The sequence below is a fragment of the Pan paniscus genome, chromosome 14 (assembly GCF_029289425.2).
Source record: "Pan paniscus chromosome 14, NHGRI_mPanPan1-v2.0_pri, whole genome shotgun sequence".
NCBI lineage: Eukaryota > Metazoa > Chordata > Mammalia > Primates > Hominidae > Pan > Pan paniscus.
Window position 1 is genome coordinate 65,309,365 of NC_073263.2, and position 72,089 is coordinate 65,381,453.

Here is a 72,089-nt window from a genome sequence, read left to right on the forward strand (position 1 = left end):
TGTGGGAAAAGCATAGTATCTAGGCCGCAGTGCATTGTTCCTCACGGCACAGTCCCTCACAGCTTCCCTTGGCTAGGGGAAGGAGTTCCCGACCCCTTGTGGTTCCAAGGTGAGGTGACTCCCCACCCTGCTTTGGCTTGCCCTCCATGGGCTACACCCACTGTCTAACCAGTCCCAATGAGATGAGCTGGGTCCCTCAGTTAGAAATGCAGAAATCACCTGACTTCTGTGTTGATCTCACCAGGAGCTGCAGACTGGAGCTGTTCCTATTCAGCCATCTTGCTAGCAAGCTCTTCTATAATATAGTTTTAGAAATTCTTTCTAACTTAAACTTGCATATATTCTAGACATTTCATTCCTAGATATTTATGTTCACATGAAGATTTATATACAAATTTTTATAGCTTTATTTGTAAAGCACCAAACTGGAAACATTCCAAATATCCATCAACAGGTAAATGAATAAACAAATTGTATACCCATAAAGCAGAATACTATTCAGAAATTTTAAAGTGTTGATTAACACCAAAATGTGAATAAATCTGAAAACAAAAACAAGGTAGTAAAATAAACTCCACAAAGTGAGTACATAATGTGAGATTCCACTTATATAAAATGCTTAAAATAAGAAAAACAAAATATAATGACAGAAAGGAAATTAATAGTTGTAGAAAGGAGAGGTTGTAAGACTCTATATGAATTACAAAAGAAGATACTCTTGGGGCTGGTGGGTATACTTATCAATTTAATTGCAGTGTTTATTTGAGTGGCTTATATGCATATCAATTCAACAAATTAAACACTTTATGCACTGATTATTGTATGTCAATTAAACCTCAACAAAAATATTAAAATGCATTAATCAGCATGTTAAATATTACTAGAAGGAAGCACTTTTAAAAGGATTAATATAAGTCATTAAGATTTAAAAATTGCTATATCACAAATTAATATATAAATGATGACTATAGTAAATCCTAACATTAAATAACAGTTTTCATTATTATACTGTACATATTAATTTCATATTATTTTGTTTTACTTTTGTTTATGTTTTGCCTTTTTGAAATCTGTTAGTAAACTAGATATGGGAAATTTGCTAACCATTTTAAAAATAGCTTCATAATTCTGGAGTCAGTAAATAAATGGGGTATAAATACAAACCACTTGGGATTTTAAAAATATACTGTCATGCTCACTTTGGCACTTATACTAAAATTGAAACAATAGAGAGAAAACTAGCATGGCCCCTATGCAAAGATGACACACACATCTTTGAAGCATTCCATATTTTTACCAGAATAGCCAGATTAGAGAGAAACATAACTGACCTGATGGAGCTGAAAAACATAACATTGGAAATTCACAGTGCAATGACATGTATCAATAGCAGAATAGATGAATTGGAGAAAAGAATCTCAGAGCTTGAAGACTATCTTTCTGAAATAAGACAGGCAGACAAGAATAGAGAAAAAAGAATGAAAACGAATGAACAAAACCTCTGAGAAATGTGGGACTATGTAAAAGGACTGAACCTTTAACTAACTGGGGTACTTGAAAGAGACAGGGAGGACAGACCCAAGTTGAAAAACACACTTCGGGAGGTCATCCAGGAGAACTTCCTCCAATCTAGAAAGACAGGCCAAGATTCAAATTCAAGAAATCTAGGGAGCCCCAGTAAGATACTTCACAAGAAGATCAATGCCAAGGCACATAATCGTCAGATTCTCCAAGGTTGAAAGAAAAGAAAAAATGTTACGTGCAGCCAGAGAGAAAGGCTGGGTCACCTACAAAGGGAAATCCGTCAGTATAACAACAGACCTCTCAGTGTAAACCTTACAAGACAGAAGCAATTTGGGGCCAATATTCAACATTCTTAAAGAAAAGAATTTCCAACCCAAGGGAATAAGTCACCTCCAGGCCTGCTTTGCAAGAGTTCCTGAAGGAAGCACTAAATATGAAAAGGAAAAACTGTTACTAGCCACTACAAAAACATACTGAAGTATACAGACCAGTGACACTATGAAGTGACCACATAATAAGTCTGCAAAATAACTAGCTTGAATTATGATGACAGGATCAAACTCACACATAGCAATATTAACATTAAATGTAAATGAGCTAAATGCCCCAATTAAAAGACATAGGATGGCAAGCTGGACGGGGTCAAAATCTGTTGGTATGCTGTCTTCAAGAGACCCATCTCACATGCAAAGACACACATAGGTTCAACATAAAGGGACTGAGGAAAATTTACCAAGCAAATGGAAAACAAAAAAGTAGGGGTCACAAACCTAGTTTCTGACAAAACAAATTTTAAACCAACAAAGATCAGAAAAGACAAAGAAGGGCCCTATATAATGGTAAAGGAGTCAATTCAAAAAGAAGAGCTAACTATTCCTAAATAGATATACACCCAATATAGGAGCACCTGGATTTATAAAGCAAGTTCTTAGAGACGTACAAAGAGATGTAGACTCCCACATAATAATAGTGGGAGACTTTAACTCCACACTGACAATGTTAGATGGATCATCAAGACAGAAAATTAACAAAGGTACTCAGGACCTGAACTCAGCTCTGGATCAAGCAGACCAGATCGATATATACAGAACTCCTCATCTTGCAAACAGGATATACATTCTTCTCATTGCCATATACACTTACTCTAAAATTGATCACATAATCTGAAATAAAACATTCTTCAGCAAATGCAGAAGAACTGAAATCATAACAGTATCTCAGATCACAGCACAATCAAATTAGAATTCAAGACTGAAAAATTCACTTAGAACCACAAAACTACATGGAAATTGAACAAGCTGTTCCTGAGTCACTCGTGGGTAAATAATGAAATTAAGGCAAAATCAAGAAGTTCTTTTAAACTAATGAGAACAAAGAGACAATGTATCAGAATCTCTGGGATGCTGATAGAGCAGGGTTATCAGGGAAATGTATAGCACTAAATGCTCACATCCAAAAGCTAGGAAGATGTCATATTAATAACCTAATATCACAACTAAAAGAACTAGAAAACCAAAAGCAAACAAACCCAAAGATGGCAGAAGATAAGCGATAACCAAGATCAGAGGGCAACTGAAAGATAAAGACATGAAAATTCCTTCAACAAATCAATGAATCCAGGAGTTTTTTTTTTGCAAAAAAAATAATAAAGTAGACCACTAGCTAGACTAATAAAGAAGAAAAGAGAGAAGAATCAAGTAGACACAATCAGAAATGATAAGGGGGATATCACCAATGACCCCACAGTAAAGCAAACAACCATCAGAGAATACTATGAACACCTGTATGCACATAAACCACATAAACTAGAAAATCTAGAAGAAATGGATAAATTCCTGAATACATACATCCTCCCAAGACTGAACCAGAAAGAAATTAAAACCCTGAGTAGACCAATAATGAGTTCTAAAATTGAGTCAGTAATAAGTAGTCTACCAACCAAAAAAGCCCAGGACCAGATGGATTTACAGCTGAATTCTAACAGAGGTACAAAGAAAAGCTGGTACCATTTCTATTGAAGTTATTCCATAAAGTTGAAAAGGAGGGACTCCTCCATAACTAATTTTATGAGGCCAGCATCATCCTGATACCAAAAACCTGACCACAATACACCAAAAATAGAAAACTTCAGCTAATATCCCAGATTAACACTGATGCAAATATCTTTAATAAATACTGACAAACCAAATCCAGCAGCACGTCAAAAAGCTTATCCATCACATTCAAGTTAGTTTCATCCCTAGGGTGCAAGGTTGGTTTAACATATTAAAATAAATAAATACAATTCATTACATAAACAGAGCTAAAGACAAAAACCACATGATTTTCTCAATAGATGCAGAAAAGACCTTTGACAAAATTCAGCATCCCTTTATCTTAAAAACTCTCAATAAACTAGGTTTTAAAGGAATATACCTCAAGATAATAAGAACCATATCTAACAAACCCACATCAAATATCATACTTCAAGGGCAAAAGCTGGAAGTATTCTCCTTGAAAACCATCATAGGACAAGGATGCACTCTCTCACCACTCCTATTCAAAATAGTATGGAAGTTTTGACCAGGGCAATCAGACAAGAGAAATAAATAAAGGGTATTTAAATAGGGAGAAAGAATGTCAAATTATCTTTATTTGCAGATGGTCCTATGTCAAGAAAATTTCATTGTCTCAGTCAAAAAGCTTCTTAAGCTAATAAGAAACTTAAGCAAAGTCTCAGGATACAAAATCCATGTGCAAAAATCACTAGCATTCCAATACGCCAGCAACAGTCAAGCAGAGAGCTAAATCAGGAATGAACTGCAATAAACAATTGTTACAAAAAGAAAAAAATATTTAGGAACACAGCTTATAAGGGCAGTGAAGGATCTTTTCAAGAATTATGAACTATTGCTTAAGGAAATCAAAGAAGACACAAGCAAATGGAAAAACGTTCCATGCTCATGAATAGGAAGAATCAATATTGTGAAAATGTCCATACTGCCCAAAGTAATTTATAGATTCAATGCTATTCGCATTAAACTACCATTGATGTTCTTCACAAAAGTAGAATAAACTATTTTAAAATTCATATGGAGTCAAAAAGGGAGCCTGAATAGCCAAGACAATCCTAAGCAAAAAGAACAAAGCTGGAGGCATCATGCTACTTGACCTCAAACTATACTACAAGGCTACAGTAACCAAAACAGCATGGTACTGGTACAAAAACAGATACAAAAACAAATGGAACAGAATAGAGACCTCAGAAATAAAACCACACACCTATAAGCATCTGATCATCAAAAAACCTGACAAAAACAAGCACTGGGGAAAGGATTCCCTATTTAATAAATGATGCTGGGAAAACTGGCTAGCCATATGCAGCAAATTAAAACTGGACCCCTTCCTTATACCTTATACAAAAATTAACTCAAGAGAGATTAAAGACTTAAATGTAAAACTGGAAACTATAAAAACTGTAGAAAAAAATCTAGGCAATATCATTCAAGACATTGGCACCAGCAAAGATTTCATGATGAAGATGCAAAAAGCAATTTCAAAAGCAAAATTTGACAAATGGGATCTAAGTAAACTAAAGAGCTTCTGCACAGCAAAAGAAAGTATCATCAGAGTGAACAAGTAGCCTACACAATGGGAGAATATTTTTGCAATCTATCCATCTGACAAGGCTTTAATATGGAAAGTCTACAAGAAACTTAAGCAAACTTACAAGAAAAAAAGCAAACAACCCCATTAAAAAGTGGGCAAAGAACATGAACAGACACTTCTCAAAAGAAGACATACATGCGGTCAACAAACATGAAAAAAAAATCTCAACATCACTGATCATTAGAGAAATGCAAATCAAACCCACAATGAGATATCATCTCGTGCCAGTGATAATGGCAATTATTAAAAGGTCAAGAAACAACAGATGCTGGTGAGGTTGCAGGGGAAAAGGAATGCTTTTACACAGCTGGTGGGAATGTAAATTAGTTCAACCATTGTGGAAGGCAGTGTGGCAATTCCTCAAAAATCTAGAGTTAGATATATTATTTGACCCAGCAATCCCATTACTGGGAATAATTTATATTCCTTTGGGAATACTATAAAGATACATGCACACATATATTTATTTATTTATTTATTTATTTTTGAGACAGAGTCTCTCTCTGTCGCCCAGGCGGGAGTGCAGTGGTGCGATCTTGGCTCACTGCAAGCTCTGCCTCCTGGGTTCACACCATTCTCCTGCCTCAGCCTCCCAAATAGCTGGGACTACAGGCGCACACTGCTACACCTAGCTAATTTTTTGTATTTTTAGTAGAGAGGGGGTTTCACCATGTTAGCCAGGATGGTCTCGATCTCCTAACATTGTGATCTGCCCGCCTCAGCCTCCCAAAGTGCTGGGATTACAGGCGTAAGCCACCGCGCCCGGCCTCATGCACACGTATATTTATTGCAGCACTCTTCGCAATAGCAAAGACATGGAAATAACCCAAATGCCCATCAACGATAGACTGAATAAAGATAATGTGATACATATACACCATGGAATACAATGCAGCCATAAAAGGGAACAAGATCATGTCCTTCGGAAGGATATGGACAGAGCTGGAAGCTGTTATCCTCAGCAAATTTTTGCAGGAACAGAAGACCAAACACTAATGTTCTTACTTAAAAGTGGGAGCTGAACAATGAGAACACATGGACACACTGTGGGGGAAACAACACATATTGGTGCCTGTCAGGGCAGTTGTGGTGGGAGGGGGCTCATCAGAAAGAATAGCTAATGGATGCTGGGCTTAATACTTAGGTGATGGGATGATCTGTGCAGCAAATCACCATGGTGCACATTTACCTATGTAACAAACCACATATCCTGCACATGTACTCCCGAACTTAAAAAGTTAAAGGAAAAAAAAGAAAATGTAACCTAATTAAATTTAAATTGAATCATTTAAATTAAATGAAAATGATTTAAACCATTTGATTAAAAGATCGAATCAAATAAGATCTAGTATTTGAGAGCACAGCATGGTGACTACTGTCAACAGTAATTTATTAGGCATTTTAAAATAACTAAAACATTATAATTGGGTTGTTTGTAACACAAAGAAAGGATAAGTACCTGAGGTGATGAATACCCCATTTACCCTGATGTGATTATTATGCATTGTATGCCTCAATCAAAAGATCTCATGTTCCCCATTAATGTACACACCTAACATGTACACACAAAAATTAAAACTTATTTAAAAAGACAAAATAATGCCTATTCCCGTCTTTTATATATTTAAATGTGACAAATAATAAATATAAATAATGCACAAAGGCTTTACTTAGCATAGTTACCTTATTGTTACCTTAGCCTTATTAATAGCAAAATATTTTATAAACGAGTTAAATATCATCGATAAAGTTCTAATCAGCTGCCCATAAGATATTTAAGACATTTTTCTAAATACAAAAAATTAAGTTTCCATGCTTTTGATGGAGCATCTACATGGGAAAATTTTAAATTGCATCAGAAAAGGCAGAGAAAAGTGAATTATGATTTCCAGGAAGATAGAGTAAACTTTGCGTTTTAATAATAAGTATGTGATTAATGCCAGATTCCTATGACAATTCATAACTATATTCTTGGATATTTTGATTCTACCTGGCTTGACTAAAAAATAATCTTAATAGAACATTAAATGAGGAGTAGAGAGACAACCTGTAATCAAAATCAAATTATTCTCTGATCTAATTCATCCCGAAGATTCTTAGAATAGTTTATTCCTCACAGTATATTTACTGATACATTGCTGCTTAAAAAAATCACTTTATTTAATAACGACTTGGTTATATATGACTACAGGTAACAAGAACGTCTTTTTCAGGAATCAAATACAAATTTCTGAAACAGTGACTGATAATGCAAAACAAAGGGAAACTAGTGTTTAATGGAATATGGAGGGTCAGATGTGGATAAAATATTTCAAAAAAAAAAACAGGAGTACCTTAACACTGTAATAGAAATGCAAATGTTTAATAACTCTTTATTCCACCAGGAGAAATGCACTTAAAGTAATGTAATACTAGCCACAACTTATTTGAGAAAAGAATCAAAAGCAAAGATGCCAGGCAGAATTTATATTAAGTTGCAAAAAGTCTGGGTTAGATAGAAAAGCAATTCTCTCATTTCACATGATAGAAATAACAGAATATTTAGACTACCTTTTCTTCTCATGAGAGAACACTCAATAAATTGAGATAAGAGCATTTTCTCCTATTTCCATTTTAGACATTATATTATTTTTTCGTTTCTCATGCCTGGTTTTGTTAAGTAAGCACTCTCTTGTAGCCAGAAATCATTCTGTCAAGGGATAATAATTCATTTTGTTGTAATTTTGTTTAGTTTAACACAAACACACACCCTTATTCTTTAACTTGTATACTGGATTACTGATTAATTGTTGAGGCACTATTTGGACAATTAAAAATTAGAGACTCCTTTTGGTATAATGATTTTTATAAATTGATTTGGTTTAATATTAATCATTATGAAATAGGTAATAGAGTATTTTTCCAAGATAATTACATATATATATGTGGATGATTTGTGCCCTTTTCAGTTTTTTCTCGCTTTGTATTTTTAACTTGTTTCTCAAGGATTTTGTCTGCAAACATACTGTCATTTGTTACTTGTGAGGCGAACGTTGTTAACATTAAAATTTGTCATTGGTGATTACTGTAATCCTAAATTTGATGTGAAAAAATTGCTCCTACATTCCTGCTACTATATTGGTAGAGTCAACTGTCAAAAATAATAATATAAATTTGTAATAAAACAGACATTGTTGATTTTCAAAAGAATAACAAACATTTCAAAAGAATAACAAATAAGAGGGAAAAAAGTTACATACAAAGCTGCCTACACAGAGAAATAACCCTTCAACAATATTATAAAATTTATTTTAGCACTGAAATGTGTTGATCACATTTGCATGAGGAAAAACATCATATTTTACAGTTATTTTAGATATTTACATAAAAATGAGGCTCATAAATAAATCTATATTGACAAAGAAGGACAATGTTTGTGCTGTACTGAGAATGACAACTGTGATGAATCAAGGACAACTGTGAGAGTTAAGTTCAAAAGGAACTGACTTGATGAACAGCAATTTTACCTCAGGCCACAAAGTACACTAGGTCATTGTCTGCAGGCTCTTCTGAACAGCCTGTGTTCATCCAGAATTATACCGGAAGGACAGAAGCTGTGTGAGATGAGACAGAAGAGATCACCTTTACAGCCCCAAAGTATATTAATGCTCTTTTTGCAGCTCTCACCATCTTTTAGAGATGCTTATGTTGATGCTTTTTTGATAAACCGCTTAGCCAAAAAATATCTTGAGAAAGTGCTAAACAACTACAATTGAACTTTTATTGCTGGTAAATAGAAAACTTTGATCATTTAATGCACAACACTACAGTGAATGATGGCGGAGTTAAAGATGAAACATGCCTGATTATATAATTATGGTCAAGAATATGATACGCTTTAGCTATAAAGTGCTTTTATTGGAAACAATTTGTCCACTCACCTTCAGATCTCAGTATAAAAGTGGGTTCTCAGACTGGTCTCCCTAAATGCACAGAGTAAACTAGATTCAACTACCATAGGCATTTGCAAATCTCTATACATGATTTGGAAATTATTTGTCACTTTAGTGATATGTCTCCGTTGTTCACTAGACAATATGCTCTATGATAGTAGGTCACATATTTGCTTTGTTCAATACTGTGCCCCAGAGTAATTTTGGGGGTACATATTAGACATTCTGTGCATATTTGCTAAATACATATATGAATCAATTGATTTTATAAGTGAAAAACTAGAAGAACCACCTGTATAATATGGATACTACATAAATGCAATGTGTTATAATTATGAAGCAGCATATGGTAATTCATATTTCATTAACATAAGAGGTAGAGACATTTTTCAAAAAGCAGAAAACCAAGAATCACAGGATTGGGTTTATATAAGAAGTGTCACTAAAATTTGTGTGGTCTAGGCAAATTTACTCATAAAATTAGCGTGAAAATTCACTGAGATAATAAGTGTAAAATGTTCCATAACACTCTGTATTTTATATATTTGATGAGTCATAGATATTAGTAGTAAAATTGTGGCAACATAACACCTGGCCTTCTGCATAGGTGACCATGCTACATGTGTTTTTCTTCCTGGCAGTTGCCTTCCATACAAGACTACAATTTCTCCCTGTTCTACTCAGAAATATGAATGTGACTCTTGTTGGCAATGAAAGGTAGAAACGCATGAATCAAGTGCAGATGTCTTTTCTCTTCTGCTGTGATGTATGGAAATAGTCTAGATAGAAGCTGCTTTGCGATTTGAGTCCTGCAAATTAGATGACATTGAGCAGAGCAACCACTGACCCATAATTAAAATAAAATGGGAAGATGAAATAAGGTCTGTTTTAATAAGTTTCTATGATTTTTAGAATGTTTTCTACAGCTGCATGGCATGACCTAATCCGACAGATTTAACAACCCTCTTTTTTAGTTAGAAGCACTGAAAATTTGATGGCAAGATTACATAAAGAAAGAATGATAGCTATAGTGGCCCAAAACATGATCCAGAAACTTATATTAGAAGAGCAGTGTTGAGAGTAAATATTTTACATTTTTCAAGCAAGCATTTTTTTTAACATTGAAAGTGCCATTAGAGTTTTAAAATAGTAAGCTTTAAGGCAATCTTAAGATTTACACTATAAACAACTGGTGGGAAATAAAGTAGAAAAACCAGCCTAGCACAGGGCAAGAGTCTAGAAGTAGTGAAGACAATGTTTAGGTGCTAGTGAGTGCCTGAGAGGGCCCTGTGCTTGTGTGATTCCTGGTTTTCTGCTTTTTAAAAAATGTATCCACCACTCACGTGAATGAAATATGAATGATTGTGCCATAGGAACACCCTCCACCCAAGAAAAATGTGGACATCTGAAATGAGAGAAAATGTGCGGTCGGCATTTGATGAGGTGCCAGACCTCATGATCACTGTCCACTACTAGCGTGATGAAGCACTGGAGGCAGGTGTATGGTGAGGCACTACTAGGCTGAGGGTCTCTAAGAGAATCTCTAGCTCCAGCCTAGATACCAGACTACTGCTGCCGTATAATTGACTCTAGGTAAACAAAGAGAAGAACCACCAAGTTTGCCAATGCACAGAATCATGAGAAGTAATTAATTGTTGTTTAAGCCACTATTGTGTTATGGAATGTATTAGCCTACTTGGGCTGCCATAATAAAATACCACAGCCTGGCTTAAATGTCAGAAATTTATTTTCTTACAGTTCTGGGGTCTATACATCTAGATCACGGTAATGTCAGGGTTTGTCTCCAGTGAGGTCTCTTCCTGGTTTGCAGATGCCCCTTCTGGCAGTAGCTTCACATGGCCTTTCTTCTGGGTGTGCACAGAGATAGAGATGTCATTTCTTATAACATCATCAGCCCTATTCTCACAATAATGACTTCATTTAACAATTATCACTTTTGTATAGGCTCTATCTCCAAATAAAATCCACTGGGAGATAGGGATTCAACATTTGAATTTTGCCACAGTTCAGCCCATCACATGCAACTAAGGCCAACTGAAACAATATATATTTTTGAAGTGTTTTAATGTTCCATTAATCAATTCATTTATTTCTGGAGCAATATTGTAGTCTTAGTTCACAGCTTTAATAATGGCATCTATTTGCCTGGCGCAGTGTCTCACGCCTGTAATCCCAGCACTTTGGGAGGCCAAGGCGGGTGGATCACCTGAGGTTGGGAGTTCAAGACCAGCCTGACCAACACAGTGAAACCCCATCTCTACTGAAAATATAAAATTAGCTGGGCATGGTGGCACATGCCTGTAATCCCAGCTACTCAGGAGGCTGAGGCAGGAGAATCGCTTGAACCTGGGAGGTAGAGGTTGCAGTGAGCCGAGATTGCACCATTGCACTCCAGCCTGGTGACACAGTGAAACTCTGTCTCAAAAAAAGAAAAAAAGAAAAAAAGAAAGAAAGAAAGACATCTGTTAAGATAATTTCCTGCTTTTATTATATTTTCCCTTTTTTTGACATTGATTTATTCAGAAATATATTTTAGTTTCCAAACACATTTTTCCTGGTTTCTCTTTATTTTTGCTTAATTGGATTGTGGTTATAGGCTTCTATTTTTAAAATAAAATTCTGTTAGCTTTATTAATATCTATTGACAAAAATTATATATATATGAGTATACAATGTGATGATGTGATATACATATGCCTTGTGAAATTTTTATATACCTGTTATATTTATACAAATAAAAAGACACAATCTTTTTAAATGACTCTGTTTTTAATATTTGACTGTTGGATAGCTTTGAGGCCTAAATTGCCCCTGTTTTTGTGCTATTTCTGGAAAAGCAGATAGAGCCCACAGGCACCTTTCTTTGATGAACAGGAAAGATCAAACAACACAAACCCAAGATCCCATGCAGAAACCCTCTCTCTGCTCCTCCACCTTAAACACTCAATCAAAAAATCCCATTATGTGAGTAATAAATCTTTTTATACCTTGGTGTATTTGTGGTATAATCAATCTCCACATCCATATCAGTTTTTGGTTGGAGGGATGGATCCCATAGTGAACCAGAAAACAATTGGTATGTGAACAGGATAGCCTAGGTAATGACCACCACCTGTGGCCCTTTACGTCCTGGTTCACTGATTGGCTCTACTCTCTGCTGGACAGTATGTACTTTGAGCTGTTGCCAGCTGACTTCCATGTGCTTTGAGCTTTACTTCTTAGTGCCACATATGTTACTTCTGTCAAGGTTCTGCTTCATATTTAACTGGCATTATTTGAAAATTTTGGTAGTTGGTGCTCAAGAATACCAGCATGGGATTAGGGATCTTCCTTAACATGGCACAGATTGTGTGTTTCAGCCTACGCCTATCTGTGTGTCAAATTAAATCATTTATTTTGATCTAACCATAAGCTTTGATTGAATCTAGACATCAATAAAACATTGACTCACTTTCTACTGAGTGCTTGGGAAAACACCTATATACTGTACAATTTATGGACCAATTAGGTGGTTGCTTAAATAACTATAGTCACCATTTTTGAATGCTGATGTCAACGCTCTTAATATCAGATAGGTCTCTAGGAATCCAAATGCTGCTACCGCCATCTATACTTCTATCACAACAGAGATTCTGATCCTCAAACTTAAGGAGGAAAACATCCAAGGAACCTTGGCATAGATCTTGGGAAAAGTTGTCTTGAATCCTTTATATCGCCTTATCTTCCACCCACCTCTTCTTTAAAAAGCCAGGGGGCATCATCAATCTATTGGACAAGGATAAAATGGTTGGACTGCGAGTCTGATGAATGTTGTGGCTTGTCAACATACCAAAGAGATCATTCAAACCTGGCTTTTGCCTAGTGCCTCTAAAGCCAGTAATGCAATAAGTACCGTGGGGAGCCTCTTTACTGTGATGACAGCAATTTGGGAACTTCTGGAGGAAGAAACTTATAAATATTAGGAGTGTAGAGAAGGACCCTAAGAACATGGGCACTAACAGGGACAAATACACAAAATGAGCTACCATCAGCACAAAAACCAAGACAGACACCTAGATACATGATGACAAGCCAGAAACTGAGACAGAGGCCCACAGTCTGATATAAATGGAAATAAATTTACTTACTTAAAGAATTTACCCAATAGGTTTGACATTTAATTCTCTACATCATCGGTTCTAAATTAATTCTAAAATCTGCTGAAATGTACGTATTGACAACTATTCATGGCCTTAACTGATATAGGTGACAAAATTGTTATTATACATGGAGGTCCCACTAAATTCACTAAATTTAAACAAAGTACCTGCTATTTTCTTAAGGAAGTTACCAGGCATAAAACAGAAAACTAACAGATATGTGTTACCTTAACCATGAGAAATGTTGCTTTGCCAAAATTTCTAATGGCCATAGTATTCATCGCCCTTAAAATATCCTATAGTGGTCCCTTTGACTCAAGTAAATAATTGAAATAAAATTATGTCTTTGGCACTTAAAATCGACTTGACAAATAAAACCCGATGGATCTTCTAGTTTTTTTAATTAAAAGAGTTGATAAAGCCTAATATAAATTAAAATGTGGGTTTCAATGTTTGAAATCTACTTTGTAGCCCTATGTAGAAAAGGATGATTATTTTTACTATTTTACTATTAAATAGCCCAATTCAATCTGTTCTTAAAACTGAAAATAATGGTGGACATCTTGCAGTGGCAGTGGATGACCATGAACTCAGTGTGGCTCTACCCATTAAAGCCCACACCTATAATATTACTGAAATCATTGATTACATCCAATCAACAACTAGTAAATACTTTATAGTACTAGATTTGATTAATATGCTCTACTCAGTGCCTAGTTAGGTGAACATGTTCTGTTTAGTGCTTATTTCAGCTGCAGTGCCTTCACCTTTGAAGGGATATGCATTTTCCTGGATACTGATGGGGTGATTCAATAGCCTTGCATTCTTTTACAGTCTTTGTAGGAAAGATCTTAGTTGTATCTGGCTTTCTCCAGGAGCACAGGTCTGACATTACATTGATGGTATCTCCTCCAAGGAGATTTATTTGTCACACACACATGCAGGACATAAAAGTAATCACAAAGGCGTTTACAAAAAGTAGCGGTGGAAATAGGTTATAACTCTGCATTTACAACAAGGTCCCACTACTTCAGTTAGATTTCTGAAAATTATTTGGTTTGTTAAAAACTGTTCCATCCCTGACACTGTTAGAAACAACAACAACAACAACAACAACAACAACAACAAACTATTGATCATCTCAGCGCCAAGAATGTTGAAAGAATCTTGACTTCTTTTAAGGCTTTGAAGGTTCTGGAGGCAATATATTCCTATTTTAAAATTTTATTTAGCCTCATTTATGCTATAATTCACAAATCAGCCCACTCTGAATGGGATTCTCTGCAACAAGAGGTTCTAGAATCTGCCTAACTTGAAATTCAACAAGCAGTCTCATGAGTATCCCCTAAAGATTTCCATAAAGGAGAACTTCTCTGTTTTTAGTCTATTGTCAGATGAAATCACGCTGAAGAAAATCACCTTCTCACAGAACAACTGGCCAGATATACAACCCCCAAAATCAACTTGATAATGAGAACTGAAATTCATATACTCTTCTGATGGTAGAACCACCAAATACACAATGAATACCGCTAGGTTTCTGCTGCTACCCATCCCCTAACCAGAACATAAATTTTTAATTTATATATTCTGAAGATGTGCTGTTAGGAATATTTACATTTATACATTTTAAAAGATTTAGATATTTAAGGGTAATTTGAATTCTTATTTTCTAGTAAAAATTTTATGTAAAGTCTATATTGTCAGATATAAACGTGGCTATCTCCGCTATTTCCAGTTACTACATATTTGGCTAGATCATCTTTTATCACTCTTTTATTCTGAAAATTTGTTCTTTGTTTTTACATATGTTTATTTAAAAAATATATAGATAAATTTAGTAGTTTAATGCAGTTTTATAATCTTTGTCTTTTCTAGGTCTTTTTTATTAATAATTATTATATTACTGAACTACTGTTATTTCTCAAATATCTTATGTAATTTCTGTTTATACCATCCCTTAATGTGGTTTTTCTATTTTCTTATGTTTTAATTGATTTAAATTTTTTCTTTATTTTCTCTAATAATTTGTAACTTAAATATGTCATTTCTATTTCCCTAATATTTTCTGACAGATTTTTGCTATAAAACTCACCTATCAACGTTAGGGCCACTATTAGCATATGATTTGTCATCTAATTCAGGGCATTGTTGAAAGTATGAGTTATATTTGTATTTATAGTGAGACATACAGTTTATTTACATAATTATACATTTAAAATATCGTGGGAAACCAGAATGTATGTCAACCAAGTAATTGTTAAAATTAATATCTCTTTCCTCATGCTAAATGAAATAATGATTTTTAAAAATTATGTCTTTGTTTCTATCAACCTACAAATTTATCAATTATTTTCTTTATCATTACTTTTTGAATCTCAAATTTTACATTTGAAGTAATTTTTCTTCATCATAAAAATATCTATTAGATCTTTCATTAGAAAATATCTTTCATAGAGAACATTTGTTAGTAGAAAGTATTTTTATTCCACGATCATTCTTGAAAGATATATTGACTGTGCGTTAGAATTCTAAGCTAATTATTTTCTCTTAGTACTCTGCAGACATTCATTTATTCTCTGACTTCCAGTTATTATTTATCTCTTCTCTGGCAATTGTTAAAGTCTTTTTATTAACTCTAGCTTTACTAAGATGCATTGAAGTGAAATTTATATTTTATGCATTATGATTTGAATTTGGGGCTTCTTAAATCTGTGTGTCAACACTTGCCATAAATTTTACCATAACCTCTGAAATTATTACATATTTACACATTTATTTTTATGTTTATTTCCAGAACTTCAATTAGATGCAGATCATACTACCTTACTCTGCCTACCATGTCTTTTTATTGCTTTATTTTTTACATGCTTATTACTTTGTCTTCTCAGAATTTTCTTGTTATATATTTCAGCTTATTACCTGCTTTTCAGTCTTGTCTGCTAAGTAAGCAATGTTGTTTTATATAAATTATCTTTGTAAATTTCTAGTGGTTATATATCTCTTTCAACCGAGCATACTGACTAGATCATCCTCCCCCCATGCAAAGCTGACCCAAAACACAGAAAAATAACATTAAAGTTGACCTCATTACAAATATCATATAAATATTGCATTCTCATTATTTTTTTCTTTCCCTTTATACCTTTTGAGTAATTCAAACTGGATGCTTATGAAAACTTTATTTATCATTTTTGTCTGACTTCATATCTAGAATTAATTTGGTTCAATGCAGCTTCTAACCACCAGGATATGCAGGGATAAAAAATGAGTTACAGAAAATATATTTTCATACGCAGCTTATGATTAAAGAAGAGAAATGGCATTTTCATGGAAACCCACAACATGCAGAATAATAAAATGATTTCCATGTAAGAACAGATAATATCCAGGCACACTGACCACAGTGTTCTTCTTTCAACACTCCCCATGACTGCAGGGCACATCTCTAAAATATTTGCTTGGCATCTCCTTTACCTTTCTCAAAGATTTGCTCAAATCTCATCTTCTCTATGTGTCGTTATGCCCACAATACTGCACCATGAGGCATTACCATGGGAACCGCTCATAATCCATATTCTACTTTAAAAAAATGTAACATTTACCATATATGCATATATATTTTTATATGTAGATGAAATAAGCCACCTCTTTTTTTTTTTTACTTTTAAAGATTTTATTTTTATTTAGAGCGGTTAAGCTCATGCCACAATAGAGCAGAAAGTACAGAGAATTACAGTAGTCTCTCATTATCTGTGGTTTGACTTTTCAGTTTCAGTTACTTTCATGGTCCAAAAATATTAAATGTAAAATTCCAGAAATAAACAATTCATAAGTTTAACATTGCACATCATCTTGAGTAGCATGATGAAACCTCATGCTGTCCCACTCTGTCCTGCCCAGGGACCAGGGCCACAAATCATCCCACCCATTAGTCACTTAGTAGACCCCTTGGTTATCAGATTGATTGCCATGGAATTGCAGTGCTTGTGTTTATGTAACCCTTATTTTATTTTACTTAATAACAGCCCCAAAGTACAAGGACTGTGATGCTGGGATATTTTTATCTGTCATATTTTATTGGTAGTTGATATGGTTTGGCTGTGTACCCACCCAAATATCATCTTGAAATCCCACGTGTTGTGGAAGGGACCCAGCGGGAGGTAATTGATTCATGGGGGTGAGTCTTTCTCTTGCTGTTCTCATGTTAGTGAAAAAGTCTCATGAGATCTGATGGTTTTAAAAACGAGAGTTGAGCTGCACAAGCTCTCTTTGCCTGCTGCCATCCACCGAAGATGTGACTTGCTCCTTCTTGCCTTCCACCATGGTTGTGAGGCCTCCCCAGCCATGTGGAATGGAACTGTAAGTCCTATGCACCTCTTTCTTTGGTAAATTTTCTCAGTCCCAGGTATATCTTCTTTTTCTTTTTTTTTTGAAATGGAGTTTTGCTCTTGTTGCCCAGGCTGGAGTGCAATGGCGCAATCTTGGCTCACTGCAACCTCCGCCTCCCGGGTTCAAGTGATTCACCCACCTTAGCCTCCCAAGCAGCTGGGATTACTGGCACATTCCACCACCCCCGGCTAATTTTGTATTTTCACTAGAGACAGGGTTTCACCACGTTGGTTAGGCTGGTCTCGAACTCCTGACCACAGGTGATCCACTCACCTTGGCCTCCCAAAGTGCTGGGATTACAGGCGTGAGCCACCGCGCCTGGCCCCAGATATGTCTTTATCAGCAGCATGAAAACTGATTAATACAGTAATATTGTTATTAATTTCTTAATATAATTAATAAATTAAAGTGTCTTTATTGTAGATAGGTATATATGTATAGGAAAAACACATAATACTCAGTTGACCCTTGAGCATTACAGATTTGAACTAAGTGGGTCCACTTATGTACAGATTTTCTTCCACCACTGTCACCCTTGAGGCAGCAAGACCAACCCCTCCTCTACCTCTTCCTCTTCAGCCTACTCAATGTGAAGATAATGATGATAAAGACCTTTATGATGATCCACTTCCACTTAATAAATATTAAAACATATTTTCTTTCTTAAGATTTTAATATTTTTTTTCCTAGCTTACTTTATTGTAAGAATATAGTATATAATACATACAACAAATATGTGTCAATTGACTCTTTTATGTTATTGATAAGGCTCTAGTCAACAGTAGCTATTAGTAGTTAAGTTTTTGAAGAGACAAAAGTTATATGCGGGTGTTTTATTGCATGGGGGACTGGCACCCCAAACCCCTATACTGTTCAAGAGTCAACTAAAAATACAAAGTTTGGTACTATCTGTAGTGGTTGCAGGCATCCACTGGAAGTCTTAGAACTTCTACCCTGTAGATAAGATGTGACTAGTGTGCTATATACCCACTGCCCACACCCATGCATTTGCTCCCCTATTATCTACATCCCCTCCCACAATTATACCTTTGTTATAATTGATGAACCTATATTGGCATCTCATAACTTAAAGTTCATAGTTAACATTAGGATTTACACTGTATGGGTTTGGACAAATGTCCAAATATCAAACTGACAGAATCATACAGTATGTATCTTTTCAGATTGTTTTATTTCACTTAGTCATATTCATTTAAGGTTTCTCTATGTCTGTTTATGGCTTGATAATTCATTTATTCTTAGTGATGATTAATATTTCATTGTCTGGATGTGTCACCGTTTATGTACCCATTCACTTATTAAAGGACATTTTGGTTGCTTCCAAGTTTTGGAAATGATAAACAAGGCTGCTATAAAAATATGTTGTGCAAGTTTTTGTGTGGATATAAGTTTTCAATTCCTTTGTTAAGTATACAGGTGGACAGTGGGCAATTGCTGGGTTTTATGTTTATTTTGTAAGAAAGCGCCAATGGTCTTCCAAAGTGACTGTACCATGTTTAATTCCCACCAGCAATGAATGAGAGTGCCTATTACTCAAAATACCTGCCAGCATTTAGTGTTGCCAGTATTTCAGACTTTGATCATTCAAAAGATGTGTAGTGGTATCTCATTCTTATTTAATTTGCATTTTCAATCAGGTTATTTGATTTGTTATTGTTGAATTTGAAGAGTTCATCGTATTTTTCGTAACAGTCCTTTATCTGATGTGTGTTTTGCAAATATTTTCCCCTACCCTGTGGATTGTCTTCTAAATATCTTAGCACTGTCTTTTGCAGAACAGTTTTTAAATTCATCTTACCAATTTTTCTGTTTCTTGGATCATGCGCTTGACGTTGTATCTAAAAGGTCATCACCATACCCAGGATCATCTAGGCTTCTTCTTATGTTATCTTCTGGTAGTTGTATACTTTTGTGTTTTACATTTAGATCTAAGATCCATTTAGGATTCAATTTTGTGAAGGATGTAAGGTCTGTGTCTAGATTTCATTATTTTGCATGTGGATACACAGAAGCTCCAGCACCATTTGTTGGAAATACTGTCTTTCCTGCATTGTATGACCTTTACTCCTTTGTCTAAGTTAAGTTGATTTAAGATCACTTGTATTTATTTGGGTTTATTCCTGGGCTTTCTATTCTAGTCTTTCTCTTTCTTTTCTATTTTGTTGATCTATTTGTTTATTCTTTCACTAACATTTATCATATTTTAGCCTCTATAACATTTTCTAACTGATTGTACTTTTTTGGTTATAATCCATCTCTCCTATCCAGAATATAAAACACACAAAGATGGAGACCTTCATATATTTTGTTTTTTCTTTTATCTTTTTCCTATTTTTGTTTTCTATTTACTCTAGTGTACCCCAAATGATGACTTCAGTTCCTGTATATAATAGTTTCTCAGTACAGATCTCCGTCTCAAAAAAAAAAAATTGCCCAATGCTATGCAGTAATTTTTTCAATCAGAAGATTTTATCTGCTTTTACTTAGGCTACATTTTTTACAATTCTATTTGCAAAGTATGTTCTGAGCCTCTAGATTTTTCTGATGTATAGCCTACTTGGACAAACTCTTGTTTAAAAGCATGTGTCAAAATATTTGAAGCTGTATGCTTGATTTTAAACTTTTTTTTTTTTTTTTTTTTTTGAGACGGAGTCTCGCCCTCTCGCCCAGGCTGGAATGCAGTGGTGCAATCTCGGCTCACTGCAATCTCTGCCTCCCGGGTTCAAGCGATTCTCCTGCCCCAGCCTCCCAAGTAGCTGGGATTACAGGTGCACGCCGCTATGCCCAGATAATTTTTGTATTTTTAGTAGAGACGGGGTTTCACTATGTTGGTCAGGCTTGTCTCGAACTCTTGACCTCGTGATCCGCCCGCCTTGGCCTCCCAAAGTGCTGGGATTACAGGCGTGAGCCACCGCGCCCAGCCTGATTTTAAACTTTGAATACAGCACAACTTTGAGTTGTTCACATTTTTAAGAGGTGCACAAGTTTCCCTGACATCACTTAGCAACTACCTGCAGTAGTTGTGCCTTAACACTCTCAGTTTCACATGGTAATATAGAAGACCAACAAACACTAGTTTTGTTCCTTCCAAGAGAGTTTACCAAAATACTTTTTAGAAATAGCTGTGTTTCACTGTTCACGGGGCGGTCAAGCTGTGCTACAGGACAGAATATAAAATGAGTGTGGCCAAGGTTAACAAGCAGATGAATGCCACCCAGGGAAGAGACCTGCATGATTTGGGGTCACTGAGAACCGAAGACATGTACACTAGGCTCCAGTGGTATGGTACAGCTATTTATTTACAGAAAAAGAAGAAAAGCAGTGCAAGACTTTGTTTCCCCATGGCCAGAGAATCCACTCCATAGCCGATGTGGTTAGTGTGGCTGCAGGTCCCTCACTTTGTACTGCACTAAAGGGACCATGACCTCTTCCCCTTGGGTCTGAAATATAGAAAGCTGGGGGAGTGCCAAAGGATCACTGAAGCTTGGGCCTAAGCAGAATATTTATGGAGCATACATCAAGCCTAAACAGGGAAAAGTATTTTCTTGCTGGAAATATGACAAGCCCAGCCCAGGCTGTGAGGGTTTTTTATCTCCCAATAAGAAATATTACAGGCCCAAGGCCACTCTTACGCAGCCATGCAGGCAGCAAGAAGTTGCATATGCTGCCTTTCTCAACTTGTTTGAACTTAACTTTCTAACCTTTAAGCTAACATTTAATTTCGTACCTACCACATCTTTACCTGGGGCAAGCTTGCCACACAGCATGTTGGACTGTTTCAGGAGAGTCATGGCCAAGATTTATTTACTGCTGCAGCAACTAACAAACATCCATCTTTTAGAACTGGGTTGTAAGAAAGCATAAATTCTTGTTTATTTGGTAATATCTTAAGTGTATTTAGGGGTGCCTAATAATATGTGTGATGGAAGACTGATTATATTACCATTAATTATAAAATTATATTACAGGTAACATATTATAAATCTAAGTAGTTAAGTAGGATGCTTGAATTCTAATAAAACAGTGAATAAGACTATTACCTATATACAGTATTCAAGTTTTTAAAACTTGTGCTGTAAAAGTGGATTTATAAAAATTTTCAAAACCATTTATTTTATATAGTGTTCAAAAGCATGATAACTAAACATTAAAAGGACTTTACTTTTTAAAACAATATTGACATATTTTATTGATTATAGCCTAAGTGATCATTTATATTCAGTTCATAATGATAATTATTTCAAAGAGCTACAAGGTATCAAAATTCTTATTTAGAACGACATACATTTTATTGTTGATAAAACAAACAAGCTTCTGTTGTAATCAATAGATGAGATATATAACTAATTATTTTATAATTGTATTTAATCCTATAACTCTAAATCATCATTTGATTAGAGAGCTGAAAAGAATTCAGCCTACAGAGGTTGAATATAATTAACCTCTGTGACATAAATGAATATAATTATTTATGTCACTGAGCACAGCATATTATCTAATTTGATATGCAAATGGGTACGTAATAACATAAATTACATGTTAAATTTCAGATATAGAACAATAATGAAACCCTTGCACCTTGCAGTTTATACAGGAAGATTATAATGATACTGGTTTTCTTGATCTTTTGGACAAACAAAATGTATAGAGGTAGTTCTCTAGGTCAGAAAAGTGCCCTGTTTAAAAGATTATCACAGGAAAAATTAGCATAAGGTCAGTTTTAAAATGTTCAAAAGACACTAGTATACTCATGAAAGTAGTTATTTTAATTGCTAAAAGTATTCACATATGGAAAATTGTTTCTACCATTTGCATAAAACATGCATGATATGTTTACTGTCCAAAAGAGGTTGGGAAATTTTAACAAAAAGCAGCATATCTGCTGAGGGGCCTATATGTTTTAAAAGCTTAAATAAAATCCAATGCATTTAATGGGATTGTTGTAAGATTTATATCTGGGTGGGGGCATTTTTAAATGAACTTACGTTGTTCTTAAATATTATTCTTTGAAAGAATTTCTTGAAAAAACTGAATATTGATGAATAATTGAGCTTATCTTAAAGTCCTTTAATTGACATAATCTAGCAAAGAAATGAGCTCATGTTTCAGAGCTCATTTGTGTATATAGAACAAACATCACTATATTTTTTCAGTATATACTTACATTTTCTCAAAAATTAGTATACCAGAATAGTTTTTAAGATATATATGCATATGTACACATATACACATACACACATATATATACATACACATATATATGTAGTGTACATATGTGTCCCACACATTAGAGAAAATAAAGGACATAGAATATAATTTTATTCTAATAAACTGCTTATCTGACTTAAGTGATAAATACAATAACCTTTGGTGTTAAACTTTGTCTTATGGAAAAGCACACAAAACAGTGAGAAAATATTGGTTATAGCTCTTCAAAATCAGTAGCTAGTTGGGATAATAACTCGCTATAGAACATTTTCTTCAGGAAAAACATTGTTATTGATTATCTTCATAAAAAAATTTGTGTTTGATTTGACTCACATCATTCTTTTGTTACGAAGTTTTCCAGGTTAGCTTGAAGCCTAATCATGTATTCAGATTATCCTCAATGGTTCTCATCACTGTCTGCACAAAACGATCACCTGAGGCTTTATATAATACAGGTCCCTGGGTCCCATCTCTAGAGATATTGATTTAATTGGACTGGGTTGCATCCAGCACACTCGGGTTTTTAAGACTTCAAGGTAATACCAGAATGCAGCCTAAGGAGAGAACCACTGATGTAAGGGATTGATTTTTATAAATACTAGACACATTCAAGATAATCAAAATTTTAAAACTTACATTTATATCTGCATTGTTTCCACACAGCTCCATCATTTTAAAACCAATCAGCCATTAGTTAGATATATTTAACACACATTTTTTGCACCAAAGGGTATAACTATAATTATAAATCAAATAGTTGATGATGATACTCCTTTCTCCAAACTCAAAATATAATTATGTATTTGTTCATTCATTATAAAAATATAAGTAGTTAAACAAGTTGGAATTTTTATGAATATACTTTTATATCTGAATTAAAATCACTTCCCGTGAAATTCTGTAGTGTTTGGTGAGGTGAGACATTTCCCAATGGGAGGCTCTCTTGTGTCTCATTATTATTAGGAACTTGTGTGAAAGTAAGTGTAACATCCACTAATTATGTAATGCTTCCTATAAAAGAATTGCAAGAGCCCCCAAATTAGTGTTCTATTAAGGTATTGTTTTAATGATGGTAATTATCACTGATGGTAATGTGACTGCTTCCTAGGAGCTAAAGTAAACAGTCTTACTTTGAAGAATGTAATACAGAACATAATGACTCATATAAATGAAATAGCCTGATAATCTTGTCAGATGAACTGTAACACCTTGTGGGACTATTAGAAACTATGTTAACTTGGATCTCTTCCTATTTACATAACGAGTTTTAATTTATGTCATATAAATTTCCTACACTGAGTTAGACTGAGGTCAACTCTGGATAGTCTCACTGTTCCAACAGAAGCCTCATGAGATCTGGAGTTCCAAATTTGTCTACAGAGTACTCTGTAAAGACACACACACATAGGTGCATGCAGACATACACAACCACACATAAACATACCATGAAGAAACAGAGGCAACTACAGCTAGATAGGAAAAAAAAAAAAAAAAGAAAAAACCTCAAAGAACACAAAACTACAACAATCAACAATACAGAACCTCATTATAAACAATAAAACCATTCACAAATAGAACAATCAGAAACAATGAAAGGTTAAAGAAACAATATTGTCTATGAGAGATAGCTACAAATAGGCTCAGGCATGCATTAAAATGATTACTAAGCCTAATGTTCTTCCACTGATTCTTCTTAGCCAGAGTAGCTGGGGACAGGAATGAGATAAAGGGAGTAATATTCTTCTATACTCAAACCTTATCATAGGCTTGTGATTGAAGCCTGGGTGACAGGGGTGTGTTTCTCTGCAGGATTTCTAAGATACACTGTTATCTCTTTGGGCTTGTGCCTTGTAGCATTGTAAAGATGAACACTATATAACCTATGATCCTATGATCTGATTTCTGCACTTCAAAATAAGTACTGCCCCAATTACTAATTGACATTTTCAAGTGTAAATTCTACAGAATAATGCATTCACATCCTTAAATAATGGGATTCAATTCATTATTTTAAAGCACATCTTTTTTTCAAGGGTAAATGCATAGCGCTGTACTTTTCTGGAAACAAAGAAGCAAAAAAAGGGAACATCGATTTTACAAAAGTTAATTTCAAATACGAAAATAATTTACTTTTTATGTTATTGTTAACATGACGTGTTCATTAAGTGAGACATAAAATTATTAAAATTTATCTAGCAATGCCCTTTTAGGCAGCATTAACAGAAAAAAAATTATTTCACAGGTGTGAAATATATTTATTAACTCACTCAAAAATATTTCTTGAATGGATGCTATGTTCCAGGCCTTATTCCATGTTCCAAGAATGTAACAGTGAACAATACAGACACATTTCCTGACCTCACAAATCCTCCAATCTTCTGATCTTTGAGTCGATTTATTTTTAGTAACTTCTGAAGATAGAATTATTCTTCATGGTGTCATTATAATTTAATCCCTACATTCCCAACAAAATCCTTACATCAGTACTATAGTTGACAATTATAGATACTAACCTTTAAAAATAAAAACTTAATTTACTCAACATATTTTCAATTCACTAACAACTTATAACTACAATTTAAAATTGTAACAGATCTAATTTTAAAATAATCTTCATGTGGTCGCTATAAAAGTTTCTGACATGCTATGGTTTATGTTACAACATCCAAAAAAAAAAAAAAGATATAACATTCTCATTTTGAAGTTAAGAAAAAAAGTTCTATTGTATCAAAACTGAATCAAAAGTTAAGAAAAAGGTCATGCACAGCTGTTTTGATTGTAATTGCATTACTTTTTTTTAAATTTAAAATATAATTGTTAGGACTAATCATCCTTATATTGTTATTTACTACATAGTTCTGTAAAAGTAGTGTTTTATTATATTTTTGGTAGTTGATTTTTCTTTCCTCTAGCAACTTTATTTAAATTTCCTGTACATATTTGAGTTTGTGCCCCCTGTTTTATAGCATCACAATGGAAGTGCTACTCTGTTGGAGTGAGGAAATTCTATTTGGAGGGACAAGGTACTGATTTCCCACTGTAGTAGGATAATGGTTTCTTAAATATACAAGTCTTATTGAATAGGAGGGGAGAAATGTGATTCAACAGACAGATAAACCATGGGTATTTATAATCAGGGTGTGGTTACCAAAAAGTCTGATCCTAAGGTGTGGCAGACCAAGTGCCAGGCAGACTCTTGGGAAGCATCAAGGACCACCCAGTTCGCTAACTCAAGAAGCCCACTGCATTTACAATCAACAAACACAATTTATGCTCGTATGATTTTGGCCTACCTGATTCTTCATATCCACTCAAAAGTCTTATACTTATCCCATAATGATCTGTGGTGTTATTCACAACAAACAAACCAATGTTCCTTATCATTTCTCCAAACTCTCATCTATTTTGAAGCTCATGACAACAGTTTATGACACACATTGCCCCTTTTTGCCACAGCTATTTACAGATCTCCAGATCTGTAATTTTGTCTCCCTCCTTCTCTGGAAGTTTAGTAATTCAGCTTACTATCATTCTCTTCCAAACTATCTGGGCAACTTTTCAGTAAATTTCCTATCCATATACACTATGCTTTCAAAATCCATTTACACACGCAGTTCCTTTAGGAATTCTCCTTCAATGGACTTCTGGTCCCTGTTAGTTCAGCCATCTGAACTTTGAAAATTACCAGTAACAGCTAACCCCTCTTCCTCACTTATTACTAGGTTCATCCCATCTTCCAATCAATCCATTGATACTACTGTATTTTCACTGTTCACCATGTCTTTCCTACCTATCTGACTTACATCTTATGACCACTCATTATAATCTCTTTCCATTGTTCATAAAGCCTCAATACCATTATCAACACCCCTGTTTTATTTTCCTGAAAAAAATGTTTACTGTTTTCACTGGTTTTTCACTGGTCACCTGTTCTAAGTCATCATCGAATAAGTGAACTTAAAGGAGAAAACCTCACAACAGTGTTGAATGATCTCATTTTAATATCCTGACCACTGAACTCAAGGGATTCCTTAAGGCTGTAGGGTGATACCACTCTATCTCCTTATTCAATTTGCTCTCCCATTATTCTGCGTAACTGTTCCAATTATTCCCCACTCTATGGAACTAGAGCATTTTTCTTCCAGATACATATTCATGGCTATTATTTCACTGAGAAAGTAGAAAGTATATGAAGAAAATGCCTGCATGGACCCATCATCGAGTCTATCAACCTTCCTATACTCCTATCCTCTTCCCACAACAAATAAGCTATATGCTCCTATATAAGTCTCAGCTCTACACTTGTGCAACAGATCCCATTACCTCTTGTTTGCAAAGTGAATTACTCCGGCAACTTCCCTGTCATGTTCCTGTATGATCAATGTTTTCCTTATTATTTGGGCATTTTCATTTGCATAGAAACATTGCAGTTTCTACGGGCTTAGAAACAAAGCAACAACAAAAATAAAAGTCCATTGACTCTGCCTCTTCCTCTAATGCCTGACTTGACTGTTCTATTCAACAAAACTCATTGAAAGTGTAACTGTACTTACTGTCTGAACTCTTTCTCTTCCCATCCTCTCTCCAACAAACTTCAATCAGACTTTGCTTCCTCTACTCTGAAGAAATATCACATGCTGTTGTCATCTCTGCTCACCTGAATCCAGTGGTCAATTATCAGTTCATGTTTAAGTTGACTTAACAGTATCTTTTCACACCCTGTTATCATTCTACAACTTTTAGAACATTAATTTCCTCAGACCACAACTACATTCTACCTTGGCTTAATTTTTTTTTTTTGCAAGTTTAAACTGATAATTTATTTGTGAGAAAAAAGGCTAGTTTTGATGAGAAAAAGTTCAGTCCTTTCCTTGTAAATACAAAGAAACTCAACAGGAACTTTAAAGGTAGTAGGACAGAAAATGCAAGAGTAACTCTTATAATCCTTTTCAATTATACAGACAAATCAAGTTGAAGACAAGTGTTAAAATACTATTCGGCCTGAATATTTATCAGCCTATACATCCTGTTGTTCAATTGTCTTTTGATTTAAAAAAAAAGCAAACCAACAAACTTATAAGAGGTATCGCCCCATTTAGAGTGATGAAAATAACTTAGTTCCCCTCCCCAAAGATATTTTTTATCCTCTAAAAATGCTACATAATATCTTACAAAAATTAACCAGTGTTTTTACAAAAGTAATGCAGTTTTGGACTGATGATATTACACTGTATTTGTGGTAAAGTACTAGGCACAAGATATATATACCAATTAGGCATTTTCAGTCTAATCAGTTTCTAAGGATATCATTTAATTCTTGGTAATATATAATAACTGGTATGATTTTGATACTTAAATCATAAATTGTGGAGAACAAGAAGCAATGTATTATAGTAACAGGGTTTCTATCTAGCAAACAGTTGCAGTGTTGAACAAAGCTCTTCTATGAACTTACTGAATGTGTTTTGCCGTTGGTAACTTGTTGTAGAGCTTTGATTTGATTGTTCCGTCTTCATGCTTTCTCCATCTGCAGTCTTTAACATTTCTTCATCTTTGTCATCATGTAGGTCTTTTCAAATTAATTCTCTAGCTAGTTTGATATTCAGTCCTTCATTGTAGTGAAGCTTCCTTTTCATTTCAAATTGTCGCCTTTTTTCTCGTTCTTCAGGTGAGAGGTCACTAGCCTCCTCTCCACTGCTTTCTTGTTCCTGAACCCGATACTTTGGGTTCAAGCCTTCAGCAACAGCTAATTTCTTAGCTAAGATATCTGGTGCCACGGCTTCAGTGGTTTCTGTATCACTACACGCATCTTCACCATCACCCATCTTACGACAGTAAGGAGTGCTTGGTTCATCTATTTTCATTAAACCATAGTCTTTGTCCGCTGGATGATATGTCGCCAGGATGTTCATTTCTTCCCACTTCTGGGATTTTTTGCTCAGCTCCTCCTCGACACTCCCGCTGGGCTGTTCAGCCGAGGCCACCATAGAGGAAGCTGTAGAGGTCTTGTTCTTCAGGATCCCCTTGACTGGCCAGTGCGAGGCAGTCCAGGCCGCCATTTCTGGGCGCTCTGGCTGTTGGCTCAGGGTCGCTGCTTGGCGTGGAGTCCGGAAGAGAAGAGTCGGGCACTGGCAGAGACCGTCCAGGGAGCCGCGGAGCCCGCTCAGGGCTAAAGCGGCCGCATCTGCCGTCTCAGAAACGGCTACCTGGGTGGTTGTCACGAAACAACGACCCCGGCGCAAGAGCCAACGCCGAGGGAGTGGCGGCTGCTCACGGGCCCTTAGCCGCCAGCACTTCAGCCGCTGCTCGCGGGGAGACGCCGGCAAGAGCTCCAGCTCGGGAGCGACGCCAAGCCTAGCGGGCCCGCCCTCTCGCGATATCTTACCTTGGTTTAAATTCTATCACATTGGCAGCTGTTTCTCACTCCCCTTTGCTTATCCTTTTTCATTTTATGGATCTGGAATTTCTTCTGTGTCTACGAACTGAGACTTCCAACCACTTCTCTATTATAATTTCTGCACCCTGTTGCTAAGTTATTTCGTGCAGTCCAATGCCTGGAAAAGTAGTCTGTATGTTTGATGACTCTGTTATACCACTTTATTCCGAGCTCGGCTTTTGTTTTTGGCACATCATAAGTTCTTTTAAAATACTGTTTGAATAAATATGGAGATGAGTGAGACGGAAAATATCAGGTATCTTTATGCAAGGAGCCATTGAGATGGCTATTAGCAGAACCAGTGCTAGTCGTTGGATTTTTGATCTTATTTTGAGTCCAAATTAGGAATTCCTTCTTTCATCATGAATTTAAAATGCATTATTTTTCTCTTAAAAATGGTGCCTGCCAGATGATTGATGCCTTTATACTTGAATATCAGTCATTAAACATTTCATTTACCGTCAAAATATACTTAATATACTCAGCACTATTAAATCTCGTTAATTCTGAGAAGGGATTGAATGACTTGCAGTGTCATGATATCTAGCAATTGGGATGTTATAAGAAATACAGCTGATAGAGATAAATAGATGATAAATAACATAATATTCTTTACACAAATTTTTAAAACAAATTACAGCTTTTATTTTTATTTTGGACTAAGATATAACTGGTATCAAGTCAGGAATAGTGTGATCTTGGGAAATTCATTTATAACCTCACATTCCTCTGTTGTAAAATGAAAAAAAAATAACTTTCTCACTGAGTTGTAAGGAGTAAACAAAATAGAATAGTGTCTGACAAAAAAGAAGCTCTTTACAAGTTAATAATAATTATGTTATTATGTAATCTCTTAATTCAAATTGACATCAAATTAGAAGTATATTTATTAAATACATTTGTGATGTCAAGATACACTAATATATCTAAGAGATTTAAAACCGAATCATATTTGACTTCTTTTCAGTGTTCATTCCTTTTGTAACAAGTGTGTGGTACTTATTTTAATATTTTTGTTATTGTTTTACTTGAACCATAAAATCACCACATGCTTTCAGAATACAGCATTCCTAGATTCATTCCTGATTCACAGAACTGGCTATCGTAAGAAAACAATAATAATACATTTTAAGCTGATTATTTTATATGTTCTCCAAATCAATCAGTTTCTAGACTACCTCCCTTGGCCCACTACTATAGCATATTTTTTGCAAATGTCAGGGCATATCTACAGCTTCTGTAATCATAAAAACTAATTTTCAGTCTTGGCACTAAGACTGTTTGCATATATTCAAAAGAATATTTGACTTTTGACCTTCTATTCATTTCCCTAACACTTTTCAAATTTATCCTTATTGATTCAATTCATTCTCTGTGAAATGTACTTTTTTCATGCCTGCGATATTTTTTGTGTTTGACACAAATGTTTAAGTTAATATAAAATTTAGGTTAAGTACATCAAATACTAAGAATTCTAGTTCAATATATGGTGACCTTTAGAGAATTACTTATGTTAGAAAATACACTTTGTCAATGAATACTTACTTAGAAAAGCACTGTGTCCTGCTCAAGTGTTGCTTAAATAGAATTTATACAGTAATAGGTCACCTTGAAAAAGTATGCCAGATCATGAAGGAACTGAGAAATAGGTTGAGCTAATGAAAAATGCATTGATGATGCTAAGACATTTGTCTGAATTTATAGAGCAAATTGTTGGGGGAGGCACAAGTAAGAAGGAGGCTTAATATTCAAAAGGTATTTTTTTATTAGTATCAGCGGAGCAAAGAACTATGTCTTCTCCCAGTATCTTAAACTAAGAAAGTAGACTAGTGACACAGGAATTTTCGGTGCTGCTTTGCCAGCTGGTGACTTCTGAGGCTGGTGACGCCCCTACCCAGGATTGCCCTTGGATTGCCACAGGAGGTACCCCACCCACTTAGTTCAGTGGGCTGCCTTTGGCTTGTGCTCCAGGCTGGATCGAGCACTCATGGTGGGATCCCACACTCAGCCTGCAGCTCAGCCGGGCATGCAGCAACCTTCTTCCACCTTGGGCACCTGCATCTGGATGAGGGGAATGCAGTGGCTGCCAAGAAACTCGGAGACACCAGCAACTCCAGTATTATTATTGAGGGGGTATCATTCCCACCCTCTGCAGCTCAGTGTAAGGGGTGTGTTAACATCTTTTTCAGTCCTGTTGCCCAACTCTGGCCTGTGGTTCCTGGGCAGACCCAGCCCCACTGCTACTTTCTGTTGTCTAGAGCAGCCACCGGACACTGGTGGAGGACTGTGGGCTACAGTGCTTCAGCCTTTTTCATACCAGCGTTTGGCAGGTCCCAAGTTCTTGTCCCACTTCCAAGAAGAATGAAGTTACTCTGATAACTGAAGGATGAGGAGGGTGGAGACTTTTACTGAGGGACAACAGCACAGTTTTTAGCAGAGAGGGGACCCAAAGAGAGCAGCCCCCTACCCAAAGTCGAGTAGCCTGTGAGGTGCCTGAGTCCGGTTGAGACCTTGGTTTTTATGGGCTCAGAATGGAGGAAGTGCATGCTGATTGGTCCATGGGCAGGAGGAAGTGGTTCTGAGTTGGTCCATGGGTGAGTGTGGAAAAAGCGCCAACTGACTGGCTGAAAGGCATCAAGGAAGTTCCCACTCTGGGTTGCAGACCCTACCCGGAACTGGAAGCCCAGCCCCCAAGCTTTAGGTTATCCTTGACTTGATGGTTGGGCCCCACCAGGGACCTGCTCTGCCTAGGAACCTGTCTGCCTCCCGCCACCACCGATAGCATCTTTTATTAATGTAATTTCACAAATACTACATCTTAGATTGTAACCATTTAGCGCTAGCATTGAATAATTATATACTATAAGAGGAAATATTTTAAGACAGAATTAGTGACTATAGTTATAAAGTTATAAGTTGAGCTATTATCTATTCATTTTTGGATAGTGGGGTGTCTTTATAGTTGCTAAAATTTTAATTCCGGTTTAATACAATACACTTAAAAAACTGTTTAGTTAAAATGTATATTCCATCAACTTAATTCAGTTTTTATGTCTCCTCATGCAAGGAGCAAGAGGTTGGTAGACAGTTTAATTCAAATGAGAGTTCAGAAATTAGAAACTTGGCAAAATTGCCAAATAGCTTGCACCAGGCACTCTTTTAAAGTAAGCATTAAAAAATATCAACTCATCAAGCTGTGTCAACACTTTTATTCTCCTCATTTATTCTGCAAGGCAATTCAAAATCCATGAGATTTGTAAGATATTAACCATAATGTTTGCATCCTCTATGTTTTAATGAAATCCTTTTTTCCCTATTATATAAGGGCTCCCAAAACAAACTCATTATATTCTACATCAAAAATATAATATTTTAATTATGGAAAGTTCTTTTAACTTTCCTTAATAGTCTTAAAGTATTTATTCCATAACTCTAGGTACAATTATATATGTGAATACATTTATATGTTTTAAAGTCTCAGTCATTTTTGTGTTTTATGAGAAAATGAATTGTTTTCAAACTCAGTTTGAAATCTTCATTAAAAATAAAATCTAATGAGTTATGTAGTGAAACTCATTTTAATGTCACTTATATATAACTAGAATTAAAGAATTAAGACAATATTTCCCATAGTTTCAAAAACTATCCTTCTCTTCCACTATTATTGACATAGTCAGTGAATAAATTATCTAATTTACCATGTTCTCACATAGAAGTGATGGTTTCACCTTTTTGAAACCATGGTCTTCTAGAAAATGGGGAAACGCCAGCATGCTAAAATCAGCAATCTCTATGATGCCACAGGCATAAGCAGAAAAAAAGTCATGTTTCCCTAAGTTAATTTCTGAATAAAATAAAAATGTGTGGAATTGGGAGAGCATAAGATAGAGAGACAAAAGAGGATTAGAGAAGTTACAGAAACTCCTTGAAGAAGTGACAAGCAGAACAGAGACAGGTCAAAGTAGATTTATTTTTAGGTCAGTATTTACTTATAAGTTGTGATGGGCTTCTAAGCTTACACTTTTAATGTGTCCCTTCTTTTCTCATAAAGTGATGAAGCATGGTTTTATTCGACTGAAATTAGTTTGGACAAAAAGTGATTTGAGAAATTATCTCTTTTACATAATGATGATATTTTATGGATAATTAATGTTCATAACATTAGATTTTTAAGAAAGCAAATAAAACAATGCTAACAGCTGTTCTGATCCACATTTTAATATAACAGTTTTCACAGATAGTTTGTGATTTTGTTTTTAGAATATCCAGGGAAGTGGATGTGTTGTGTTTATATGTGAAATGACATACAATTACTTTAAGATTTTGGAGAATATGATAAATGAAGACTTAAAGAGTCTCATTTTTCAGCTTCTAATGTTCCCTTGAAGAGAATGCCTAAGGTAAAAGCAATGTTAGTTTTTCACCTCATTTCACTGATGAAGTGGTAGTTCACAAAAGTGCCTCTGTAAGTTGAGAAAGTATATCCAGGTGTACAAATTTGAATGCATTCGAGCATTTGGTTTTTGCTTCAAGCTGCATTTTTCCTTTATATCAGAAAACCTTTGAGACACAAGTGGTTAAATGAAGAATAATTAGAAGCAAGGTAACATTGAATAAGCATAACCTAAGTACAGAATGATGCCTCAACACTTTGTTAATGAATATTTATGTCCTTTTACTGCTTGTGCAAACACATATTTCTGTGCATATTCAGTTAGCTTCAATATTTTAAATAAATTTTTAAAAGGTTTAATTTTAATACCTAACTTTTGCTTAAAATATATCTTTATTCAAATTATTTATTCCATTGTGCACATCATAACCTTTTACTTCAGATTCTGGATGGTTCCATAATGTTTGGTTAAGAATTTGTTTCTCTAAATGCTGAATAATTCATGCGTTTAATGAGAAATATATAATCTTGTATTTCTCTAAACTTGCAAATTCACTTATACTTCACCTAAGAATGCACCATCAGTTTATTTATTTTTAAGAAAAACTGAAAAGAATGATTAAGATAGTATTATTTGAATTTATATTTCATTTTAGAGCATAAAATGAAGTAATGATTCTCGTATCTTCATAATATATATTATAATCCTCAAAGGTCTCTAATATACAAAGTAAATTTTTCACCTTCCTTCTTTGCTTCTTTACCCTATTATTATTCTTGCTTTGTGCCATTTTGTTTCTGCCATCTTATTCACAAAAATAAAAATATTTTTAAACATATGTCATATTAATGTACTTTGAAATGTATTATATATTGTAAGTAGCCTCTGTGCAAATTAATGCTCTTATCTTATTTGAAGTTTGTTTATTAAAAAATATGATTAGATTTTCTAGATATTTTCTGGTTTACCTTTCCTTAAAGTGTTTGCATTAATCACTGTGATTACTATATTTTTTTTAATTTACTTTTTGTTCTTCCTCCTATAATATGGTCATTCTCCCTTTCCTTCAGCCAACTGGAATACTTAGTTAATTTATTCTTTTCCTAAATGAACATTTAATTATTTACTTTATAATTGTGAAAAAGTTTTATCTATATCCTGTGATATTTTATGTCATGGAAAGTTTTCTTTTTATAAAATTTATTTGATTGTTTGCATTTTTATTTTTTGTGGAAACTTTAAGCAAATCCTAAGGAATCTAGAAGAGCCAAATCAATCTTGAAAAAGAGCAGAGATGGAGATTATGCCCCACAATATATCAAGGATTCCTATTCTGCAATAATTAAAACAGTGTAGTATTAAACAAAAATAGGATGTACACTAATGGAACAAAAGCCAGTCCAGAAAAAGACTCACCTCTATAGGCTCATGATCTCTCTCTCTCGCTCTCTCTCTCTCTCTGTCTCTCTCTTTAAATATATATATGAAAAAGTATAGCTTATTTTTTAATAAGTCATGCTGAAGAAATTTGATATTCATATTGGATTTAAAAACACCTTGAACTTTAACCTCAATCCATAACAAAAGTCATGATTTCCTAATAATTCAAGAGAATTCAATCATTCTCTTTGCGTGTGTGTGTGTGTCTGTGTGTGTGTGTGTGTGTGTGTGTGTATACACACATGCACAGGGGCCAAGACTGGACTGGGTACTGCAAAAAAGAGTATAACCAAGTTGCCTGAAAGCTAAACGTATTCCAACTTGCTCATTAATCTTTGGAGTCTTTCAAATTAAACAACAATAAGATACCAATCCTCACCTATCATAATGTTTATTTTAATTGTGCTAAGTAAACATTATTCCCTCCATGTATTTAATAATCTTTATAGAACACATAGCACAATATTGCTTTTTCTCATTAGAGAATCACAGTGCATGTTTCCTGAAGTAGAACAATATTCTAAGTAACATTTAATCTCAGTTCATAACTGACTGAAATTCAAGGGTAATTTTACAGTTTTAAAATATCCGCAGGTGAAAGAAATATTGTATTCCTTTTTTTCTTCCTGAGCAAAATAAATCTGTCCCACTCCCCTTACTCTCTCCAGAGTTAATCTTTAATTGTTTATGAAGATTGCCAGTTGAAAGCATTTGAGCATCCTGAGTGTCCTCAAGTTTATACACTTCAGGGAAATGGGAAGAACTTCCTGTTGTTGCCATGGCTGACATGCACCTTTCCTGGGCCAACATGGCACCTTTCTTGTGTCCACATGGCCCCTTCAAAGTTCAATAGTAAACTCCCCTAGAATGATCTTTCCTCCCAAAGGCAACATTCAGCCAACAAGGCCTTTGCTTAGAATCCCAAGGCAGAAGTGCTACATGTTCATTTTCAGCCTCTGCAAAGACGTATATATGCAAATTATTTGGTATTATTCATGCAAACAGCATTCAAATACCTAATGGTCTCAGTTTAGGATTTCCAGCACTATTTCTAATGCCATACTACTCCTGTCTCCCACATCAAAGCACTGGAATTTCAATCTGCCCCGCCTCTGAGATAATCCACTTTAATCTATTTCACTCCCTATTGCCCCTAGAAGCCAATATTAGATAAAATTTAACATTTCATTCATTCTGGGATAAAGATAGCATAAAATCATACTGTGGTGCTTGCACATGATGTTTGTAAAAAAGAAAAAATCAATAAAAGTATTCCTTTTTCTCTGGTAACATATTCTCTATTACCAAATTTGTGAATGTGTGGGGAGGAATCCATTCACTAGGGGAAGGGAATCAACAAAGCTCTATTTATCTTAATAATTCCCGTGCTCCACAAACAAGAATAAAGTAAATTCCACCAGAGTAATTCAGGAATCTTTACACAGGATAATATGTTCCTTACCTAAAATGCATTTATAGGCATTTATTTCTTAACATCTCTTTTTTCAGCCACATTAATTTTCACACTGAAATCTGTGATGCTTTATACTTATTGATGGCAATTAGAAAAGAGAAGAAAAAGGAAGTTGGCAGTAAAATGCGAAGTAAAGAAAAAGGTAGATAGATGGGCACATTTTTGCAACAATACTTGGAATAGGTAAATGATGCAGATGAATAAATAAACTCAAAGCTACAGGCCAATATCTATGAGAAAAAAAGCTGAAACAAAAGGAGGAGGTTATGCCAGACTTTGTTTTTTTGCTGTGGTGGAATCAAAGGTAGAAAGGTAGAACTAGGTATATATTTAGCAGAAAAATTGTGTGCCTACTGTACTAAATAAAAATTATCTTGGTGACAATCAGGTTTAAAAAATGAAAAGTAAAAATTTTAAGAAACTGAAATTCTAGATAAAAATTGGATAACTACTCTAGAAAATACAAATTTGAATAAATATTTTTTGAAAAATAGAAAAACTCAGGTTAAGTTTCATAAAAGTACCATCTGAATACTCTAGAAAGAATAAATCCTGACAAAATTTTTAGCAAATAAGGATTGGTAAGTGAAAATTAATTGTCTAGGGGCTTTTATAAGTAATTTAAGTGTCTATGATTGCTTGACTTGATGTCCATGTTATTGAACATTTCAATGATCAAGAATCAACGATTACGACACTGAGCTATCAAAACTGGTAAAATTGTTACAGAGCTTAGAGAGGTACATGTAAATAGGCGACTAATAAATGTATTTTTTGAATAAATGAAATATATTAAATACGAAAATAGATTTCTGGAATATTAAAGAAAGTTTACATTTATAGATATAATTTAGAATTGATGTGACTAGAGTTGATCATTGAATACTAGATTGGCTAGCACTTTCTGGGAAAAAGCATTAAACATAACACTGACAGTGTCCAAAGCTGCTCTTTGAAAATATTCAACAGAAAGTGCTCAATTGAATAATTTTACTCATTAAATTGATGTGATATATCAGATATGCTTAATTCAAATCTCTTTTAGGAGTGGATGGATGGCTTAGATTTTCCTTCCACTACAGTACCACAGACAGTAATAATCAAATGATGGTTGTAAATGCTAGTTGATTGATTACTAAGCAACTTATAAGCATTTTTTCCCCTTTAATAATGTTCTATACTTACCAGGTTGGATCAGTGATGAAATGTCCAAGGCCTGAAATTTCTACGATTAGTGTCATTCTTTGTGATAAGATATTATTTAATCAGAAGGACCATGTCCAAAAGAAAATTTGTTTCCTGGGAAAGGGAGCGTATCAGCCTATTATGATACATTCATGGATAAGAATGACCAATCATGAACTCTGGGTATTTCTACTTTGATGCTGCAGAGATTGCAATTACATTTGCACTGATATATTTTCAGCCTGAAATAATATGTTAAGCTTTTGATATATGCCCTAAGAAATGATGATGTTGGCTCCGAAAAAGATTTCTACCATCAAGGGGACTAAAGGAGTTTAAAACTGGAAGCACACCCTGGTATTAAAACCAGGAAAACAGTGGACTGTAAGAGATAGACATCTGCTTTTTAAATTGTATTTTTTGGGAAAAACAAAAAGGTTTTCTCATTAATAGATTTCTTTCACTGAATATAAACATAAGCTTAGACCTTGATGTAGTTAAAGAATATATTCTTTTTTATTCTTTTTTCTTGATGCTAATCTAATTAAAGCTATTCATCAGGTACCCCATAATTTAGCAAACAATTGTTTTCAAAAATTAGAACAAAGTTGTCAGCAACTGTTCAACACTGATGAACTCCTGAAACACTTCCTTGCTTTGGTTCATCAAAACAGACAGTACATTTTAGTCAAACACCCTGATGATATACACATTTTCAATATGTAGTTTTTATATATTCTTTAATTGTGGAATTGTTGGAAAATTCCCAAATGTTCATTTGCCTCCTCTCATTAAAAATGGGCACCTATCACTTCTGTTTTGAATTTTAAACAATGCATTTAAACATTTCATTACTATTAATGTTAAAAATAACCCTTGCTTTTTGATGTAGATACACTGACTTTTTTCCTCATTTGCTGCGTTAATTTGATAATAATGTGAAATGGTCCTAAGTTATTCTGCAAATTTAAGGCTACACGAACACACACACACACACACAAACACACACACACACACAATAAAAATTAAACAGAAGTAGAAAATAGTTACTAAACAGCCAGACTTTGATATATGTAAGCTGCTACTTTGTTTTGTAGGTTTTCAAAACTTAAGCAGATATATTCTTTTCCCAGTTCTTCTGATTTATTTTTACTCAAATCCTGAACATTACGTTAATATTCTGTATGTTTGACATTGCTTAATATCAGTGAGTACTCATTCCAAAATAAAGCTCTAATTCCATTTCTTCTTACGACTTAGTACACATTGTTTATGGTGGCTCTTGCCTGAAATAATGAGATGGAAGTTGATCTCTCTTCTTTCTCTCTCTCTCCTTCTCTCTCTCTCTCATACACACGCAGACACATGCGTGCATACACACACACACACACACTCTCACGCTCATAGGATCAATATTTATGGAGTGTTCACTGAGTCCCAGGCATTTTCTCAGCCATTAGTAATACAGCAGTACACAAGACCAAGTTCTTAGCCTCTTAGCCTTTTGGGAATTACATACTGGCATCTGAGTCTACTTGTAAAAGTTGTTTTTTAATGACTACCATGTAAAGTATGTTCATTCATGGCTTGTGAGTAATATATTGGGGTATTAGGAAGTTAATATTTATATAGTTAAACTAAATATAACATTTAGTTAAAATATGAAAAACATGGAGCATCTTTACATAGTTAAACCTACTAGTTTTCTAGCAGTGCCAGTGAAATAAAACAATAAATTATAATTTGAATGGTATTTAATCCACAAAACTCTATCTTCACTTTTTAAAAAATCATTCATATGATCAAAAAGAAAGGTACTAACAATACTACTGCATGGTTAGTGAATAATTCTCAATAAAATAGAGAATAAAATGGCCAACTACAAACTTATAAATTAAGCTTATAAGACATTGATTAAGCAACAAATTTAATAATAACTTGTATCATTTTCTGTGAAAAAATAAAGTTTAATAAGAGGTGTACATATATGTGATAAAATATTTGAACAATGAATATCGTTTCATTTTTCCTGCGTTTATATGTAGCTATCAGCTTTTTTTTGTCTATGATAAAATTGTGGGAAAGATAGAATAACTCTTACAAGACTAGTATTAACACTTCCATTTTTAAGATAAGGAAACGGGTTCAGAAAATACACATAAATATGGAAGAAAAATTAATAAATTATAAGAATATGATGTAAACCTATGACTGTCATCACCTTCTAATAGTTCTTAATTTTTCCAACTTAATCCTTTATGATATTATGTTCAAACTGTGGGCTCTAGATAAAATAGGAATATTGTTTTAAGTAAATATCTACTACTTACTGTCTGTGCTTTCTCCAGTGAAAAATAAAACCATAATTCAGTTGCCTTATCTCTAAAATTTGAATAATAATGGTAACCTATCTTATAGCTATTATGGAAATTATTATTTGAAATAGTATACAATGTCTGTTATGTCAACTATTATTTAGCACAGACTCTATTGATCTTAATTTCACTTTTCTTTTAAATCTTCTCTTTCCAGGATATGTATGTATGCAGTGTGTGTGTTCTTTTTGATAGAATTACCAATCACCAGCCCTTACATTTTGGCAACACATTAAGCACACACAAACAATAATGCCCATTTGTACTTTTCCCACTCTTATACTTTTGTAATATTAAAAATTGGTGACATAGAGCATGCAATCAAAACCTGCAGAACAATTATATAATTCTAATATCATGCATATCACTTCCATTGTTAGTAAAACTAACAATGTTAGCTCCACTTCAATTAAGCCGAAACTATCTCTGTAGCCTTTTCCATGTATTGCAGAAGCAACACCTTGTTGATATCATCAAATATTCCTGAAAGTCATTGCAATGGTAGCATAACTCTAACTCTAGGTTAGCACAGTGACACATCATATTTCTTCTCTGCTATTTTTATTTTTCTTAGTTAAGCAAAATTTCTTTATTCTTCTTTCAGCTTTTATTTAATTTCATTTCTCTCTTAAGTGCTGTTTATTCATACATATTAACTATTCCTTGTCTAAAATTCTTGGAACCAGAAGTGTGTAAGATTTTGAATTGTTTGGGATTTTGAAATATTTGCATACACATAATGAGATGTCGTGAGGTTGAGACACAAATGTAAACACAAAATTTATTTTTCATAGATAGTCTGAAGCTAACATTACATAATATTTTTAACAATTTTGTGCATAAAATAAAGTTCTTGTACAGTGAACCATCAGAAACCAAAAGTGCTACTATCTCAGCCACCCACGTGAACAGTCTGTGGGGATTTTTTTTTTTTGGCAACACCATCATTCCTAACTCTGAATTTATAACTACTGATAAGCATTTTCTTATATTTTTTCACACATAAGCACTTAACCATAATAAATATGACATAATATTAATACAGTGAAAACATAATAGGTTTAGGGTAACTAATCAGCACACCAGCTTCACCAGTATACCTTTAACAGCTGTTAAACAACAGCAACAAAAAAGAAGAGCAGGCTTTCAGTCTCCACATAAGAAGCTGTGTTTTGATTAAAAGGTTACTGTAGACAGTATTTTATCTTTTGTAGGTGAGAAAAAAACACTAGAAACAGTCGCCAACCAGGAAGTGGATCCTCTAGGGATGAGGAGACATTCAGCTGGATGGCTTTTTTAAATGCTTCCTCCAGAATCATCTGTCTCATTAACAACACTCTTTGTCTTAGAAGTCACTTTCTGATTTTATGAACTGAGAAGATTTCTGTTTCTGTTATGAGTGCACACTGCTTTAGGCCTTCAATAAGCTCATCACTTATTTTCACCATGTTGTCGTGGGCTCTTTTTCTGCAACGTATAAATCATCTTCATGATCACTATTTTCATGATCACGTTGATTCGGAACCATTTTGGCTATATGATCATCAGTCAATGAATGAAAAACTGCATTCTCATTATCACTGTTAAAAACTTCCTAAATTCCACTTCTTCTGGCTTACTAAGGGACTCTGAAGGTATTTTTTGCATATGTAAGGAGATCAGACATCGTTTTTTTTCCCTCACTTGATATGTGGAATCCTTCAAACCCACCACCTTATTCATCACCATCACTAAACTTGGTTACAGACTAGAGGCTATTCCAGACATGCACAACTGTGTCTTTAGTCACTTTATTCTAAGCATTGGCAGCAGCGTAGATGGCATCCTTCATGCTAAACTTCTTTTGAAAACCTTCTACATTCACATCTCTGTTCACTGCTGCTAGCATGCTCTTCAAAAAAAGTGTTTTTATATTTACTCTTTATTGATCTAACAATATCTTGGTGATATGACAGAATTAATGAAGTCATATTTGGGGAAAAACACATGGCATAAAATTATTTTTGATGAGAATTTCAACAGGACGATGAGGAGAACAGTTGTCAAGGAATAACAAAATCTTGCAATCATCATCCAGTCCAGCGACGCTGCAGTGAGCTTGAACTGCTGGTACAAAATGTTTGTGAAACCAGTCAAAGAAGACGCCTTGATGATTCATGCTTTCTTGTTAGCATAATAATGGACTAAGAAATTTACTCCTTGAAAAGAGTGAGGATGCAAGCTTTTTCCTATCACAGGAAGTTTATACTTATGTTTGCCTGTTGCATTAGTACATCCCAGCCACTTATTCTGTCCTTGGCATACTTAATTCCTATAGTGGCTGTCTTATCAGCTATAGTCGATGTCTTTCTAGAGCAACAACACCAAAACAGAAATGAATGTTTCATCAGCATTATAGACTTGTTCTGGCATCAGGTCTTCATCAGCGATAATCTTGGTATACTCATTAATAAATTTATCTACAGCCTAATGGTCAGCAGATGCTTTATCCCCATAAATCTTTAAAAATGTAATGTCATGACTTTTCTTAATTTTTTGCAATCAATCTGTTTAATATTCAGAGTTCTCTTCAATTTTCTAGTTCATTGTAATAGATCTTTGCTAATGTCATGATGCACACACCATTAAGTGGCATGCTTTATAAATAAAGCATATTTATTTTTAGCTTTATTCAGTGGTTTTGTATTTTTCATTATCTTCTGCTGATCACTTTCAGCACAGATCTTCAGCAGTTTACCCTTAAGTTTCTTCAGGGGTATATATGTGTTTCTTCAGGGATACTAACATATCCACTTTGGTTACACAACTTACATATTTATTTTTAGCTTTATGCAGTGTTTTTGTATTTTTCAATATCTTCTGCTCATCACTTTCAGCACAGATCTTCAACAGTCTATCCTTGTGTTTCTCCATGGGTATATATGACAGTTATTCTACCACAATATTCTTCTGTAAGACGTTTCACACGTACACTGCTGTCCAGTTTCTCTAGCAACTTGACTTTCTCTTATATAGATAAACAGAAACGCTTTTATTTTTTCTTATTACCATTACCCACAGAGGTATTTGCAGACCTTTTTGACATTTTCAGTAATGTCTTTACACCAAAGAGCAGAGAATAAGCAAGAAAAAGCACAGTCAGTAATGCACGTAGGTCTTGGCCCCATGTAGGGCACTGGTGGGAACACACATCCAGCCTGTGCATGTGCCATTTTATTACCCTTCGTAGAAGGGCATGGAGAAGATATATCACAGCTGAAGTGGGCTAAGATGGTCATTTTTCCTTGGAGATGCTGAATAAACTGTGGGTTGTGCCTTTTGACTGCAACCTATCACATGAAGTTAGGTGTGGAATTTTCCACTTGTGGCATCATATTAGCACTTAAAATGTTTCAGATTTTGAAGCGTTTTGCATTTCATATTTTCAGATTCAGACTGCTCAACCTACAATGGGTTCTGATATATTTCTTCACTTAATTTTTGTAGATATTTAGATTCTAGTGTTTCACTTATTTTAATAAAATACTTAATGTATATTTGATTTATAGTGAAGAAAAGCAATATGTAAAAAAGGAGAAATACAAAAATAGCTATTTATTATTGTCCTTTATCCACCACTGAGCTCTCATCTTTACCACTTAATCTGTGGGAAAATTTCATATTTCACGTATTTCTTGAAACACATTATCATGAGTTTAAAGTTATAGATGGTTTTTCGAAGAATGAAGGCTATGAAAACATTTGTCTCTTTGGTAAAAAACATTTTAAGGCAATTTTATGAACATATGAGTAGATATTTCCTGAATATCTATGATGATAACGCAAAAGAAAAATCCCCGGTTGTGACATAACAATTTGTAAAATACTTCAATTGGAGTAGAAACAATTGTGCAAATTACTTCATGTCAGTGAGGCTCAGTAGTTTACTCTGTAGTATGAGAAAATACTACTTTCTTAACAGTGTTTCTCTAAGAATTTAATTGCACATTACTTTGGAAAGCACTCTAAAAGTTTTTAAGTTTGAAATATGCCTAACATACAAAACAAAATAGAATAATATAATAGACATCCACATATTTACTTCCATATTCAACAATTTTAATTAAACTTGTTTTATATTATTTCTGAGTATTAAAGAGGGAGTCAAAATTTTCCTCTCCTGAACGATTTCTATTTTATTCTTTCCCTCTCTGGTGTCGCTGTGCAACTTTCTTATTCATATTTCACATTATCATTAAATATGTATGCTTGAACAATATTCAGAAATGTTTTATAATTTTTCTTAATTAATACATTTCATCATATTATACTTATTCCAAACATAGTGGTTTCTTACTCAACATTATACTTTTAAGATTTATTCCCATTGATGCATTTGGGTCCAGCATAATCAAGTGCTGTTTAATATTCTATGAAATAAATGTTGAGTAAGTTAAGGATACTTTCAGTTTACTTAATAGAAATTCCCGACAACCTTCCATTTAAATTTAGGGGTTGTTTTCTCAAATAATAAAGATTTGGACAGAGAGTCAGTCCCTAAATAATGTTATTGTAAGCCAGGCTCACTTCTTTCCATCAGCAATCCTCACGTTCATTCTTAGACCCGTAGCCTCATAACTGAAAGGTAGTTGCTTCAATTCACCGTATTATGCCCTCACTATTAAGCAAGAACTAGGCTGGTCTCCTATGTACAGCCCCTCAACACACACACACACACACACGCACACACACGTCCTTATAGGAAGAGAAATAACTTTCTCATAAACCTCGCAGGAGATCTCTCTTCAAATATTACTAACCTAGATATAATTTACATGGACTAAAAGGCAAAAGAGAAACTTTGAAACTGTTTATTTGTTTATTTTCCATAGTAGAATGCCAGAGAAACTGGCATATAGAGACTGACTTATGGCTGCTAATAATAACGTCTGCCAATAACATGTCACCATTTATTCAAGCATTTTTGTATTGGCCAATATTTAGATTTTCTTCAACTTTTTAATATTATATAGAATACTGAGACAAATCTCTTTGGGCATATGTGTAATGAGAGTGTCTGTTTATGTACATATGTGCATTTCGGCTGCTCAGTATCTTAATCACCTTTATATGATTGAGAAACCTTTTATTTTGTGCCTGTTGTTGCAATGCAGAGCTTGCCACCTACTATAGAAGCTGAAGATAACGGTAATCATTATCTCAGTCTCTGTTGCAGCTAGGGTATGCCCGATGACCTAAGCTCTATCAATTAGGTTAACCCACTCCCCAGAATTTAAATTATGATATAATGATACATTTAAGCATTATAAAATTCTCACTGGTAGCAATAGCAGTAGGGGCAAGATCAAGTTACTGAAACAATAGTGACACCCATGTAAGTTATAGCAACTTATCTTTAATGGTGGTGAGCGTGGTTTCCTCACTGAATCAGTTCCCGGCTCCAGATTTTGGACATTATCCTTGACTGTATAGAAACTAATAGTCTTTTGATGAATTTTTTTTTGTTTACATTAGGCTTAAGCAAGGGAATTTTTTTTGCCTTGTTGTATTTTGTTTTAACTTTCATTTGCATTATGTGATTGCTCAGGTGGGTACACATTTTCCACGTGTATTAAAAAGTAATATTTCCTCTTTTATGACACTTTGGTTTCAATATTTTGCCCAATATCCCACTGGATTATTTATTTTTTTCTTATTTATTTGTTGGAATTATACATGTATTCTAGATGCCAAACATTTACAAATGTTATAAACACTTATAAAATTTGACCACACCTTCTTTAAATTTGTGGTTTGTCTCTTGATACATAGTTACCATGTTCAGAAATATGGAAGAAACTCTGGAGATTTTGTATAGTGATTAAAATAACTTGGACTGTGGAGTTATTCATTCAAAAATATTTATTGAGTTTGTATCAATCTATATCCATAATGAGTAGAAACCACACAGTTGATTTAGACAGGAGAAATGTAATACAAAAGACTGGTAAACTTTGATAAAACAGTAACTCTAAAATACAAGAAAACTCTATATGGTACCCTGGAGCTGAGGGAGAGTATTCAATGAAGAAAAAATTTAGAAGGGGTGTTTTCTCCACAAGACTAGAGTAGTTGAAAAAGGTGCAGTGGCAACCCACTCAACAGCACCGCGTTTCACTGCTTTGCTCAGGTCAGAGCTATTCGGCAACTGCTGGACAATAACAATGGCAGAAAGCAATTCTCCGCGGCATAGGTTCCACACAGTTGAATCTCTTTCAGTGGATCTAGGTAAAAGGATATAGAAGGAGTGAGCCAATGACAAAGTCTTTTTTTGTGTGTGTGAGACGGGGTCTCACTCTGTCGCCCAGGATGGAGTGCAGTGGCGTGATCTCGGCTCATTGCAAGCTCCGCCTCCCGGGTTCACGCCGTTCTCCTGCCTCAGCCTCCAGAGTGGCTGGGACCACAGGCGCCCGCGACCACGCCCGGCTAAATTTTGTATTTTTAGTAGAGACGGGGTTTCACCGTGTTAGCCAGGATGGTCTCGATCTCCTGACCTCGTGATCCGCCCTCCTTGGCCTCCCAAAGTGCTGGGATTACAAGCGTGAGCCACCGCGCCCGGCTGCCAATGACAAGTTCTTTTTTTTTTTTAATGACAAATTCTTAACTGCAAGCAGGCCACAGGCAAAAGTTAGCAAGGGCCCAGGTACACAGGTGGGCAGAGGGAATCAAAAAACCTGTGGAGGTATGAAGCCTGGAAATTGTGGTGTCCATGCTGAGAAGGCTGCAGGAAGCCAGCCCCAGCTGTAATATTCCTGAGGGACCTCAGATTCTCAAGTATAGCACCTCTAGATATTCTCACACTCACACCACCCACTCAGTGTAAGGAGCCAGGCACCATAGGAGAGCCATTTCCTCTACAACATCTCTCAGGTGCCCTCTACTGAGAAGGCTTGAATACTGTGCTCACTATGAGGAAGTAAATACAAGAGGAATTCCACACATTATGGCAGAGTGATTGCGGGGTAAATTTGGAGCTGAGAGGCAATACATTATTTATTGACAAATATGTGGCGTGCTGGCCAGCTACTAGTAGATGCTAAAATGTCATAGTAAACATGAGAAATAAAATTATCTTCCCTATAGAAATTATACTTTTGTAGAAGATATATGATATTATCCAAAGAAATGATTAATAAAACAGTGAAGTTCTATGAAACAAAAATAGAGTGCTGTAAAGTGGAATGACATTTATTCAGGTTCAAAGAAAGTCTCCTGAACGGCAATCATATGTTTGGGGAATTAATACTTAAGATGTATACTGAATATGTGAATATGAAGTATATTAATATTCCTATAAAGCTTGCATAGTAAACTGTCATAAATGTTTACAGTTGGCAGTTATTGGCAAGGCAGCTGATAACCGAAATTTAATAATAAATGAGACTGATGAAAGAGTAGAGAAAGATAAAAAGTCACATGAAGGAATCTTCTGATAAACACACCTGAAGAGTTTTAAACTGCTTGCAGGTCAATTAAGATGCAAATTAATATGTATTAATATGTATTCAAAAGACAATAAGTAAGTCATTCACGATCTCCATTAATATGGCTTGTGGGTGGCAGAATTCAGATTACAGAGAGTTAAACAAGTAATAATCTCATAGAACCAAAAGTGGAGATCATAACATAAATAACACATTGATTTTAATTTCCAACTCAAATTAAAAATTAGATTTCATATAAAAATTTGGATTATGGGTCCTTTTGAAAAATTGGAAACCTTATCAATCTTTCCCTAAACTGGCTTGAAAAAATATTCAACCGGGTTGCTGCCCCTCCTTGAGATTATAGGGTCCATACATTCTTTTTTTTTTATTATTATACTTTAAGTTCTAGGGTATGTGCGCACAACGTGCAGGTTTGTTACATATGTATACATGTGCCATGTTGGTGTGCTGCACCCATTAACTCATCATTTACATTAGGTATATCTCCTAATGCTATCCTTCTCCCCTCCCCCCACCCCACGACAGGCCCCAGTGTGTGATGTTCCCCTTCAGGTGTCCAAGTGTTCTCATTGTTCATTTCCCACCTATGAGTGAGAACATGCAGTGTTTGGTTTTTTGTCCCTGTGATAGTTTGCTGAGAATGATGATTTCCAGCTTCATCCATGTCCCTACAAAGGACATGAACCCATCCTTTTTTATGGCTGCATAGTATTCCACGATGTATTAGGGTCCATACATTCTGAATTTCATCACTGTCAGTATTGAACTGCATCACTTTTAATATTTCTACCTGGCCTTTCTAGCACTTGCACTCATGGACTCTGCAACATGCAGTTCTTTAAAGAAGATAATGTGGAAGAGAAAAATGTGGTGTCTGATAGTAAAAGAGGGTTATGGTTTTTTTTTCTTCCCTTTTTTTCCTTCTCTTCCTTCTTTAAAGAAAGTCAATAACTGATTGCCGAAACCAAGGTGTATACTGGTTGATATAAATAAGCCCATACATAGAGAGAAATTAGAGATAGAACTGAGAAAGTTGAACTCTATTTATGCCTATTTAATTACTGGAATAACACTTACCAAGCTACTTAAACTCTGGTGCTTAATGTCTTCACTTATACAGTGAGAATTAATACCCACTTCCTGAAGTTATCCTGCAGAATAAATGAAATCATGTTTCCAAAGCTTATAAATAGTTCATGACCAAGTAACTATTTAAAAACACATAAAGGAGACACATTATTAGTATAGTAATCAACATACCACAGCGGCTGAAAAAGAATTAAACTCAAAGCACTAAGTTAGTCATTACACAATCCCAGGCTGTTTCATTAGGCAGTTGATGGTAACACATGGGGAAAGCAAAGGGACATCAAGACAATAATCAAATACATTCACGTGCTGCTAAACAACAGGGATATGTTCTGAAAATTTGAGAAATGTATCATAAGGCAATGATGTTTGCCATGCAGATTTCACAGTGTACTTACATAAACCTGTATGATATAGCTTAGAACACACCTAGGTTATAAGGTATAGCCTATTGCTTCTAGAATACAAACCTGCACAGCATGTTACCATATTGGATAATATAGGCAATCGTAACACAATAATAAATATTTGTGTATCTCAACTTATTGAAATTTAGAAAAGATACAGTAAAAACACAGTATAAAATAACAATAATAAAACAGTACCTATATAGACCACTTAGCACCAATGGCACTTACAGGGCTGAAAGTTGTTCTGGGTGGATCAGTGAGTGATTAGTGAGTGAATGTGAAGGCCTGGGATATTACTGTACACTACAGTAGATGTCTTAAACATTAGGCATTAGGGTAAATGTATAAAATACATTTTATTTCTTCAATAATACATTAAACTTAGCTTACTGATAATGTTTTGCTTTATAAACTATATTTTATTTTAGCTTTTTGACTCTTTTGTACTAAAACTTTTTTTTGAATAAAGAACCATTTTTATTACAAATGATTGACTTCCCCAATTGTAGATGTTATGATCATTAACACAGTCATAACAGAGAATCAGAGATTAAGGGAGCAAAAGATAACATTTGGAAAACAGTCAGACGACACCGTGGATCCTATGGCCATGATTTCATTCAAAGAAATGTGAGGCTAGAGGTCCAAGACTCTGTCAAGCATGTAATTCTTGGATATGGAAATCTTGGAGTATGAATCCTGGAATCAGTATTATCTTTAGACGTGTCATTTTAGAAGCAAATGGTCCTCTGACAGTGATGTTTTAGCAGGAAGAATAGCATCTTCTAAAGCAAAATGGCCGGTAGCCACAGTAGCCAGAGCCCTAGCCACATCCACAGCCGTAGCCAGTTCCATAGCCACAGCCAGAGCCAGAGCCAGAGCCACAGCTGTAGCCAGTGCCATAGCCACAGCCATAGCTGGAGCCATAGCCACAGCCATAACCGGAGCCATAGCCACAGCCATAGCTGGAGCCATAGCCACAGGAGTTGCCGTAGTAGTTGCAACACATGTTGTCAAGAGGAGAGAATTGAGATGGGTTTCAAGAAGATGCTTCTGAGGTGTGGACGTCTTCTACTTCCCTGAGACCTTTATATACTGTCAGTAATTGCCAAAGCATATCATTCATTCCCTGACTTAGCCAACAAATATTTAAACAATTATTATGTGCCAGTCACTGTTGATCATCAATAATATTTTGCTTAAAATGAGCCAATTATTTTGGAGACTCAAGTTTCATTTCAGGAACATCATTTTAATCTGCTTTGCCAAAGAACCATCTCAGTGAAATCATGTGCCCAAACATAAAGCTGATACTAATTTTCAAAATGTCCTATCAGTAGATATATATCTTACATAACAAGTTTTGGGGAGATCATAACAAAATTTTATCCTTTTTCTCTCTCTCTCTTTTTTCCTAAAATATCTACCTCTACCCATAGGGAAAGAGACAACCCTATTCCCTTTCCTGAGTCATTACAACTTCTTTGCCAGACTTCTTTCTCCAACTCACTCTGCACTTCCACACCTACCCCTTGTCCAACCTCCCTCAAATCCCAAGAAACATATTCACATCTGATCATTCAAAGCCAGACTGTATGCTATTTGCAAGTGCTTCTTATATTTTCCTTCCATCCTCCAGGCAAACCAAGACCCTGGGGAGGCAGAGAAGCCCTCCTTTTGTCTCCCATTTCTTCAGCTATATAAGTAATTGTCATTGAGGAGCCTTTTAAAACCTAACCAGCTTCATTTTAAATATATATATATATATATATATATATATATATATATATATATATATTTGTTATACTTTAAGTTCTAGGGTACATGAGCACAACGTGCAAGTTTGTTGCATATGTATACATGTCCCATGTTATACCAACACTGCTGTACCCATTAACTCATCATTTACATTAGGTATATATCCTAATCCTATCCCTCTCCCCTCTCCCCACCCCATGACAGGCCCCAGTATGTGATGTTCCCCTTCCTGTGTCCAAGTGTTCTCATTGTTCAATTCTCACCTATGAGGGAGAACGTGAGGCGTTTGCTTTTTTTGTCCCTGTGATAGCTTGCTGAGAATGATGGTTTCCAACTTCATCCCTGTCCTTACAAAGGACATGAACTCATCCTTTTTATGGCTGCATAGTATTCCACAGTGTATATGTGCCACATTTTCTTAATCCAGTCTATCATTGAAGGACATTTGGGTTGGTTCCAAGTCTTTGCTATTGTGAATAGTGCAGGGGGGTGAGGCACCACCCGCGATGTAGGGAGTAAGAGCCAGCCCCTCTCCCCCACCTGGCTCTTAGGACCCCCATCGCAGGGGGCAGGTGCCCCCCGCGATGTGGATGGTCAAATCCAGGGGGCGATAGTGGGGTGATATTACTCCCGGATTTTTCCTAGGATCCTTTCTATACTGCCACCCTCGGTTCACACCCTGGGACATTATCTTCCATATTCTAGCAAGATGCGGCTTCTAAAGTCGCAGGGGGTATACACCCTTCAGTATTATTCGTAATTTTGTAGGGGAATGTTAAACCTGAGTTCACAGGACTCTGTACACTGTGATGTTATTCCCAATATCCTAGCTTTACCTTAATAATAATGTCACATTGTGTGTACACCTTGTGGTGTTATTCTTATTCTCCTAGTGGGAGGTTGCATTTATTGTCACACGGGTATGTTCCTTTTGATATTATCCATAATGTCCTAGAGGGATGTCACCCCTTATGTCACAGAGTTTGTACACCTTGTGAAATTACTCGTATTATCCTCATAAGATGTCACTCCTCATATCACAGAGGGTGTACACTCCGTGATATTGTCGTCATATTCTAGGGAAATGTTACTTTTAATGTCACAGAGAGTGCACAGCTTGTGAAATTATTCGTTATAATTTTGTGGGATGTTACCCCTAATGTCACACGGCATGTACACACAGTGATGTTACGTGCAATATGCTATGGAAATGTTACTCGTAATTCACAGGTCCTGTACACCCTTTAATATTCTTTGTAATCTTCTAGGAAAACGTTACTGCTAATGTCACAGGGCCTGTAGACCCTGTCATAAAATTCCTAATATCCTAGCGGGAGTTCACTACTAATTTCACAATGTGTGTACACCCTTTGATATTATTAGTATTGTCTTGAAGAGATGTTACTACTGATGTCCCAATGCAGGTACATTCTCTGATCTTATTGGTTATATCCTCGGGGGATGTTACTTCTAATGTCACACGGGGTGTCCTCCCTATGTTCTATTTCGTAATATCCCATGGCAATTTCACTTTTAATGACACAGTGGGTGTACACATTGTGATATTATTCATGATATTCTAGAAAGATGTTACTCCTAATGTCACAGGGCTGTACACGCTGTGATAGTATTCATAATTTCCCAGGGGTCTATACTCCTATTGGAACAGACGATAACACCCTCTGACATTGTTCATAATATTCTAGAGAGATAATACTCCTCATGTCACAGGGGGTGTACACCCCGTGTTATTAGTCTTACTATTCTAGGGGGATGTTACTCCTAATGTCACAGGGATGTACACCCTGTGATATTATTCATAGTGTACCAGAGGGATATTAGCACTAATGTCACAATGCGTGTACACCTTGTGATATTATTTGTCATATCCTAATGTCACAGGGGGTGTGTTCCGTGTGATAGTCTTCCTAACATCCTAGACGGATATTGCTCCTAACGTCACAGGGTGTGTACACCTTGTCACATCATTCATAATATCCTAAAACTACGTTATTCCTCAGGTCACAGGGGGTGTTCACCCTGTGATATTTTTCATCATAGTTTTGTGGGATGTTACTCCTAAAGTCACACGGGGTGTACACAGAGTCACACAGTGATATGAGTTGTAATATTCTATAGACATGTTACTTGTAAATCACAGGGGCTGTACCTCCTGTGATATTATTCCTAATATTCTAGGGGAATGTTGTAATTATTGTCACCGGGGTGTACACCCTGTGATATGACTCGTCATATTCCAGTGGGATGTTACTACTAATGTCACAATGCCTGTACACCCTGTGATACTATTTGTAATATCCTAAAGAGATGTTACTACTAAGGTCACAATGCATGGACACCCTCTGATATTATTCATTGTATCCTCGGGGGATGTTATTCCTAATGTCACACGGGGTGTACTCCCGGTCCTATTATTCATAATATCCAAGGGGGATGTTATTTTTAATGTCACCGGGGGTGACATTACACATTAAAAATGCGTATTCAACGCCTGTGATACTATTCCTAATATCCTAGGGGCATGCTCTTCCGAATGTCACATGGGGCGTACACCATGTGTGTACACCTGCTGTGATATTATTCATAATATCCTAGGGGAATGTTACTCCTGATGACACAGGCGGTGTACACCATGTGTTTACCCCTCCTGTGTTATTATTCACAATATCCTAGGGGGATGTTTCTTTTAATGTCAAAAAGTGTGTACAAAATGTCACAGAGGTGTACACGCTGTGACATTATCTGTAATACCCTAGAAAGATGTTACTCCTAATGTGTCACAGGGGTGTACACGCTTTGATGTTATTTGCAATCTCATAGAGAGATATTACTTCAAATATCACAGTGGATGTACACACATAGTATATACCCTGTGATAGTATTCGTAATATCCTAGGGAGATACAACTCCTGATATCACAGTGCGTGTACCCCGTGTGTGTACACCGTTGATATTAGTCATAATATCCAGGGTAAATATTACTCCTCATATCACACAGTGTGCACACCCTGTGATATTTTTCCTCATACTTTAGGGAAATATTGCTTCTAATATGACAGTGGGTGTACCCCATCTGTGTATACTCTGTGACAGTATATTCTATATCCTAGGGCGTATTACTCCTAATATCACTTTGGGTGTTCGCCCTGTGATATCATTCTTATTTGACCTTGCTGCCTTTATTAACCCACACTACAAAAGGAATGGAACAGATAAGAAGATATCGAGATTAGACCGTGCTGCCGTGCGGCCGCCGCAGGACACTTTTAATATCCCTGTTTCTCAGGCTGTAGATGAAGGGGTTCAGCATGGGGTGATCACCGTGTACATCACTGAGGCCACTGCAGCCTTTCTTAGGGAAGATGACACATCTGAACTGAGGTACCCTCCAACGCCCGTTCCGTAAAATCAGCAAACAACTGACAGGTGAGACCCACAGGCGGAGAAGGCCTTATACTGCCCATGTGATGATGAAACCCTCAGAATGGAGGAAACAATTTTATAGTAAGAGAAAAGGGTCCCCGAGATGGGAAGAAAACCAAATATGACAGCAGGGAAATACATGAGTATGTTATTGGTGAAGGTGTCACAACATGCAAGATGGGGGAGTTGAGAAGGGTCACAGAAGAAATTAGGAATTTCCGCATCCGGGAAGCAGGTCATTTGTAAGGCAATCAAATTGTGCAGCTGGGCGTCTAAAACACTGAGAAAAAAAAAAAAAGGCGGGAACTGAGAGCCAGCACCTCTTCCTCCGCTGGCTCTTAGGACCCCCATCGCAGAGGGGGAAGCACCCCCACTGAGGAAGGGACTGAGAACCAGCCCCTCTTCCCCCCTGGCTCTTAGGACCCCCATCGCAGTGGTGGGAGGCAGCCTCCGCGAGCCGAGGAGTGACAGCCACCCCCTCTTCCCCCCCCGACACTTGGGACCGCCATCGCAGGGTGGGGAGACACCCCCCCCGAGAGGCAGGGACTCAGAGCTAGCCCCTCTTTCCCCCCTGGCTCTTAGGACCCCAATCGCAGGCGGGGAGGCACCCATCGAGAGGCGAGTACAGAGAGTCAGCCTCTCTTCCCCCTCTGGCTCTTAGGAGCCCCATCGCAGGGCGGGAGGCACACCCTGCGAGGCGGGGACTGAGAGCCAGCCCCTCTTCCCCCCCGGCTCTTAGGACCCCCATCGCAGGGGGGGGGAGGCACCCCCCACGAGGCAGGGACTGAGAGCCAGCCCCTCTTTCCTCCTGGCTCTTAGGACCCCCATCGCAGGGGGGGGAGGCACCCCCCGCGAGGAGGGGACTGAGGGCCAGCCCCTCGTCCCACCTTGGCTTAGGACCCCCATCGCGGATCCTAAGAACCTTAGGACCCACCTGGAGGACTGTGGGTATTAGGTGTCCAAGAAGAAAGCTCAAATCTGCCGACGGCAGGTACCTTACTTGGGATTTACTCTCCGACAGGGGTCCGAACTCAGCCCGGGAACAGAAAGAAAGCAGGTTATTTGCAATCTACCGGAGCCTAAGGGCAGAAGGCAGGTGAGGGAATTCTTGGGAGCTGTGGGGTTTTGTAGACTGTGGATCCCAAACTTTGCATTATTAGCCAAGCCTTTGTATGAGGTCACAAAGGGGGCGGGGACCGGGAACCTTTGGAATGGGGATCCCAACAACAGCAAGTCTTTCATGAGTTAAAGGAAAAACTTCTGGCAGCCCCAGCCCTGGGATAACCGATCTGACAAAGCCTTTTCCATTGAATGCATCAGAGAGAAAATAGATGGCAGCTGGACATTTAACCCAAAGTGTGGAGCCCTGGCTGAGGCTGGTGGCCTACGTCTCTAAACAACTAGACAGGTTTTCTACAGGATGGCCCCCCTGTTTGAGGGCAGTGGCAGCAACTACCCTGCTACTAGAAGACGCAAATAAGCTGACTCGGACAAAAACTGAACATAAAGGCCGCCCATTTTGCGGTGGCTGAGAGTCAGCCCTTCTTACCCCCTTGCCTCTCAGGACCCCCATCGCAGGGGGGGGGGAGGCACCTCCCACGAGGCGGGGACTGACAGGCAGCCCCTCTTCCCCCTGGCTCTTGGGACCCCAATCTCAGGGGGTGGAGGCACCCCCGTGAGGCGGAGACTGAGAGCCAGTCCCTCTTCCCCCCTTGGCTCTTGGGAACCCCATCGCAGGCGGGGGGGAGGCAACCCCCGTGACGAAGGGAAAAAAAGAGCCAGCCCCTCTTCACCCCCTGGCTCTTAGGATCCCCATCGCACCTCGGGGAAGCAACCCCCCCGAGGCGAGGACTGAGAGCCAGCCCCTCTTTCCCCCCAGACTCTTTGGACCACTATCGCAGGGGCGGAGGCACACCCCGCGAGGTGGGGACTGACAGCCAGCCCCTTTTCCCCCCATGGCTCTTAGGACACGCATCGAAGGGGGGGAGGCATCCCCCGCGAGGTGGGAACTGAGAGCCAGCACCTCTTACCCCGCCGGCTCTTAGGATCCCCATCGCAGAAGGGTAGGCACCCCCCCCCAGGCAGGGACTGAGAAGCAGCCCCTGTTCCCCCCTGGCTGTTAGGACCTCCATCGCAGTGAGGGGAGACAGCCCCCGCGAGCCGAGGAGTGAGAGCCACCCCCTCTTTCCCCCCTGACACTTGGGACCCCCATCGCAGGGTGCGGAGGCACCCCCCGCGAGGCGGGGACTCAGAGGTAGCCCCTCTTTCCCTCCTGGCTCTTAGGACCCCAATCGCAGGCGGGGAGGCACCCACCGCGAGGAGGGTAGTGAGAGCCAGCCCCTCTTCCCCTCCCTGGCTCTTAGGACCCCCGTCGCAGGAGGGGAGGCACCCCCCACGAGGCGGGGACTGAGTGCCGGCCACTCTTTCCCCCCTGGCTCTTAGGACCACCATCGCAGAGGCAGGAGGCACCCCCCGCGAGGTAGGGACTGAGAGCCAGCCCCTCTTCCCCCCTGGCTCTTAGGACCCCCATCACAGGGGGGCGAGGCGCCCCCCACGATGCGGGGAGTAAGAGCCAGCCCCTCTTCACCCCTGGCTCTTAGGACCCCTATCGCAGTGGGGGGAGGCAGCCCCCGCGCGCCGAGGACTGAGATCCAGCCACTCTTCCCCCTGGACACTCGGGACCCCCATCGCAGGGTGGGGAGGCACCCTCTGAGAGGCGGGCACTGACAGCCAGCCCCTCTTCCCCCCCTGGCTCGTAGGACCCCCATTGCAGGGGGGCGAGGGGCCCCGCGCGATGCGGGGAGTAAGAGCCAGCCCCTCTTCCCCCCTGGCTCTTAGGACCCCCATCGCAGTGGGGGGAGGCAGCCCCCGCGCGCCCAGGACTGAGATCCAGCCCCTCTTCTCCCCCGACACTCGGGACCCCCATCACAGGGTGGGGAGGCAACCCCCGAGAGGCGGGGACTGAGAGCCAGCCTCTCTTTCCCCCCTGTCTCTTAGGATCCCCATCGCAGGGGGGCGAGGCGCCCCACGCGATGCGGGGAGTAACAGCCAGCCCCTCTTCCCCCCCTGGCTCTTAGGACCCCCATCGCAGGCCCCCCGCGATGCGGGGATTAAGAGCCAGCCCCTCTTCCCCCCCCCCGGCTCTTAGGACCCCCATCGCAGGGTGGCGAGGCGCTCCCCGCGATTCGGGGAGTAAGAGCCAGCCCCTCTTCTCCCCCTGGCTCTTAGGACCCCCATCGCAGGGGTGTGATGCGTCCGCCGCCATGCGGGGACTGAGAGCCAGCCCCTCTTTCCCCCCTGGCTCTTAGGACCCCCATCGCAGGGGGGCGAGGCGCCTCCCGCGAGTCCGGGAGTAAGAGCCAGCCCCTCTTCCTCCCCTGGGTCTTAGGACCCCCATCGCAGGGGGGCGATGCATCCCACGCGATGCGGGGAGTAAGAGCCAGCCCCTCTTCCCCCCTGGCCCTTAGGACCCCCATCGCAGTGGGGGGAGGCAGCCCCCGCGCGCCCAGGACTGAGATCCAGCCCCTCTTCCCCCCCGACACTCGGGACCCCAATCGCAGGGTGGGGAGGCACCCCCCGAGAGGCGGGGACTGAGAGCCAGCCCCTCTTTCCCCCCTGGCTCTTAGGAACCCCATCGCAGGGGGGCGAGGCGCCCCCCGCGATTCGGGGAGTAAGAGCCAGCCCCTCTTCCCCCCCCTGGCTCTTAGGACCCCCATCGCAGGGGTGTGATGCGTAGGCGCGCTGGTTAGGAGGGGCTGGCTCCTAACACCAGTTAGAATGGCAATCATTAAAAAGTCAGTAAACAGCAGATGCTGGAGAGGATGTGGAGAAACAGGAATGCTTTCACATTGTTGGTGGGAGTGTAATTAGTTCAACCATTGTGGAAGACAGTGTGGCGAATCCTCAAGGATCTAGAACAAGAAATACCATTTGATCCAGTAATCCCATTACTTCGTATATATCCAAAGGATTACGAATTATTCTACTATAAAGACACATGCACATGTATGCTTATTGCAGGACTGTTCACAATAGCAAAGACTTGGAGCCAACCCAAATGCCCATCAATGATACACTGGATAAAGAAAATGTGGTGCATATACATCATGGAATACTATGCAGCCATAAAAAGGGTGGGTTCATGTCCTTTGCAAGGACATGGATGAAGCTGGAAACCATCATTTTCAGCAAGCTAACACAGGAACAGAAAACCAAACACAACGTGTTCTCACTCATAAGTGGACATTGAACAGTGAGAACACATGAACACAGGGAGGGAAACATCACACACTGGGGCCTTTTGGGGGATGGGAGTCAAGGGGAGGGATAGCATTAGGACAAATACCTAATGCATGTGGGGCTTAAAACCTAGATGCCGGGTTAATGGGTACAGCAAACCACCATGGCACATGTATACCTATGTTACAAACCTGCATGATCTGCACATGTATCCCAGAACTTAAGGTAAAATTGAAAACAAAAACAAAAATAAAAATATCATTCTATTGTATTACCAGAAAAAGTATCTTTATTTATTTAGGTAATCATTAATTTTTAATAGTGTTTTATAATTTTAGCTGTGTGAAACTTTCACATATTTTATCAGATTTATCTGGAGGTATTTTGTATGTTTTGCTATTATAAGTACCATTTGAAAAAATTCAATTTCATATTGTTCATTGCTCTTGTATAAAATGATTTTAATATTATATATTATATTCGATTTCTGAAACCTTGATTAAAAAAAGATTTTTTTTTCCAGGTTGACTTTAGACATCCTGATAACTACATGCCTTGGCAATGTCTTTTTGCATTAAATCTCCCAAAAGTTCTTGGAGCTTTTTGTATCTGAATATCTAAATCTCTAGCAAGGCCACAGAAGTTTTTTCAATTATTCCCCCAAATAAATTTTTCCAACTTTTTGCCTTCTTTTTTCCCTCAGGAATATGAGTTATTCTTAGATGTGGCCATTTTACTAATCCCCTATTTCTTGGAGACTGTGCATTTCTTTATATTCTTTTTTCTTTATTTTCTTCTGATGGGTTAATTCCAAAGCCTTGTCTTTGAGCTCTGAAATTCTTTATTTAACTTGATCTAGTCTATTGTTGGAATTTTTCACTGCATTCTGTAATTCCCTAAATGTGTCTTTCATTTCCACAAGTTCTGATATTGTTAAAATATCTAACTCTTTAGGAAGTTTTCATTCATATTCTGAATTATTATTTTTAATTTCTTCATGTTGGTGTACACCTTTCTCTTTTATCTCATAGAGTAGTTTAATAATCAACCTTTTGCATTCTTTATCTGGTATGTCAAAGATTTCACAATGATATAGATTCATAGCTTGAGAGGTAATGTGATCTTTTGGAGGTGTTACATACATACTGTCATATTGCCAGAATTATTTTTCTGGCTGCTCATTTGGGTAGACTATTTCTTCAAATTATTTTTGAATTGACTGTGTTTTTTTTTTTAATTTCTTTTTTCCCCTTAAGGATGTGACTTCCATGTTTATAGTTAATTGTGGTGTAATTCAGCTATTGATGTTTTCAGGGGTGAAGACTGTATCAGCTCCTTGGTTATAGAGGGCCTGTGTATGTGGATTCCTCAGATGATGGTGTATGAGCAAGTTTACTGTCTCCTATGAAGCTAGAATGGCAGAGGTCTGTTGAAGCCTATCTCATTCCCTTGTGGTTTTCACTTTATTTGTTTTTCCACAGTATTTTATTTATTAGGTTGAATCATTCAAGCTGCAGTCCAGTAGGGAAGGTGTCCCTGGGTAGAAACAAGTTGTCACTAAAGCAGGTGGGTAAATGCAATATGCAATGATAGACAGAGGTCACAGCCTTGAGGGTGACTGAGGGATCTCCCAATGTAACACTTTGAGGTCTTATCACAGGGAAGAGTGGGAGCCACCTCAACTCTCCTGCCAGGCCAGCAGGAAAGTGATCCATCTTACAGTTGTATTAATCCATCCTTACACTGCTATAAAGAACTACCTGAGACTGGGTAATTCATGAAGAAAAAAGGTTTAATTGACTCACAGTTCCACAGGCTTAACAGGAAGCATGACTGTGAGGCCTCAGGAAACTTAAAATCATGACAGAAGGTGGAAGAGATGCAAGGACCTTCTTCACAATGGCAGCAGGAGAGAGACACAGAGAGAGAGAGAGCACAAAGGGGTAAGTGTCACACACTTTCAAACCAGATCTCATGAGAATTCACTCACTCACTGTCAGGAGACCACCAAGGGGGAAGCCCTCCTGTATGATTCAGTCACTTCTCACCGGGCCCCTCCCCAGCATGTGAAGATTACAATTTGAAATGAGATTTGGATGGGGATACAGAGCCAAACCATATCACAGTCATTCTCTTGGCCCAGTATTCTGGCTGTTCAGATCAGACAGGCACCTCTTATCATCTGTAGGAATATCGAGAGGACATTCAAATAGAGAGGAATTGTCACCTTACCCCTCATGCAAGCCTGAACCTGAAGAGCACTCCTTTGGTGGTGATGCAGTTGCCCTGAAGTGTTCCAGAAAGACCGTTTACAGGTACACCCATGCTGATGTCCCATGAGAGAAGTCCCAGCTGTGTCTGTAGTGATGAATGAGTGGGAAAAGAAGTCCCCTTCTCCCAGACCTCTCACAAGTATCAGGGCTGCCTGAGTATTTGGATAGAGCTGCAGGTATTCCCCACTGAGCCCAGCACTGCACCTATGCCTCTACTAAAAGAAACTTCCCACCGGCAGAAAAATTTTGGGACTCAAAGCCTGCCATCTGGATTGTTTTGTCCCACGGAATGTTCCTTTGATGTGGTGCATTCTTCTTTCTCTTAGGAGTAGAAAGCCCTGAGAGCTATTCTACCGTGTATGCTGCTGCTCCTCTGGGTCTAGCTGTACAGTGGGGCTGCCACACTTCATGTGGGTGCTCCGGAATGTCTGCAAGGGATCCAGTGATGTTACCTGTCCTCAAGTCTGTTTATAGTTACACCCATGCTGGGGTCCCATGAGAGAATTCCCGGCTGTGTCTGTAGTGATGAATGAGTGGGAAAAGAAGTCCCCTTCTCCCAGACATCTCACAAGTATCAGGGCTGCCTGACTATTTGGATAGAGCTGCAGGTACCCACAGCAGTGGGTACCAACACCAGCTCTGATGGAGGTGACAGGTTAGTGACATAGACCCTGTGAGATTCCTTGGTTATAAATAGCCTTAGTGTGTTGGATTTCTCCAATGCTGGTTGTAGTAGGAATTAACTGGTCATGTGGAAAGACTCAGGACCTCCTGGTTAGCCAGGGTGTTGAAGGCAATGATGATAGCTGAGGTTATGCGCAAATTTTCTCCTTCTTGAGCACTGCATTAATCTGCCTGGAGATGACATAATGAACTGTGCCAGCTGACCTCCAGCCAGAAGATGACAGTTGCAAAAGAGTGCCAGTTATGATGGTAACAGTGGGATTTGTGTTTGCCTTATGTTACCTAGGGAGTTATTCTGGATTCTCAAGGAATGACCAGGGACATAGAGCTCCCAAAAGTTTCTGTCTGTTGTGGTAAACTACTAGGGCAGGCTCAGGGGCAAAGCCAGGTGGGGGCTGGATCAGATAGGTCCGTATTCTGTCTTTCCATGCATGGGACAAGCAATAGCCCCTGTGGGGATTTGTTGATGATTCTCTGGCTGCTGGGATAATGTTCTAGGGGGAAGCAAGGCTGCCTTTGTTGCACAGTTTACATAGGGAGTGTGGAGTAGCAGACAACAGTAAGCCTCACCCAGCTCTCATGTAGTTGGCAAGGCAGGTCTCACCCCTGTAGTGTTCTGCTAGCTACAGCTAGCTAAATTCCAGGCATTCTGCACTTAGAAATCAAAACTGGCCCAGGCCATAAGCCTGACTTTCAGATCATGCTCCTCCTTGACCAACTGTTAAGCAATGGCACCCAGCTCCATCACAGTAGCTGCAACACACTTCCCACTCACCCCCTGGTTCTGGCCAAGGGAGTTCATGACCACTCAATTATATTGTGAATTTTAGCTGGGAGCTTCTCTTAAGCTGTTACCACTGCCTTATTTAGCTGGCAGACTTCCCTGAGGTCTCCTATGAGGTAGAGTCAGAAACAGTCTCCCTCCAACTACACTGGAGACTGGGAATGCACGCAAGGCTCTTCCAGTAGCTGTACCTACTTTTATATTCCCCATTGCTTCCTAAATCAGTTCCAGAGCTGGGTAGGGTTAAGGCCTTCCCTCGTGGCCTGGGTTGCCAGGTTCCCTGCTGGAAGTATATATCCTGGAAGTAGTTCATCTCCCTCTCAGATTCTGGGAACTTACAGTTTTCCACCAGGCTCACAGTATAGCATGCAGCCTGCAGCTTTTTTTTTTTCAACGAGTCTGGGGTTTCTTTTAGTTTTTCTAAGTTCCTGAATCTCTTTTTGGAAAAAAGTTCATAGTGTGAGACTCTACACATTAGTTTGTCTTTCTATGTGGGAGAGGCATGCTAACAATGCATTTTTTTCGTTAGATCCTTGTTCTATAAGTTTTTTTCTGTTTTTTCCTTCTCTTTTTCCTTCCTTCCTTCTTTCCTTCCTTCCTTCTTTCTTTTTTTTTTTTTTTTTTTTTTTTGATGTAGTTTAGCTCGTTAGCCAGGCTGGAGTGCAATGGTGGACCTCGGCTCACTGCAACCTCAGCCTCCTGGATTGAAGCGATTCTCCTGCCTCAGTCTCATGAGTAGCTGGGACTATAGGTGCATGCCACCACACCTGGCTAATTTTTTTTTTTTTTTTTTGTATTTTTAGTAGAGACGAGGTTTTGCCATGTTGGCCAGGCTGCTCTCAAACTCCTGACCTCAGATGATCCACCCGCCTCAATTTTAATTGTTATTTTCTTTACTTTTAAAACATTTTGTTAAAAATGAAAACACAAACACACATGTTAGCCTGGGCCTACACAGAATCAGGATCATCAATATCATTGTCTTCAACCTCCACATCTTGCCCACTGAAAGGTCATGTTGGACAACATGTGTGGAGCTGTCATCTCCTATGATAACAATGCTTTCTTCTGGAATATCTCCCTAAGGAACCAGCCTGAGGATCTTTTACACTTAACTTTATTTTTATTTTTTAAGTAGAAGGAATACCTAAAATAACTATAAAAGTATAGTAGAGTAAATACATAAACCAGTAACATGGTAGTTTATAATCATTATTAAGTATTATATACTATACATAATTATATGTGCTATACATTTATGAAGGTAGGTTCATTTACACCAGCATCACCACAAACGTGTAAGTAATGTGTTGTCCTATGAAGTTGTGATGGCTACAGCATCACTAGAGGGCAGAAATTTTACAGCTCCATTACAATCTTATGGAACCACCATCCTATATGCAGTGGATTATTGACTGAAACTTCATTACGTGCTATGTGACTGTAATGTACATTAACTGTCTTAAATAAAAATCTAAAAGTTTTTAACCTTTTATTTCTTGCCTTACTGCTGTTCTTTTTAAAATTATTCGTTTTAAATAACTAGAAATACTTATATTGAAATAGCTCCCAAATCAAGATTCTAAAAATATATGGCACCTATTCTAACAAAATATTCTCAGGGGAATTTTGAAAAGTTCTAAAACGACCCCTCAAAAATGCCCACCACAATTATTTTTATATGGCTAGTAATACATCATGTACACATTCTTAGAATGGTAAAATTTAGGGGTATATCTATATTATTAGATGAAAAGATAAAGCACTGTTTGATTAAGTATTTATATAGTGTTATTTTCTCTCATTTTGGCAACATAGTGATGATTATTACAGATATATTTCTGTTCAAGGTCAAAATACTATTCTAATACTGACACAATTTATTTTACATGTTAGACATAAATTCTCGCTTTCATTTAAAAAGTTTTATGTTATGTCTGAGACATTATGTTCAGAACTATTTTCACAATGTCAACTAATATTTGAGTAAGTTTTGCTTTGAAAATTTCCTAGACAAGTAACTAGATTTTATTTAATGCATTCAATATTTAAACTTTTTGTTAACACAAATTTATTATTACAGTAAATCAGATATTCCGTAAATAACTATATAAAAATATACTTACCAAAAAATATAGGTAATAGAAGCACTCGGGCTGAAAATATCACTAATGAAATATTATATAGGGATTTTTTTATTCCTGTGATTAGCAGTTCTTGAGCTTTTTATTATTTGAGAAAGAGCAGTAATCTTAGAATTTATTTCTCTACATAGATAAAGTCTAAAGAGTACATATGTATGAAATAATCAGTACACACACAGCACTCAAGCCATGCTTTCTATATCTTGCACTTTTGCCATTAATGTGTAGATGGAGAGGCATGCATAGTTTTTTTTATTGTTTTCATTTTTTATTTTGACATGTAAATTGAGTTAAGTATAAAAATTCAAGCTATATCTTTACTGATTAAAACATTTCTGGTAGAATCATTGCGGGTGAGTGAAAGAACAAACAGAAATCAAAGGAGAAAACTTATTTCAATTGATTGCAGAAGAGTGAAATTGTTACAAAACCCCCAAATTTAAGTTTGAGTACCCAATGCACAATAAGCCAAACACTGATACATCAGCGCTTAGGAAGAGAGAAAGGCATTATTTGATTTGGCCAAAATGAGAGAGTGCGAGAGGCAAATTCTCAAATCCGACTTGCCTTTGAACATAACCAGAAGCTTTTATGAGTAAGGTCGGTATGCAGGAGGTGAGATCTCCTGGTCAAAGCTGTGTCCATCCCTCCTCTGATCAGACTTCTGGATGCCATCAAGGAGGTCTGCATAACCTAAGATTATTGTTCTTTAAAACAAAAACAATGTCATTAATCTTGTAGGCAACACTGGGGGGTTAGAATATGAAGTTAATCAATTACTAGTGACTATCTTCTATCAAAATGACTGTGTGCAAGCAAGCATGCATGCAGGAAGAAAAGCACAAAGAGAAAGAAAATAAGTGAAACAAACACCTTATGATTTTTATAAGTTACAAACTGATATAAATGGGATTCAAGGACAAAATAGAAGTTTTAGTAGTATTAGCATGTGTCACCTGTTCATGAGGCCTCTAAAACCTGCTTATACATACTCAATTTTAGTACACCCCTACACTTCGTGGACATTAGCATATATGCAATGGCTTTACTTACAGACTGAAAATTCAGGAAAGTAAGCATCACAAAAAATTAAGCAAAAGATAGAGAATATGTTTGTGTAAGTGTATGTAAGCATCCTTCTCAAGTCTCCTAGATATCTATGATACAATAAACATGAACTTGATGGCACATTAACAGTGACACTTAGTTTCCAAGTTAAGCTTCTTCTTTAGATGCTTTGGCTAACAATGACAATTATACACTTTAGGATGACTTAAAATTCTTTCATTTTACCAACTTTACAAATGTGATATTATATTGATATAAGTAAAATAGTGAATGTTTTTATGCTTGATTGTTTTATCTCTTGCCTTTCAATTACAACAAAAACTTAAGAAAAGCTAAGTTATTTAAAAGAAGACAGAAAGAAAATAGGTAAATTGCTATTTTATTTCCTATTCAAAATATTCTAAATAAGAATCAGTATGTTAAATGTTACTAGCAACCAAGGATAGTAATGCCCATTTATTACTATTTTACACATAAGAAACTGAGACAATGAAGTTAGGTCAGTATCCCATAGCACTCACTCCTAGCTGAGAGCTCAGCTGGGATGAGAATCTCCTTTTTAAGTTTTTTTTCTAAAGTCTGTAATGTTCCTATCATCCAAGGTTCTCTCTAAAACATAAAATTGTCCAGAATTAATTACTGTTGCATATGCCGTCAATTCTAAACACTTTGAAAGTCATTTTTATTGACCTTGTCAAGATGTTATGCTACACTGATTAAAATATAGTTGACAGTTAATACTCTATAAAGATCCCCTTTGAGTATTGTGGTCATTGATGGATTCACATGCTAGTAGAAACTCTACATTTTTCAGTAAAATTTAGATAAAATTTTAGATTTTTTATCTCCAACACAAAAGAAAATATTTCTTGTAGTTTTAGGAGAGTTGATATAATTATCAAACCATTCATATAAACAACCTATTGAATTTACTTTAATGTCAATAATGGCCCATCAATATAGATTAAGCCACATGTAAATCTTTCATATAACACTTTCAAATAATTACATTTTAAACATTTACATTTCAACACAGTGGGATAGTGTAAACTTCATCTAGCAAAGGTAGTACTATTTATATTACATTCCCTATTGCATTTTGCCTATCAATGTATGTGAAAGTTAAAATATTGATCTGTACTCTATTGGTGTATAATCATTAATAATCAAGAATAATGAATAGTCATTAAAATAGCAACGAATAATCTTTAATTTTTGAGATATCATAGAAAATTTGGAATAACATCATTTATTTAAAATATGAAATATATGCACATTAATGTAACATTTAGCTTCCTTAGAATATTCCCATATAAGAGAAGGCTATAAGTAAATGAATACATAAATATAAAGAACATATTTACTTTTTTTTTCTATGCAGGAGTCCATTTAACAAAGTATAACGGAAGATAAGTTTCTTGAAACATTTTTAAAAGTGTAATATAGGTACGCATTCTGATTTCTTACTATCTGTCCTTATATATACCAAGTTTGACATTACCTCTGCCAAAACAGAGAATGGCATATCCTGTCAAGCACCTAATGTTTTCTGAGTAAACTCTTGTTTTGAATGATATTACTGAATCAGGTTAATCGAATGATTCCATTAAAGGTGTTTTCACAGCCTGAGTTTCTGCTGTTATATTCAATTGTTTTAATTACCTTGATCTTCATTAGATTTAAATGTTCTAAACATAGACTCGAGTTTCATATTATAATAACCTGAAAGTACATCAAAGAGGAAAATTTAAAAAGAGACTAATTAATTGTGATGCCTTTATATTCCACTGATTTTTTTTATTAGAGAAGGTTTAAATTGTTCATCTTCACATTTTATCACTTCATTAGGAAAAGCAACCTGTATTACCCAAGTTCAAAACTAACATCCAACAGGAGCCGTAAACTCTGATCTTGCTAGATTGAGCACCGCCTTTTATCTTCTTTCTCATAAATACACAGATAAAATAGACACTCAGCTGGATGCACCCTTTAGCAATTATTTCCCCTATGATCTTAACACTAGGATAACAGGCCACATGTGAAAAGACTTATGCACTCTGATAAAGATTCTCAGTACAAATTCAGATTTACTGTATTTCATTCCGACATTTCTTACACAGGTGTTTTTTTTTGGTGACTTGCTTACTTAAGAGGTGCCACTTCTTATAGATGGCTAACTATTAAACTTTTTGAAGCTTTGGCTTTATTCTGCTTTTGCCATGACATAATTTAAAAAAAAAAAAAGCGATGTCTGCCTGAAGTGATAATTGCATCATTTACATACTGTGAAAATTCAGGAAGGAGAAAGTCGGTTCTATTGTGTATTACAATGAAAAGATTAGACATGAGAATGATATTTGTCAAGATATTTATAAATAAATGCTCTGACTTCATGTCTTACATGTCATGCCAATATTTATTATAGAATCTGAGAATATAAATACTTACTCCTTATTTAATGTGAAGATAATCCAGCGCAAGGATGAGAAAGCACTCCATAGTTTAGTTTTGTTTCCCTGGCAGATTTTAATGTAGCTTTAAAATCCACACTGAACTTAATATTTTGTACTACTATATTTTACTCTTAAGGTTTTATTTCTAAATAATCATTTTAATTTTATGCGTATATTATATTATTGTCTGAGATCATGTCTATGTCTTTCCAAAACTTTGCTAATGAAGAAACTTTAAACTCGAAGTTTTACATTTACTTTACCTGAACTTAACCCATAAAGTATTATGAAAGTATTTCTTCCCACTCATGACACTTTGTCACATTCATTTATACTGATTATTTTTAGTATTCTATAACTAATCTGGAATATGTGAAAAGGTCATCTTTCCTCATATGGGATATATAAAGCATCAGGCAAAAATGGTATCTCAAAACACAGTTCTGAAAATAAAATAAATTACCAAAAAACAGATGCTGGTTTTCAGGGTCGCAATATCTCATAATCAAATTTTTTACTTGAAGGGGGCACTTCCTTGTGAGTTCTTGATTTATATCATCCAGAAAACCTCCCCACGAAGGAAAATGCTTTTGATATTTTTCTTCCTCTCGGTTAGCTATCCAGGCTCATCAATATTTTCTCTTGAGCATGACAAGAGAGATTTCTACTATAATATAATGATGTCCATCATCAAAAATTTCTACTGAAAGATAATTCCAACTGTGAGATTATAATTCTTAGAAGTGTAGTTCTAGGAGTATAAAATATTCCATTAATAACAGATTATTGACTGTATGGTCAAGCAAAAAATGTCATAACATGAAAAGCAAATACAAAAGTGAGAGAAGAATGCTTCTTCCCCAAATGTATTCTTATGGTGAAAAAGGCCTGTTTAAATCACTATTTCTAGGAATACAAAGAGGCTCAGAGATTTTATTTTTTCTAAGTCTTCCTCAGCTCTTCTCCCTCCTGCTTGCAGTTCTCAGAATTTATCAAGAATGCAGCATCCAGAGATAAAGGGGAGATGTCTGAAATAACCCAGACTATGTCCTTATTCCTCTCAGAACAGGATGTTCTGCAAACCTGAACTCAGTGTGACAAGTCGTTTCCAATGTAAAACCCACAATGGAGTGCTCTCAGGTCCCTTAGCTGCAGTGTGTTGTGAGGCATGCACAGACGAGACTATTTAACCTAGGCAGTTTTCCTGAACTTTGGAGTTCAGCTTGCAATGGATCCTAGGGCTTGTTTATCCTTGATGCCTATCTGCGAATGATATGTATACTTTGCTTGACTTGTTGTGCCAGTATTCTGTCTCAGCAGACTCATGCAATTGATAGAAAACCTTTAGGGTGAATCATTGCAAGGAAGCAAGAATGGAAACTATAAGACCTCATAAGGCCTCAAAGTTACACAACATCATTTTGCGACTTTGTGTTGGTCTGTGTGAGTCACAAGGCCAGTTCAGGTATTAGATGTGGGAAAATGGCTACTCAGCAGCAATCAACTTACTGGGTTGTAGACAGACGAAGGGTGATTTAGTCAGGACCATTATTGTGAAAATCTACCTTATCTGCAAAGAGTATTATTAAATTGACATAAGCAATGGTAAAATGTAATTTAAATACCATTTGGATGTAAACTCAAGCGGTAACGCTATTTTTTATCACCATTTATTTTCTATCACCATTTATTTTTTATCACTATTTATTTTCTATTTCTATCACTTGACCTTAACTAGCACTAAAACCATGTAGCGTTTCTTTTTAAAAAATTTGTCTATCTGGGTGATAGACACTGTTTTAACAATAAATAGTTATTAAAATGGATGTATATAATTAATAATTTATCATTGAGAACTAAAAATGGACAAGGATAATCTGCAGACCTCTGTGAAATAAAAATAGACCTGTGTTTATCACTATGTGGTACATTCCCCCAAAAAGTACTTATGTGAAATATTGCTAAGAATATAATATAGGATATTGGAATGAGAAGTAAGAGCTTTCATGAAAGAACAGTTTGAAGTGAATTGGAGAAAATTTTCAGAAGTGTGCAGTTTGTTATAATTTGTATTGTATATTTAATAAGATTAATTTATTTAAATATATTTAGTTGACATAAAAATTGTATATATATTATGTATACATATATATATTGCATACCAATTGTATGTATAGTATATATTAACGCATCTATCACCACACACAGTTACCATTTGTGTGTATGCATGCATGTGCATGTGTGTGTGTGTGTTTGTGTAGGATACTTAAAATTTTCCTTATCAAATTTCAAATAAACAATACAATATTGTCAACTATACTCACCATGCTCTATGTTAGTCCCATAACTTACTTATCTTACAACTGAAAGTTACCAACATTTTCCCAATCCACTTCCCCACCAGCCTCTGACAACCACCTTTTCACTCTCTGCCTTTATGAGTTCTATTTTTTCAGATTCTACATAAAAGTGAGATCATGCAGTGTTCATTTTTCTCTGTCTGAGTTATTTACTTAGTGATTGTTGTTGCAAATGGCAGGATCTTCTTCTTTGAGTGAGATTTTTGAGATGCCTATATGTAAGGGGAAATGAAAGGGTTACTTACAATTTCTGTTCTTTCTGAAGGTAATATTTTTTCTGTATTTTTAAACTTAAGACATTTACATATCATAAATCACATCCAGGAAGTTTAGTAGAGGGTGGGATTTTTAAAAAAAATTGTTATCTATATTATTATGCTGTTTAATAATTATTACATATATATGCATTTAATAAAACTGTAAGAAAAGAGAGATTATCATCAAATTTCATAACTATTTTCATGGTTACATAACATTTTTCTGCCTACTGATCTTGCTCTTTCTCTAGTTCAGGATGTTGATTATTTCATGCTGTTAAGAATATTTGATACAATCCCATGATCAGCAAGACCCTAGGAGAAAATGAAAAGGATTGTGTCAATAGAGAGGCTGGTGCTCTCCCACTGCCTTTTATTGTTTGTACATTGCATTTCTTGGGTTTCAAAATAAAAGACTTTACTCTGTCCATAGTGTTTATTATTATTATAGATTTTAACAACATAAATGTAGAGATTATATACATAACGCATCCCCACATTTGATAACACGAATATAGAGTTGGTAATGATTACAAATGCTCCTTCTAAAATATCGAATAAGATGTACTGATTAGTTATCACTTGCTTTTAATGATTTATATGTGTTGCGCTTATGAACTGAGAAACCAAAGCTCTCTCTGATAGATTCTTATGACTGACCTGCAGATAGAATATAATCAGTCAAAAACTTGAGCATCATTTCCTAAAGAAAATCAATATTTATTAAGACATGAGTTATATAGTGTTATAAAATAATTTTAAATAGCTCCTTGGAAAACCAATGTATATTGTTAGAAATTGAAAACGATACTGAAATTTTAAATTACAAATAGAGTAAAATTGATAAATGGAATAATTTCATAAATTATAGTAAGTGTGATATCATGAGCCCACTTCAATTTTTCTATGGCCCATAAAATTTCTCTAGGAGTCTATCTGCATGAAGGATTGAGGAAACTCCCCCAAAAAGTGGAAAAGATAGTGAGGAATGTTTTTTATGTGCAGTGCTGTAAGTTTAAGAGAAAGAAAATGAAAGATATTTAACAGACCATGGTGCATGTCATTTAGAATAAAAGTCTCCCACCCATTTTCCACACAAACACACACATTCTTCACCTCTAACTCTCTAGGGAATAAGTAGAGTGAATTGTTAAAAAGAACGTAAAAAAAATTTTCAAACTAAATAGCTGTGAGAAGACTCCAATAACAACCCAATGGTGCCTTTGTACCAAAATAATAGAATGTGTCACAAAAGTGGAAATAGGAGTTCTGTCTCCTTGGGTGGGATGAATTCAGGGCAGGGCAGTGATGTTGTCAGGTTATTTCTGTGATACTAACAGAAGGCAGATGCTGTGCTACATGTGTTGCCTTCTGCAAAAACAGGGTTACTGAGCAGCATCTAACAAAGAGCCTGATACCTATTAGTATTTAATTAAATATGTATGTAATC

The 72,089-nt window shown here is 36.8% G+C and overlaps 1 protein-coding gene, 1 long non-coding RNA gene, 1 other non-coding gene and 1 pseudogene across 3 annotated transcripts; 1 reads left to right on the forward strand and 3 right to left on the reverse strand.

The window, feature by feature from the left end:
• The first annotated feature begins 1,191 nt into the window (after window positions 1–1,191).
• On the forward strand, window positions 1,192–1,295 carry LOC112438680 (U6 spliceosomal RNA). The gene has a single exon (XR_003027056.2). It is a non-coding gene; the product is annotated as a U6 spliceosomal RNA (small nuclear RNA).
• A 10,409-nt stretch (window positions 1,296–11,704) lies between these two features.
• On the reverse strand, window positions 11,705–29,211 carry LOC117975612 (protein phosphatase inhibitor 2-like). Its single transcript, XM_055096833.2, has 2 exons — window positions 28,341–29,211; window positions 11,705–27,542 (listed from the first exon to the last, which is right to left on the reverse strand). Exon 1 carries the CDS (start codon window positions 28,942–28,944, stop codon window positions 28,459–28,461), a length of 486 nt encoding a protein of 161 aa, XP_054952808.1. The 5' UTR covers window positions 28,945–29,211; the 3' UTR covers window positions 11,705–27,542; window positions 28,341–28,458.
• A 16,861-nt stretch (window positions 29,212–46,072) lies between these two features.
• On the reverse strand, window positions 46,073–49,302 carry LOC117975615 (uncharacterized). Its single transcript, XR_004665941.3, has 2 exons — window positions 48,754–49,302; window positions 46,073–46,452 (listed from the first exon to the last, which is right to left on the reverse strand). It is a non-coding gene; the product is annotated as an uncharacterized LOC117975615 (long non-coding RNA).
• A 376-nt stretch (window positions 49,303–49,678) lies between these two features.
• Window positions 49,679–50,184, reverse strand: LOC117975614 (keratin-associated protein 21-1-like; annotated as a pseudogene).
• Window positions 50,185–72,089: the final 21,905 nt, after the last annotated feature.

Excerpts from the sequence above, each read along its gene's own strand:
- LOC117975612 (XM_055096833.2), bottom strand. The coding sequence starts at position 28,944 with ATGGCGGCCTGGACTGCCTCGCACTGGCCAGTCAAGGGGATCCTGAAG.